The following is a 70,832-nucleotide window of genomic DNA, read 5'->3' on the forward strand; positions in this document are numbered from 1 at the left end:
GTGTCAGTGGAACTGTACCCCAGTGAGAGTCAGTGTCTGCGGAACTGTACCCCAGTGAGAGTCAGTGTCTGCGGAACTGTACCCCAGTGAGTGTCAATGGAACTGTACCCCAGTGAGAGTCAGTGCCTGTGGAACTGTACCCCAGTGAGAGTCAGTGTCTGTGGAACTGTACCCCAGTGAGAGTCAGTGTCTGTGGAACTGTACCCCAGTGAGAGTCAGTGCCTGTGGAACTGTACCCCAGCGAGAGTCAGTGTCTGTGGAACTGTACCCCAGTGAGTCAGTGCCTGTGGAACTGTACCCCAGTGAGAGTCAGTGTCTGTGGAACTGTACCCCAGTGAGAGTCAGTGTCTGTGGAACTGTACCCCAGTGAGAGTCAGTGCCTGTGGAACTGTACCCCAGTGAGAGTCAGTGTCTGTGGAACTGTACCCCAGTGAGAGTCAGTGCCTGTGGAACTGTACCCCAGTGAGCGTCAGTGTCTGTGGAACTGTACCCCAGTGAGAGTCAGTTACTTTATAAATCTAGATCCTGGTCTTGCTCTGAATCCTTACTTGGACACTGTGTGTCTGACAGGCACAATACGTTCGGTCAGTCTCTCACGAGTGACTGAGGTGCCTGCAGCAGGGAACGATGTTAACCCTGGCCTCTCCTGCTGCCCCCGACAAGGTCCTTTGCTGTGCCATGAGCTAATCTGCAGCTCAGTGACAGCCTGCATGCTGACATTCAGGGGAAGTGGCATCTGCCTCAGACTATTTCTGGATTCTATACTGATGACTGGAGCCTGTCTCTACCCATGGAAGTTAGCAGGGTGCATGCAGTGACTAAGTTATTGTTGGAACTTTACCTGCAGTTTCATCCCACGGTGTGTCATTGGTGATGGCTGGAAGTTTACATCCGCTTATTTATTGGTGGCCAGGATTCTGTGCAGCTCCCATTCTCTCATTTCTGCTGTTTGACCATTTTCAGTGTCATATTCTTGCCTATAACTTGTTCCTGAACCTCATCAATTTGTCTCAGTTGGTAGCATTCTCATTTCAGAGTAATAAGTTCGTGGGTTCAAGACCCACTCCAGTACATAATCCAGGCCAACACTCCCAATGCAATACTGAGGGAGTGCTGCACTGTCGGGGGGGCAGTACTGAGGGAGCGCCACACTGTCGGAAGGGCAGTGCTGAGGAAGCGCTACACTGTCGGAGGGGCAGTACTGAGGGAGCGCTGCACTGTCCGGTGGGGGGGGGGGGGCAGTACTGAGGGACGGCACTGAGGGAGCACCGCACTGTCGGCGGGGCAGTACTGAGGGAGCGCCACACTGTCGGAGGGGCAGTACTGAGGGAGCGCCGCACTGTCGGAGGGGCAGTACTGAGGAAGCACTGCACTGTTGGGAGGGGCAGTACTGAGGGAGCGCCGCACTGTCGGAGGGGCAGTACTGAGGGAACGCTGCACTGTCGGAGGGGTAGTACTGAGGGAGCGCCGCACTGTCGGAGGGGCAGTACTGAGGGAGCGCTGCACTGTCGGAGGGGCAGTACTGAGGGAGCGCCGCACTGTCGGAGGGGCAGTACTGAGGAAGCACTGCACTGTTGGGAGGGGCAGTACTGAGGGAGCGCCGCACTGTCGGAGGGGCAGTACTGAGGGAACACTGCACTGTTGGAGGGGCAGTACTGAGGGAGTGCCGCACTGTCAGAGGGGCGGTACTAAGGGAGCACCGCACTGTCGGAGGGGCGGCAGTGAGGGAGCGCCGCACTGTCGGAGGGGCAGTACTGAGGGAACACTGCACTGTCAGAGGGGCAGTCCTGAGGGAGCGCTGCACTGTCAGAGGGGCAGTATTGAGGGAGTGCCGCACTGTCGGAGGGGCAGTACTGAGGGAGTGCTGCACTGTCGGAGGGGGAGTACTGAGGGAGCGCTGCACTGTCGGCGGGGCAGTACTGAGGGAGCACCGCACTGTCTGAGGGGCATTACTGAGGGAGCGCTGCACTGTCGGAGGGTCAGTACTGAGGGAGCACTGCACTGTTGTAGGGGCAGTACTGAGGGAGGGCTGCACGGTCGGAGGAGCAGTACTGAGGGAGCGCTGCACTGTTGGGAGGGGCAGTACTGAGGGAGCGCTGCACTTTCAGGGGGCAGTACTGAGGGAGCGCCACACTGTCGGAGGGGCAGTACTGAGGGAGTGCCGCACTGTCGGAGGGGCAGTACTGAGGGAACACTGCACTGTTGGAGGGGCAGTACTGAGGGAGTGCCGCACTGTCAGAGGGGCGGTACTAAGGGAGCGCCGCACTGTCGGAGGGGCGGCAGTGAGGGAGCGCCGCACTGTCGGAGGGGCAGTACTGAGGGAACACTGCACTGTCGGAGGGGCAGTCCTGAGGGAGCACTGCACTGTTGTAGGGGCAGCACTGAGGGAGGGCTGCACGGTCGGAGGAGCAGGACTGAGGGAGTGCTGCACTGTCAGAGGGGTAGTACTGAGGGAGCACCGCACTGTCTGAGGGGCAGTACTGAGGGAGAGCTGCACTGTCGGAGGGTCAGTATTGAGGGAGTACTGCACTGTCGGAGGGGCAGTACTGAGAGAGTACTGCACTGTCGGAGGGGCAGTACTGAGGGAGGGCTGCACTGTCGGAGGTGCCATCTTTTGGATGAGACGTTAAACCGAGGCCCCGTCTGCCCTCTCAGCCGGATGTAAAAGATCCCATCGTACTATTTATCCCTAATCACTAAACAGATTTATGGTCAATTATCTCATTGCATGCAAAGTTATATAAACATGAGGGAGAAATGAATAGAATGGTATGTTGATGGGGCGCGATGAAGTAGGGTGCGAGGAGCATGAACACTGGCATATACATGTTAGGCTAAATGGCCTGTTGCTGAGGTGTAAATTCTATGTAATTGCTGTTTATGGGATGTTGATGTGTGCAATATGGCTCTTATGCCCACATAACACTGAGGCACTGCCCAACTACAAATCTCCCTTTCTTCAAAGCTGCTGTCGAACTCCAGCTGACAGCACAGACCTGACCCTGTTCCTGCCCGACTCTTTAACTGACCCTGACCCAGTCATCAATTCTAACTTCGTGCTCTGTTTAACAATAATCCGATCTGTGTGGCTGTGCAGCAGGAATCTGACGGTCTGACAGGCAGCAGAAACCGAGCTCAGAGTAACCGGGAGGTGAGTGTCAGATCCGCCCGATCATCGACACTCCGCACTCTCAGCTCAGTCCCCACGGAATCTACAAACAGTTCCATCTCCCCATCACACAGCGCCAAACACCAACAATACATTTCATTACTGACTGTCGTATTGCAACTCCCATTCAGGGGTGATGTCAGGAAACACTTCTTCACACAATGGGTAATGGAAATCTGGAACTCTCCCCCAAAAAGCTGAAAAATTAAAAACCGAGACTGATAGAATAGTACAGCACAGAAGGAGACCATTCGGCCCATCGAGTCTGCGCCGGCTCTTTTGAAGAGCAATCCAGTTAGTCCTACTTCCCCTTTGTTGGGCAAGGGTTATGGAACCAGGGTGGGTAAAGTTAAGATTCAGCTCAGCCATGAGCGAGGGGCTGAATGACCCACTCCTGTTCCTATGTTCCTTGTCCCCTCTTCCTTGCACCCTTCCAGCACGGTGGCATAGTGGTTAGCACTGTTGCCTCACAGCGCCAGAGACCCGGGTTCAAATCCGGCCTCGGGTGACTGTGCAAACTCCACACAGACATTCTCCCCGTGTTTGCGTGGGTTTTCTCCGGGTGCTCCGGTTTCCTCCCACAGTCCAAAGATGTGCGGGTTAGGTTGATTGGCCATGATAAAAATTGGCCCTTAGTGTTAGGGGGGATTAAATACGTGGGGTTACGGGGATAGGGCTTGGGTGGGATGGCTGTCGGTGTAGGGACCGGGTGCTAGGGTTTGGATGATCAGCCATGATCTCATTGAATGGCGGAGCAGGCTCGAATGGCCTACTCCTGCTCCTATCTTCTATGTTTCTGTTTTACCTTCTATCGCCTGGTTGATGGCCATTTTTCCATCTCTCTGCTCTGTAACATGCCAGTGATTTTCTTCATGTGAGGACTGCTGTAGGAATGGGCCGCCTTGTGTTTTGGAGACTGACCTGTGATATTGGTGGTCAGTCTATGACTAACTGCATTATGGCACCATATCAGCTTAGATCTTGCCCCCACAGAACCTCCTGGCACTGCCTGGATCAGAGACAGCAGCTGCTGCCAGGCAGGAGAGGTGACAGCTGCCTGTGTCTATTTCTGGTTTCTGTACTGATGGTTACAGCCTGTCTCTGCCCATGGAAGGTAGCAGGGGGCAGTTTCTCAATCAGGTGGACATTTGTGGCCTAGTTATCAATGCCAGTTACCTGCAGTTTGATCCCAGCAATTGGTAGAAGACGTCAGTCAGATGGAGTGTTTATTATGGTGAGGCTAGGCTCGTGGCATTCTCCTTCTGTCTCGCTGCTGCAAGCAGCATAGAAAAAAACCTTAACCTTGTTCTGCGCTGATGGCAGTATTGAGAAAGCTGTCCTGGGTCCTGTTGGTGTGCCTGATACTGACACACACGGCAAAGCCCAAAGCGGCCAGAGTCAATGACATCCTTTCTAAAGGTGACTCAGACTATATACTGCCGGATTACCGAGGGAAAGGCTGCATCGATGACAATGGATTTGTGTTCGATGTGGGCGAGAAGTTTTACCCCACCGCGGCGGCTTGCCCCTGTGTCTGCACTGAAGCGGGTCCCGTGTGCCGGAAGCCCCGGTGCCCTCGAATCCCCCCGCGGTGTATCCGTGTGAGTTACCACTCCTGCTGTCCACACTGTGTGCAGTTCCGCAATTCGTGTCAATATGGTGGCAAGACCTACAGGCTGTTCCAGGAGTTCTGGGTAACTTAACAGTTTCTCCTTTTAACCATTTTCAGTGGTTTTTGTTCTTATTTGTAAATTGCTCCTGTACTTTATTCTCACCTCGGCTCAGTTGGCAGGTTTCACTGAGTTAGAAGGTTGCGGATCAAACTGTTTTTAGAACAATGAAAGCCACAGACACAGTTTAGGTAAACGGGCTACTTAGATTGAACAGTGAGCACAGAATTTGAAGACAACTCGCGTATCTCCACAGCATAGGGGAAATAGCACAAACTACCCGAAAAAGTAATTAATTCTGGGTCAAATAATAGCTTTAAAAAAAGAGCCTGTCAAGAAAGGGGAATAAGGGTTATGCTGATATGAATTCACAAGGAGCTTAGAGAAAGACAGGCGGCTCCTGAGCGAATAGTCACACATGGACTGTACGCAGTGAGCGTTCTTGTTGGTACGAAGTGTGAGTGAGCTTGTACCTTTACTCTGAGCGTTAGTGGTGTAACATTCAGTGCTGTGATAGCAGCCATTTTATCTAACAGGTGAACACATCTTAAACCCAAATTGGTAAGTGTGAAGATGATATGATATTGGCACCAAGTTGTACAGTATCAGATGTTCCCTTTTACCCGCTGTGTACTGTACATGTACAGGAGCTGACAGACACAGACGGGCCATACAGTACCAGATGGGAGTGATTCGTTCCCGAAGAGTATGAATCTCTCTCTTAGGCAGTCACTCGGAACCGAGGATGACTTGCTTCCACATTAAAAATGAGTTCGCAGGTGACTGATTAGTCCAATGCAGCACCTACAGTCTCTGTCACAGGTGGGGCAGACGGTGGGTGGGTGGGGTGCTTGGGTTGACGTGCGCTCCTTGCGCTTGGCTTCCGCTTGCTCCCGGCGAAGAGACTCGAGGTGTTCGGCGCCTTCTCGGATGCTTCTCCACTGTGTGTGGTCTTGGGCCAGGGATTCCCAGGTGTCGGTGGGGCTGTTGCACTTTTTCAAGGAGGCTTTGAGGGTGTCCTTGAAGAGTTTCCCCTGCCCACCTGGGGCTCTCTTGCCAGGCCGGAGCTCCGAGTAGAGCGCTTGTTTTGGGACTCTCGTATTGGGCATGCGGACAATGTGACCCGTCCATTGGAGCTGATCGAGCGTGGTCAAAGCTTCGATGCTGGGGATGTTGGCCTGAGCGAGAACACTGACGCTGGTGCGCCTATCCTGCCAATGGATTTGCAGGATCTTGCAGAGGCAGCGTTGGTGGTACCTCTCCATAAGACTAATAACCTAATCTTTGGAGCTCCGGTGATTAATTATGAGAGATTACATAAACTAGGCTTGTATTCCCAGGTATATAGATGGTTAAGGGGTGATTTGATTGAGGTTTTTAGGATTTTGAAAGGAATCGATAGGGTAGATAGAGAAACTTTTTCCGTTGGTGGGGGAGTCTCGGACAGGAGACATAATCTTAAAATCAGAGCCAGACCATTCAGGAGAGAAGTTAGGAAACACTTCTTCACACAAAGGATGGTAGCAGTGTGGGACTCCCGCCCACAAAAAGCAGTAGATGCGAGATCAATTAACAATTTTAAATCTGAGATTGATGGATTTTTGCTAGCCAAGGGTATTAAGGGATATGGAGCCAGGGTGGCTGGATAGAGTTAGGATACAGAGCAGCCGTGATCTCACTGAATGGTGGCACAGGCTTGAAGAGCCTCCTTCTGTTCCTGAGAGGATATTTTTCTGTAGTTGCTAAGTTTCCCTGATACCAGGTTTAAAAGGATTCGATGGGGTAGAGAGTAACTATTTCATCTGGTGGAGGAGTCCAGAACAAGGGGACGTAACCTTAAAATTAGAGCCAGGCCGTTCGGGGGTGATGTCAGGAAGCAGTTCTTTACACAAAGGGAAGTGGAAATCTGGAACTCTGTACCAAATAGGCTGTGGGTGCTGGGGGTCAATTGGAGCTTTCAAGACTGAGATCGAGAGATTTTTTGTTGGGTGAGGGTATCGAGGGATACGGAGCAAAGGCGGGTAGATGGGGTTGAGGAACAGATCAGCCGTGATCTGACTGAATGGCGGAACAGGCTCAACGGGCTGAATGGCCTCCTCCTGTTCCGAGAAAGTAGAATCATAGAATGGTTACAGCACAGGAGGCCATTCGGCCCGTCGAGCCCGTGCTGGCTCTCTACAAGAGCACTTCAGCCAGTTCCACTCCCCCGCCCTTTCCCCGTAGCCCTGCAAATCATTTTCCTTCAGGTACTTATCCAACTCCCTTTTGAAAACCACAATTGAATCTGCCTCCACCACCCTTTCAGGCAGTGCATTCCAGATCCTAACCACTCGCTGTGTAAATGTTTTTCCTCATGTCGCCTTTGGTTCGTTTGCCAATCACCTTAAATCTGTGTCCTCTGGTTCTCGGCCCTTCCGCCAATGGGAACAGTTTCTCTCTATCTACTCTGTCCAGACCCCTCATGATATTGAGCACCTCTATCAAATCTCCTCTCAACCTTCCCTGCTCCAAGGAGAACAACCCCAGCTTCTCCAGTCTATCCACGTCACTGAAGTCCCTCATCCCTGGAACCATTCTTGTAAATCTTCTGATGTGGCGGTACCACTGGTTGTCCCTTACATTGAGACACATAATTCCCTTTAACTTACCTTTTGGGGCCGTTGCCCTTTTAACTTACCTGTTGGGGCCATTGCCCCTTTAAGGCGCGCCCTAGCGCGCTGACGTCACGTCACGTACGGCGTGATGTGCGTGCGCCGGCACAGCCCGGCCTAGCGTCTTCAGCCTCAACGGCCAGCCGACAGGAGCGACGCAATCTTCCGCTCCCGCGGCAAGCACCGGCACAGCCCGGCCTCCCGACTTCGGCCTCAACGGCCAGCGACGCAACGACGCGCATCACGTGACGCCCTAAGCGCGGGAAACGCGAGCAACGTGATGACGTCATCACGCTCCCCACAGGACTGCGAACTCAGTTCTCGTGAAGTCCCCGCTGGGACAAGACCTACAACATGGTGCTCTTGCAGTCAGCCATCTTACCTGCTACCTTACCTGCTGTAATTATCCTGTTCTGGTAAATAAACTTATTTATAGTTCGTCGATCTCAAACTCTCTTATTTAGTGGCGATCTACACGAACCGCTACACTGAGGCCTTCACATCCTTCCTAAAGTGCGGTGCCCAGAATTGGTCACAATACTCCAGTTGAGGCTGAACCAGTGTTTTATACAGGTTCATGGTTTTCTTTCAATATATATATATATATATTTTTTTTTTTTTTTTAAAGTGTGACACCGAAATGTGCTTACGTGACACGATGCAATGTTTGGAGTGACAGATCTGTCCCATAATAATTTTAATATACAAAAGCATGGCATGCAACACCGCCATCTGCTGGCTGTGAACAGAAGCTACGTGAATGACACTTAAAACGGGCAACGCTCCCACTGCTGCTCCCCACCTGCAGTTTGGCAAGAACCTTTGTTCCGAGTGCTGTCATGCGCTGAGCTTTAAGGCTGGCCGGCAACGTAACAACAATCACTGTTTGTTATCAGTAAGTTTATAGCAGCCCAACCTGTTAAACAAGAATTTCTTCTTACCCCTGGGCTACCTCACTGTGCTGAGCTAGTAGAAAACAAGCAGCATTTCAATGCTGAGTCCCCACTGGTCCACCTGGCATGAAATTCGTTTTCAGGATGTGTAGCCTCCTCTGTCCCACCAATCCTACCGTCAGCTTTTTAAATATGATGCTGTTGAGACAATCTTTTCAGGACCTTTGGTTTAATTGATGACTGATTTCCGATCTATAACATTGTTTCTGTAGCCATCTGCCTGTGAGAGGTGCCGATGTGAAGCTAACCGAGAAGTGTACTGTCTGACTGCGGAATGTGCTCCTGTCCACTGCGTTAACCCATCGTATGAACCTAACCAGTGCTGCCCCGTGTGCAAACAAGGTAAGTCCCATTTACAATACCAGGGTGGGCTCAAAAGCACTTTTGGGTAGAAAGGACTCGACTATTCCAACGCACTCCTGGCCGGCCTCCCACTGCCCACCCTCCAGAAACTTGAGCTCCTCCAAAACTCTGCTGCCCGTGTCCTAACTTGCACCAAGTCCCGTTCACCCATCACCCCGGCTCAGAGCTGTGAGAATTCAGAGTGTGGATCAGGCAGCTCCAGATCAGCAGCCAGGGCGAGCCAGAGTTCGGACTCCTGTTGAAGCCTCTGGGGCCGTTCTGCAGATGGGTGAGTAAGTCAGCGATTCCGGAGACAGTTCTGGAGAGATGTAGACACAAGATGGCAGCTTTGCTTTGGACAGTACAATGTTTCCCCCACAGAAGCTGCTTGTACGTCGCACTATTGCCGTGCGAGTGTCACCGACTCCCGGTCTCGCATGGCTGATAGCAACATCAAAGAGAAGCCTGGCAGATTTGCTTAGGCTGGTGGCCAAGGACACCCAGCCAGTTTATCGTCAAGTTGGGACCAATGTAAAAGAAGCTGCAGACAGGGAGATGAGCGGACCCGGAATAGAAAGCCTGCCCCACCACCCACCCGAGGTTCCTTCCTGTTTGCAGCTAGAAAGCTGTTTAATTAGCCATTCATATATTCACTCACACAAGTGACCAGATTACCCTGTGCCAGAGGTTCAGTCCCAGAGATACACGTGTAAAATACTGACCATTTCAATGTGACAACTGCTGTTCCCCAGGGATCTGTACTGGAGCCTCAGCTTTTCACCATATAGTAATGACTTGGATGAAGGAATATCCAAGTTTGATACGGGGGCATAAGATTTAAATTATGAGGACAGGTTGCGTAAACTTGGCTTGCATTGCCTGGAGTTGAGGCGGTTGAGGGGTGATCTAATTGAGGTGTTTACAATGATAAAAGGATTCAATTGGGTAGACACAGGAAACTGTGTGGAGGTATCAAGAACAAGGGGGCGTAGCCTGAAAATTAGAGCCAGGAGGGTGGTGGAAATCTGGAACCCCCCCCCCCCCCAAAAGGCTGTGGGTGCTGGGGGTCAATTGGAGCTTTCAAGACTGAGGTTGATCGATTTTTGTTGGGTAAGAGTATCGAGGGATACGGAGCAAAGGCACAGATCAGCTATGATCTGATTGAATGGCAGAACAGGGTCGAGGAGCAGAATGGCCTCCTGCTGTTCCACATTTTGGGCTGGATTTTTCCCTCTCTAATAAACCTTTGTTTACTAAGCAGTCTTTCCTTGTACCCTGCCCGTGTGTTACACTGTGTTTGATTCCTGCAGGACCCAACTGCTTTGCAGGAAACACCATCATCCCCGCTGGCGTGAAAGTGGAAATGGATGGAATGTCTGTTTGCTTCTGCCCGTATAAGGACGGCTCCTGGGAACCCCAGCAGCAAGCGATCTGCACCCCCCGAGGGAGGAGACAGCCTCATCGTTCTACTGCAAAGGAGGAGCACCACTGGCAATGGGCTCAGGGACGGTAGGCTCACTGCCGCATGCTGTGGACCAGATGGTGCCATATTCATCAGAGACAAATGCCTAAAGACACCAGCACTGGCCATCAATGTTAAAACTGCAGCAATAGCAGATGTCAGTGAATGTTTCCCAGACTGTGCTGGATACTGTAAGAGGGATTTTAACCATCGAATTCAGGGGCCCGATCTGTCCAGGGGAGGGCCCGGTCCATTTACAGGCCACTTGTGAACTGCATGCCCCAATGGCCCAAAGCCCCACTCTGCTGGCAGTAAGGGGAGTCTGGGGAGGGGGCAGGGGCACTCCTGCTCCTCCTGGCCCCACAAAAAATAATCGGAGACTTGCATTTCTAAGGCCTCTTCATCTTGACTGTCAGGTCCGAGTTAAAATGTCGACGCAGCGGGATCTGGATAGCAAGTCAACCATCTGAATTTCAACTCTCTTCCTGCCCGGTTTCTGCCGGGCGGAGGGAGTTAAAATCTCCCCTTATTTCTCAAAGTGTCACGATTAGTAAAGTGCTTCTTACTATAGTCCTGTTTCAGGGCTATGGGAAGCCAAGCACATATCATGGCTTTGCCCATTACGCCCAGTGAAACGCGGCATCCTTCTGTGCTAAATGTGGAGGCTGCTCCACACTGAATCTCCACGCCTGTTTGCAGATTGTCTTGACATTTATTGTAAAAATATAAATAAAAGTTGCTCAGTGGTACATTTTGTTGCAAACTCTGTGCCTGTGTTTACAAGGACTTAAAAACTGCAAATCATGATAAAACAATGACGAAAGTTCAGCCTGCACCACAAGTTAGTTAAAATGAGTTTTCTCTGTTTGTTCTTTGATAGGATGGTGTGGCCTGGTCCCTATTCATGGCCTTGTCTGCTCAGTGAGCCTGGTAAAGTGCCACACGCACAGTCACTGCAACCAGCAACAGCACTGTGTACACGCTTTTAACAAGACTGGTGATAATAAAACAATCACTGATATATATCGCTGGTCTTTAGTCCCCAAGTTAAACAACTGATTGATAAATGCAAACTGAAAGAGCTGAGGTTTGGTTTTAGTATGGATTATTTTCAGAATATTTTCAGTATACTTAAAAATCTGTCCCATTTTTAAGGAAGATTTAACACTTGCTGATAGTTCAATAATCTAGAGTGTTTGATTATACGGAACATCGGGAGACAGAGCTCCACACTAATACCACATTAGTGCTGAACATTAGAGGCAGGGGAAATAAAGACATCAGTAAACTCGGATTTGTACAATATTTACCGATTACCAACTGGAGATAGATAACGTCAATCTAATTAGGAGAGCAGAAGCAGTCACAAATCTTCGCAAAGCTGGATCTTTCAGCAATTGCTCCCAATATAGATTCCACAAATATAGTTTATGTATACAGATAGATCTTTGTAAGACAATAATGTAATCTTACTAATATCAGCGGTGGACTTGTGCTTTAGCAGGTGAAAGAGCAGCATTAATCGTTGAAATGAGGATAAAATTGGAACCATATGGCTCTGGTTAGCAGGCAGTTGCTCCGTAGTAATTAATCTTGACACTGGTGCAGGGTTTACAGAACACATCATTGGTGGGACTGTACATTCCGTGATCACAAACCACTGTGGGAGTAAACGTGGAGACAGACAATTAGGATACACATGGCAGCTGCAACAGAAGCAATGGGCTGCTCACAGACAGCATCTAACAGAACCACAAAGGCTCAATGTTCGGTACCGACATCACATTACTGACCCGACGGCAAAGTTTACAAGTGAACATGTTATCAGTAAAGTGTCTGCACAGATCACCAGTAACTCATGAGCTTATGAATCCCACAATGCACAAATAGGAACCAGAATGCCAGAATTCTCCATCCTGTTCTCCGTGCTGTGACTGGCGAACACAATGTTTTAGATCCTTCCACAGCCCACTGCAGTCACTGTGAACCGAGTTGACATTAGTCTAGAAATTGCAGCATCCGTATTTCAGGCACTACGCGGCCTCCTATGTCCCCAAAATGGCAGGCGTAAAGCGCATGTACACATTCAACCAGAAGTACGCTGTCTGCCATATTGGGTAAGGACAACCAAGAGGCATCCGTTCCTTGCACCTGAAACAGGCATTAGGCTATTTGCATATGCGAATAAAGGGCCGAACGCCTGCTTGAGGTCCCCACTCCAACACTGGTTCACCCTGAGGCAACTGGAGCCATCGCACTCAGGGAAACCAACCCTCCAGAATGCCTGCAACAAAAAAGCTAAGTTACCTACCTCTGAATGTGGAGCCGAGGAGCAGGACTCCCGACCCCACATTAAAGGACCCTCCCAACCACAGCCGCTACCAGTCCCGCGATCCATGATATCCCTCCCCCCCCCCCCCGCCACTCCAGGCCCCGCCCCCATAGGTTGCTGCCGATACCCCCCTCCTCCACTCGGGTGCACAGTATGGGAGCCATTTTGTTAAACTCACCCAAAATAACATTTCACTCACTAAAAATCTTTGTTGCTTTAACTTTAGTTGCAGGAAGTGAATCTTTACAAGGAATAAAATCTATTTCTGGTACTGACAAGGAGCTGGTAAGGTCAGGCGACACCTGTCACAGGGCATGAGGGACCAGTTGCAGCAGAGCAAGAATTGGGGACCTGAGACAAAGGGACAATGTTCCGAAGGGCAGGGGGGGGGGGAACGGACAGAATAAGGGAACAGAGACAAATGTTCTGAAGGGGTGGAGACAAAGAGAGACACGTCTTGAAAGCAAGAACACAGGGACAGATGTCCTAAAGTGGGTGATGACAAACACTGCCCAGGAGGAGGCAGGAACAGCAGACAAATGATCCAAACCGGATGGAAGAGAGGGTGAAATACGCTGAAGTGTCAGAGATGCTGCTGCTCCAAAGTAAGTTGCTGCCAGCAAGTTGGCAAATGGGTTTTGTAGCCCTGTATGCAGCACCTGTACTTTGAGACAGGATCTTTGCCAAGTTGTGACTGCTTGCAGTGGTGAAACATTACAATGACAAATATTACTAGGTAAAATATTTACATAACCTATACTCTACAAATAAATGGATTGACCAGAAAGCATATTGATAACATGAACGAGTTTTATGCTCCCACTCTGCCCGCTGTACTTTGCCGGAGGTTTGGCAGAAACCCTGTTCCCGCGCAGAGGCGGGGCTTCCACTGAACGTTCGCCAGTTACAGCGGTGAAGCAGGAGACGCCCCAAGGAAAGGACAGAGAGAGAGAGAAAACAGCAAAGGAGAAAGAGAGAAGCAGCAACACAAAGACAAGAAAGACATGAGAGATTATCTTGTGACTTAGTGTGAGCAATATCCACCAGCAGATCTTTAAAGGTGGGGGTGCAGGAAAGATCATAAAAAGTCACATTAGGTTCTGGGCTTTATATATGGGCCACTAAATATAAAAACAAGGAAGTAAAGTTCAATTTGATTTTCAACTTCTTTGGTTAGACCATAGCCGGACTACATGCACTCGGGACACCCCACTATAAGAAGGATATGAGAGCCACAGAAAGTGTATGGTGAAGATTCAGTCACTAATAGAAACAGCAGCTCATAACTCACCGCAGCATTCAGAACAATCTAAGTGAGTTAACTTATTTTTCCCAAACCCTGGCCGACAATGATCCACTCGTATTGTGTTCAGAGAATTCGCAATGTAATAAAAGGTGGGCGTGTTATCCTTCATTTTATCCAGTGCAACACTCTGTTTCTTGAAGAAAGCCTCAATACGATTTTGGGCCTGAAACATAATCAAACACAAGCTGTGTCACATCATGACAGGACGGGGAAGCAATGAAATAAAACTTCTAGAATGGTAACAGGGTGCGGGAATCTTTAGCTGCCCTGGGCCACACCAGTGTTGTGTGTTTTTAGATATACAGTGTGACGCTGAAACAACACTACTATTACAGTAATAAACCTACTGAAACATCAGAATTGCATTTATTACAGGGTTTTGATCCCTAAGGTACTAAATACAAAAAGCATTTTAAATTTTAAACAATGTAAACACTTGAAATCTGCTCACAGCACGCCATTTTTGCCATTTCCTCTTCATTCCTATTTTGTTATATTTTTACTTTTTATTAACCGAATCTAACTTATTTTTACAAACAATTATCCCAGAAAAAGCTTAAACCTCTTCTTTACTTGTTTTCTTTTTCCTTTTGGCTCCACCTATCTATTTTGGAGGACAGTGCAAGTTTAATAAATTGGCCGAAATATCCAACTGAAAGGCTAGACTTGGAAGATGGACATACCTGCAGCTGTCCGATCTCTGGTGCGAGTTTATGCAGGAAGGTGACTGCCGATAACAGGCACGGCATCAGCCTTGGAGCCCAACAATGCCTAGATGGGTTAACGTGACTCAAAGGGTTAAATACAGTTTTGAATGAAAACATAGGGATCAGAGTCATTGATCAGGGTACTGCACCATCAGGGCTATGCTTCCAGAGATGGTGCTACTCTATATACGGTTGGCTATTCTCTTCCCCCATTCTCCCGGATGGTCTCCCATGTCACACATCTTCAGAGTGCAGAGGACAATCTCAACTCTTGGTCTAAAACTGACTGCTAGGAAACAGCTGTAATGGGACAGCTGAGATATGGAAGCTCGCCCTCTGCTGAGTGACTACAGTAAATCCCGATCCACCGCGCTGCAGCACAATGCAATACTGGTCACGGTGATTTTTAAAATCATCTGATTGATTTAAAATGTACTTAAAATAATCAATTTTCCAGCTTTGGCAGGTACAATTATTACACAGAACGTTATAGTCTAGAAATATTATACCATGCTGTTTTGTCTTAAATCCCTTTTGTCTGCCAATGCGCCCCACTAACACATTTATTTTATAATAGAGGGCAAAGTCACTTTGTAGGATGGTAAGTGAGTTTACACTAAGTGTTTGTACACTGCTATCACACAGCTTACACTTGAACCTTGGTGAAACACTTCACTGTCCGATTGTTCCACGTACGGAAGACCTGGTAGCAGCTGGCTCTCAGTGTCTTACCTTCTCTACTCTTTTGTTAGTTTCATCCTCACAGTCATGTTTAAATTTTCTGCATACTTCTTCCCATCCATAGCCAAAAGGATCCACTGCAGGTTTGAAGAGAAAATAGTTTGTGGTTTAAGCTGTGCTACAGGTTGAGTTGGTGACACAGGTCCTCTATAGATTTAGCAATCACTTTAGTTTCAAGTGACAGGTGCAGCTTAAAAAAACAAAGAACTGAATTGAAAAGAACTTCACAACACATTGGCATGACATTGTGAAAATGATGACAGACATCACTGGCACTACTGACCAACGAGGTGCCAGCACCGTTTGTTGGGCTTCCAATGGACATACCACAGCACTCCCTTGACGGCGAGGTTAGATGTCTATCTCCTGCAGGCTGGCCCTGTAGGGGCAGGCATCAGGGAGCATGTTTTAGAAAACAGCTCAATTGGAATTACAGGGGTAGAAATTGTTTTTTCCAGACAGAAAATGGGGACCAAAACGATCAATTTCACAGGGCTATGCCCCATGCCCCAAGGACACCCGAATAATGTCTGACACCATATTGGCCGTGGACAATTTTCAGACTGGGCCAGCTCTGCTCAAGTCTTCCTGAACTTCAATCTAGAGAAGTGTGAGGTGGTACGTGTTGGTGGGAAGAATAAGGAGGGCACATACTGCTTGGAAAATAAGAGTCTAAAGGGAGTAGAGGTGCAGAGGGATCGGGGGTACAGATAGACAAATCACTAAGTAGCAACGCAGGTTAACAAGGCCAGAAAAAAAAGCTAACCAAGCACTGGGGCTCATTTCTAGAGGGATAGAATTCAAAAGCAGAGAAGTTATGTTAAATTTTTATAGAACCTTGGTCAGACCACACTTGGAGTACTGTGAACAGTTCTGGGCTCCATATTATAAAGAGGATATAGAGGCGCTGGAGAAGGTGCAAAAAGGATTTACTAGAATGATCCCAGAACTGAGAGGTTCTACCCATCAGGAAAGACTGAACAGGCTGGGGCTCTTTTCTCTAGAAAAGAGAAGGCCGAGGGGTGACCTGATGGAGGTCTATAAGATTATGAAAGGGTTTGATAGAGTAGACTTGGGGAAAATGTTTCCACTTGCGGGCGAGACCAGAACTAGGGGCCATCAATGTAAAAGCAAAATACTGCGGATACTGGAAATCTGAAAAACAGAAAATGCTGGAAATACTCAGCAAGTCAGGCAGCATCTTTGGAGAGAGAAACAGGGTTAACGTTTCAGGTCAATGACCTTTTGTCAGAATTGGCCATAAATATAAGGGAGTCACTAATAAATCCAATAGGGCATTCAGGAGAAACTTCTTTGCACAGACAGTGGTGAGAATGTGGAGGGAGCGGTTGAGGTGAATAGCAGAGATGCATTTAAGGGGAAGCAAGATAAACACACGAGGGAGAAAGGAATAGAGGGATATGTTGATGGGGTGAGATGAAGAGGGGTGGGAGGAGGCTCGAGTGGAACATGAACACCGGCACGGACCTGTTGGGTCGAATCTGTTTCTGTGCTGTACATACTATGTAATGGTGTGGATGTGGCCTTGCAAGCAGTACAGGATAGGATACAGGCAACTGAGTTTTGGATGAGCTGAAGTTTATGGAGGGTGGAAGATGGGACGCTGGCCGGGGGAGTGTTGGAATAGTCGAGTCTGGAGGTGAAAAAAGCATGGATGAGAGTTTCAGCACCAGATGAGCGGAGATAAATGTGAAGGGGGGCGATATTATGGAGGTGGAAGTAGGCGGTCTTTGTGATGAAAAGGATATGGGGTCAGAAGCTCAGCTCGGAATTGAATAGGGTGCTGACGTTACGAATAGTCTGGTTCAACCTGACAGTGGCCGGGGAGGGGCACAGAATTAGTAGTAAAGGTACTGAATTTATGGCAGGGGCTTTGGTCTTCCCAATGTTTAACTGATATGTTGCAGACAGTTTCAGTATCTCTGTCTTGCTCTTTACTGTAACCCCTCAGTGGTTACAGCGATGTTCCTGTTCACTTCAGTATTTTCATAGAATCATACAGCACAGGAGGCCATTCAGCTCATCGCATTTATCCCATTCCACTGTCTCTCTCAAAACCTTTAAAATATTTCTTTTTAAAAGCTATTATGGATTCTGCTTCCACCCACTTTTTCTGGTAGCACATTCCATTTCCTAATAATCCTCTGCTTAAAGAAATTCTCCTATTCTCTCCCTTCGTTCGTTTGGTGATGACTTTAAATGTGTGCCCTCTATGGGTTACAAAAGCGAAATACTGCGGATTTGGGAAAAGGAAAAATCCTTTTGCCTCGCACCATCATCCCTTTTGTCTTTTAATCTCTCCTGCCTTCCATCCGATCACAGACCGTCCCACAGAAACATAGAAGATAGGAGGAGTCGTCGGCCATTCGGCCCCTCGAGCCTGCTCCGCCATTCAATGCGATCGTGGCTGATCATCCAAATTCAGTACCCGGTCCCTGCCTTCTCCCCATATCCCTTGATCCCTTTAGCCTTTTGTTCTTTCCTCCCCCTCCCCCATCCCTGCCCCTTGCTTAAAACCTGTTACATCTCTAACATTTTCCAGTTCTGACGAAAGGTCATCGACCTGAAACGTTAACTCTGTTTCGCTCTCTCTCTCCACAGATGCTGTCCGACTTGCGGAGTGTTTCCAGCATTTTGTTTTTATTTCCGATTTCCAGCATCTGCAGTATCTTGCTTTTGTATTAGAGCTCCTTCTTTCTAAAAGATTTGTTCAAGCACTGAAAGGTTACCGTCTGAATTATCACTGGAGATTGGTGTATGTTGAATGACAATGATTTATAAAACATTGCAAGCACACACTTCTTCCTTCAAGACAACATCAGTTCACAGATGTGTACAAATAGAAGATATACAGAGTACACTTTAATCGGCAATATATTTGAGAAAAGTGCACTAAACGATTAACAGAAAAAACTTACTCAGAGACTTCAGCTGCTCCAGTGCAGATTGAACTTACCTTTAAATGTAATGAAGAGTTCAGTTATTAGGCCTTTGTGTGGTACTTTGACAACATGGCATTTCATCTCTACATCAGTTATTCTGCAGGTTAGGTCGGCAATTAGCTCCTTCTCCACTGACTTGAACTTACGGAAAAAGTGGTTATTGGAAGGATCGTGGCACTCCTGAGTGTGATAGCGAGTTGAAAACTTAAACGAAAAGTCGGGTTCACGATAGCCTGGAAGATTTCAATTAAAAAGTTTCTTTGTGAGAACTACTAGAAAATGAATAAAGTTGAAGGACTATGACTGTGATAACCATTAATCCGAGAGTCCAGCACCCACACCAGAAGCTCACCCCCGCAGACAGCTCAGAACAGCACTGAAACTCCAGTACTAACCCCGAGCTCAATTGTCAGACGAGAACGAATAGCACTGAAATTCCATTTTAACAGATATCCAAAGTCTTCATTGACATTTTAAATAATCTTTGCTAACTAGCAGTTTTCAGTCTTTAAAGGCTCTTTTGAAAAAGCATTATTCATTCTTGGGATCTGGGCGTCACAGGCAAGGCCAGCATTTGTTACCCACCTGTAGATGTTTGATACAACTGAGTGATTTGCTAGGCCACTTCAGAGTCAGCCACATGTGGGACTGGAGTCACATACAAGGACGGCAGGTTTCCTGCCCTAAAGGACATTAGTGAACCAGCTGAGTTTTTACAACAATCCGGCAGCTTCATGGTCACCTTTACTGATCCCAGCTTTTTATTTCCACTTTTTATTTAACTGAATTCCATATCTCAAATTACCATGGTGGAATTTGAAGTCATGTTTTCTGGATTACTAACCGAGTAACATAGCCACACACTACTGTACACTGCATGAACACGGAGAAACAGTGTCACTGAGTATGTGATGTAAACTGTACCGAGGCTTTAGAAATATGTTAGTGAAGGTGAAATGGAGATAGTGAAACTTCATTCAAGGTTATAAATGTAACACTAACATGCTCATAGCTAAGCAGTGCAGTATGCTGTCGGCCTGTGGCTCAGGCATCTGCTAATCTTAAATGAAATGGCCCTGAATTGTCAGAAGGGTTATCCTGATCTTGTGCTGTAACTTCAGTGGAAGACTGACGTAACTCCCAGGGAAACCACGTAAGCAGTCATTTTCAGGCATCATATGGTGTTTCTCCAGGGGTTATGGCAGGAGAACCACCATGAAAATACAGAGCTCTTATTTTTCTCCCATGTAAAATGTGCTCACCCCAACCCCCTATAAATCTTCTGTCGTAACTTCAGTGTAAACAGCTGAAAATGTGTAAATTCAGGGCCTGTGAATGGAAATTCAGACCCAGTGTAGAAAGGTGCCAGTGCCCCTCTGCCTTTCACCCAGTATTTACCATATACCGAGAATTTCATATCAAGGAAGATTTCCTTGTTCTTCTCCACATCCTTGTAGGAAACTGTACATGTGTAATCTCCTGACATGGACTTGTCAAAGGATTTCAGTATAAGCCTTCCGGTTTCAGATATCCTCGCATAAGGCTCCCCTGAAATGGAAGACACAAATCCTACTGTTAGCGAATTGTCATGCAACTCTTACTCTTGTGCTCCTTTAATAGGAAATTTAGTTCAAACACTTTCCTAAGTTATATGCTTCTCAACACAAAGTGAATTGACATCTCATTTGTGGGACAGTGTAGTTCCAGGCTGCCGGTCACCAAATAAACTTGCATACAATGAGAATGAAGGTTAGGAATATAATGTGGAGAAATGTGAAGTTATCCACTTTGGTAGGAAAAATAGAAAAGCAGAGTATTTTTTAAATAGAGAGAGATTGGGAAATGTTGGTGTTCAGAGGGACCTGGGTGTCCTTGTACACGAATCACAGAGTTAACATACAGATACAGCAAGCAATTAGGAAAGCAAATGGTATGTTGGCCTTTATTACAAGAGGATTTGCGTATAAGGGTAAAGACGTCTTACTGCAATTATATAGGGCCCTGGTGAGACCACACCTGGAGTATTGTGTACAGTTTTGGTCTCCTTACCTAAGGAAGGATATACTTGCCATAGAGGGAGTGCAACAAAGGTTCACCAGACTGGTTCCTGGGATGGGGGGATTGTCCTATGAGGAGAGATTGAGTAGACTAGGCCTATATTCTCTAGAGTTAAGAATGAGAGGTGATCTCATTGAAATATACAAAATTCTTACAGGGCTTGACAGGGTAGATGCAGGGAGGATGTTTCCCCGGGCTGGGGAGTCTAGAACCAGGGGTCACAGTCTCAGGATAAGGGGTCGGCCATTGAGGACTGAGATGAGGAGAAATTTCTTCACTCAGAGGGCGGTGAATCTTTGGAATTCTCTACCCCAGGGGGCTGTGGAGGCTCAGTCGTTGAGTATATTCAAGACAGAGATCAATAGATTTTTGAATGTAAAGGGATACGGGGATAGTGCAGGAAAGTGGAGATGAGGTAAAAGATCAGCCATGATTTTATTGAATGGCGGAGCAGGCTCGAAGGGCCAAATGGCCGACTCCTGCTCCTATTTCTTATGGTCTAATGTTCGAGAAGTGGACAGGATCCTCTGACTCCTGTGCATTTCAGGTGAACATACACATTTCCATTAGGCAACTGTGGGATTCTCAAGGTTTTTTGAGAGATTGGTTTGTACATGCTAAGACTTTTCTTGGTGAATGATATTGAGAAGTGACTCAGTAAATAGGATGGTTCTCTTTTAAAGTATGCTAAGCAAAGCACAGTGTAAAAATCCAGAAAACTTTTCATTTTCAAAGTATTTGCAGGACTGGTTTCATAGGCACTATGGAATTAAGTACCAGCTTCTGCTTATCAGAAAGTGTCTGAGGCAATAAACGGTTGCTGTGTTGAGGCCCGATAAAGGATTACAGCTATTACAAAGCTACAGGACATTGCCTCCAGAGGGAGGATAAACCAAATGGCCAGACATCACACGGCCAAAGGATGAGATGATGTTCATGCAACACAGTTATGTTTCACAGCTACGATTCGCTAAAGTCAAACTCTTGTCATTGTGTCAAGTGATTACACAACTGTAGAAAAGAGCTTTATCCACAATTTTTCAGCGGCAGTTATCACTCTAAATATTTCACTTTATACCCTACTGCCCAAAAGATGAAGCAAATTTAAATGGACAGGGTCACTATTCACCATTATTTGGATATTTTGAGTAAGCTCCATTCCTGGAAGAGCCCATTTGGAAAAGTCCATCACAAGACTGGCATATCAGTAGCTACAGTTGTCCGGGGCTGTTGCAACGAAACAAAGATAATGGCCAAAAGTGAGTAATCAACCGCAGATTTCAACCTACACTTTCCATGGAGCCCTCTTTTCTCTGACTTCTGTGCCCTCCCATCCTCAATCTCACTCTTCATATAAACTCCCTCACTCATATTCTTCTCTACCACCTCCACCTCATCATCTCTTGCAGCCTTTCCCTTTCGGAAGTCTTGCTCACTGACAAGGCAATCTCTCACCAATTTATTGTGTTCCTCTCTATCCACATCCCACATCCTACTACCCTCATCCCACCATGGCACTGTCACCTGCGGAATCCTCCAAACATCTACTGTTTCCCCCCCCCCCCCCTCCACCCTTCCTCGTCTATGGGTCGGGCGCTGCACTGTGAGCTGTACCCGGGTCGGGCGGTGCAGTGTGAGATGTACCCGGGTCGGGCGCTGCACTGAGCTGTACCCGGGTCGGGCGGAGCAGTGTGAGCTGTACCCGGGTCGGGCGGAGCAGTGTGAACTGTACCCGGGTCGGGCGGAGCAGTGTGAACTGTACCCGGGTCGGGCGGAGCAGTGTGAACTGTACCCGGGTCGGGCAGAGCAGTGTGAACTGTACCCGGGTCGGGCGGAGCAGTGAGAGCTGTACCCGGGTCGGGCGGAGCAGTGAGAGCTGTACCCGGGTCGGGCGGAACAGTGGGAGCTGTACCCGGGTCGGGCGGAACAGTGGGAGCTGTACCCGGGTCGGGCGGAGCAGTGCGAGCTGTACCCGGGTCGGGCGGAGCAGTGCGAGCTGTACCCGGGTCGGGCGGAGCAGTGCGAGCTGTACCCGGGTCGGGCGGAGCAGTGCGAGCTGTACCCGGGTCGGGCGGAGCAGTGCGAGCTGTACCCGGGTCGGGCGGAGCAGTGCGAGCTGTACCCGGGTCGGGCGGAGCAGTGCGAGCTGTACCCGGGTCGGGCGGAGCAGTGCGAGCTGTACCCGGGTCGGGCGGTGCAGTGCGAGCTGTACCCGGGTCGGGCGGAGCAGTGCGAGCTGTACCCGGGTCGGGCGGAGCAGTGCGAGCTGTACCCGGGTCGGGCGGAGCAGTGCGAGCTGTACCCGGGTCGGGCGGTACAGTGCGAGCTGTACCCGGGTCGGGCGGTGCAGTGCGAGCTGTACCCGGGTCGGGCGGAGCAGTGCGAGCTGTACCCGGGTCGGGCGGAGCAGTGCGAGCTGTACCCGGGTCGGGCGGAGCAGTGCGAGCTGTACCCGGGTCGGGCGGAGCAGTGCGAGCTGTACCCGGGTCGGGCGGAGCAGTGCGAGCTGTACCCGGGTCGGGCGGTGCAGTGCGAGCTGTACCCGGGTCGGGCGGAGCAGTGCGAGCTGTACCCGGGTCGGGCGGAGCAGTGCGAGCTGTACCCGGGTCGGGCGGAGCAGTGCGAGCTGTACCCGGGTCGGGCGGTACAGTGCGAGCTGTACCCGGGTCGGGCGGTGCAGTGCGAGCTGTACCCGGGTCGGGCGGTGCAGTGCGAGCTGTACCCGGGTCGGGCGGAGCAGTGCGAGCTGTACCCGGGTCGGGCGGAGCAGTGCGAGCTGTACCCGGGTCGGGCGGAGCAGTGCGAGCTGTACCCGGGTCGGGCGGAGCAGTGCGAGCTGTACCCGGGTCGGGCGGAGCAGTGCGAACTGTACCCGGGTCGGGCGGAGCAGTGTGAGCTGTACCCGGGTCGGGCGGAGCAGTGTGAGCTGTACCCGGGTCGGGCGGAGCAGTGTGAGCTGTACCCGGGTCGGGCGGAGCAGTGTGAGCTGTACCCGGGTCGGGCGGAGCAGTGTGAGCTGTACCCGGGTCGGGCACCATCTACTCCTCATCCATGTCAATATATCCTTCCATGCCTTGATCACCCTATCTCTACAATCTTTTCAAGCCCTATCTCTGCATCCATTGGTCCTCAAACTCTGGCCTTGCATGCGGCCCACTCCCCTCATCCCCCCACTGCTGGAAGAGCTTTACTACGCCTTGACCATGTGCTCTGCAACTCCCTCCCTAAACCTTCTCAAATCTTTGACAAAGCCCTTCGTCACCGCTCCCAATCTCTCCCTTCATGCCTTGGCATTTATTCTGTTATCTACCTCCATCTGAGAAGTGCCTCGGAACATCATCTTTACATCAAAGGTACATGTTGTTAACATGGAGAAGATACAACCACATAATTGAAAAGGCAACATTTTACCACATAATCCAGCTCCTTTAATAGTATTATTACTAGTTGTAATGGCATTGTAATATATATGGTATTTACAGTGATTGGCTAATGGGCAACTATATATACATAATATATATATTAAAATAGATTACTGAATGGCCCATGATTCCAGCATACAGTATATGGTGGGTGCATGGCAGCACTGGCTGGACAAGGGGGCAGTGTATTACAGTATATGGTGGACCTAGCTCACTGTGTAAATATTGTTCTGTTTATAGCACAGATATAGACATAAAACATGTCTTAGGGGTATAAGAAAACTATGAACAGTACAAAATGAATGAAAAGCTTTTTAATTTCAATTCTCCTTTTTTTCCTGAAAGAAATGACTCACGCTGGAATATGTGATTCCACGGGTGCTGCCAGCTCTCATCACTCACCCAAGAGCCATTGTTCAGGTGTGAACCTGGTCTGTAAGTGTCAGCGTGCTATTCAACTGTGAGGAACTTTATAACCAGGCCTGATTAACCTTCATGACATCCACACAAGCAGGAACACTGGCAAACTGTGGCCCCTCCCTAACCTAGGGCCGTTTAATCCAAATGTACATAAGAACATCCAAACAGACTCACTCCGCAGTGGAATTCCCTCACATCCAAACAGACTCATTCCTTCGGGTATTCGGTCTCGTGTCTGAATATCAGCACAGGTTACTTTTAATTTTGGGTAATAACCGCTTTCAAACTTCATAAAATCCCTCTTGCAGGTGCTTGGTGCAGTATCACACACAAGAAATAGGAGCAGGAGTCGGCCATTCGGCCCCTTGAGTCTGCTCCGCCATTCAATATCATGGCTAAACTGTTCTTGGCCTCAACTCCACTTTTCTGCCTATTCCCCATAACCCTCGACTCCCCTGTAGTTCAAAAATCTGTCGATCTCCGCCTTGAATATATTCAGTGACTCCGCCTCCACAGCTCTCTCGGGCAGAGAATTCCAAAGATTCACGATCCTCAGAGAAGAAATTCCTCATCTCCGTCTTAAATGCGCGACTCCTTATTCTGAGACTATGCCCCCTAGTTCTAGATTCCCCCACGAGGGGAAACTTCCTCTCAACATCTGCCCTGTCAAGCCCCCTCAGAATCTTATGGGGGAAAAATTCGGTTGATTTGCACCTCCCGTTAGCGCCCTAAGAGGAAAGCAACTAGCGCCTGGGCGCGGCGCCGCCAATGCCTCCCGCGAAATTCAGCAGGAAGATATCGACGGCGGTAACCGTTAGCGCCGCGCCTCCGGCGATGACGTCATCGCCGTGCGCAGTGCCCCGCTCGCGCCCCGGCTACGATCTTCGGTAGCACCCCCTGACTTACCGCCTGACGCCATGTCCGACAGGGTCAGGGGGGCGTACCTGCGGCCGGGGTGGCGCAAATTAAAGGGGTTGTGCCGGGCGGCCATTTTTGTTGCAGGCCGCCTGCCAGCACCTGCCCCCGTTGCTGTCCCTGGCTTTCAGTGCAGCCCCCCGGCGGGGTGCCGGCTGCGCTCCATGAGCCTGACACTCGAGTGCCGGGCTCTTTTGCCAGCACTCCGATCCCTGGTGGCCCCGCTGGTATTCACTCGCAGCGCCCCAAGAGGGAGGCGGGGCGCTTCCAGTAATACCCCGCCTCCCTCTTGGGGCGGTACCAGTGAATTTCGGGCGCGGGTGTGCTCATTTTTTCGGGGCGCTACTTTTAGCGCCCCAGCAAAGTTAGTGCCCCAAAGGGGGTGCGACCCAATTTTTCCCCCTATATGTTTCGATAAGATCACCTCTCATTCTTCTAAACTCCAATGAGTATAGGCCCAACCTGCTCAACCTTTCTTCATAAGACAACCCCTTCATCTCAGGAATTAACCTCGTGAACCTTCTCTGAACTGGTCCAATGCAAGTATATCCCTCCTTAAATAAGGAGACCAAAACTATACACAGTACTCTAGGTGTGGTCTCACCAACACCCTGTACAGTTGTAGCAAGAGTTCCCTACTTTTATACTCCATCACCCTTGCAATAAAGGCTAACATTCTATTTGCCTTAAATAACAACAGAAAATGCTGGAAATACTCAGCAGGCCAGGCAGCATCCATGGAGAGAGAAACAGAGTTAACGTTTCAGGTCTGGGGCCCTCTTTAAGGGGAGGAAGGCTTGCAGTACTGCGGCGTGATGTGCCGCAGTGTGTGGCGTTCCAGAAGCGCCCCGCTTCCCTCTTGGGGTGCTACCGATGAATTTCGGCCGCAGGGGCACTAACCCGGTGGAGTTAGCACCCCAAAGGGGCGTGACTCAATTTTCCCCCTATATTTCTTGCTAGTTTAGTCTCAATCTATCTTTTCCCCCTTTATTATTTTTTTGTCATCCTTTGCTGGTTTCTAAAAATTTCCCAATCTTCTGGCCTACCACTAATCTTTGCAACATTGTACGCCTTTTCTTTCAATTTGATACCATCCTTAACTTCTTTAGTTAGCCATGGATGGTTCATCCTTCTCGTAGAGTCTTTCTTTCTCACTGGAATATATCTTTGTTGAGAGTTATGAAATAGCTCCTTAAAAGTCTGTCACTGCTTATCTAACGTCTTACTTTTTAATCTATTTTCCCAGTCCACTTTAGCCAACTCTGTCTTCATACCCTTGTAATTGCCTTTATTTAAGTTTAAGACACTAGTTTCAGATCCAAGTTTTTCACCCTCAAACTGAATGTGAAATTTTTATGTTATGCTCACTCTTCCCTAGAGGATCCTTTACTATGAGATCATGAATTAATCCTGCCTCATTACACATTACCAGATCTAAAATAGCCTGTTCCCTGGTTGGTTCCACAACGTATTGATCTAAGAAATCATCCCGAATACATTCTATGAACTCGTCCTCAAGGCTACCAATGCCAATTTGATTTGTCCAATCTATAAGAAGATTAAAATCGCCCACGATTATTGCAGTACCTTTCTTACAAGCCCCCATTATTTCTTGATTTATACTTTGTCCTACAGTATAGTTACTGTTAGGGGGCCTACAGACCACTCCCACCTGTGACTTCTTTCCCTTATTATTTCTTATCTCCACCCAAACTGATTCTACATCTTGATCTTCCGAGCCAAGATCATTTCTCACCACTGTACTGATCTCATCCTTTATTAACAGAGCTACCCCACCTCCTTTTCCTTTCTGCCTATCCTTCCAAAATGTCAAATACCCCTGAATATTCAGTTCCCAGCTTTGGTCACCTTGCAACCACGTCTCTGTAATGGCTATCATATCATACCCATTTATTTCTATTTGTGCTGTCAATTCATCTATCTTGTTACGAATGCTGTGTGTATTCAGATAAAGAACCTTTAATTTTGTCTTTTTATCATTTTTCCCTACTCTGACCCTATTTGCTGGTGCACTCTTATGCTTGTACACTCTGTCCCTTCCTGTCACACTCTGGTTACCACTACTGCACTATTGCCTTGTCCTTTCTCTAACTTTCTAAGTTTCCCCTCACCTGAACCCTCCCCCCCACTATTTAGTTTAGTAGCATCTCCACTGCTGCCCTAGATGAGAACAACCAACTCAGCAACGATCACAATGAATTTGGGATCCTCTTGAAATTATGGCAAAATTTTGAATTGATGTAATGTAATGTGCAGCGGTGTCATGGCATCGTAGAGGGCTGTGTTCCTGTTAATGCAACGTGTGCCATGTAGAATATGATTTTCCACAACATGTGGGTGCTTTAGGAACTGTTACAATTCAAACCGGTGGTGTGGTCTAACATGCCCATATATGGAGAAAATAAAGTGCAAACTATATCTGGTAAATGTTGTCTACCCGAGGACTGATCGGCACGACGTTGTAAATTTGTATGAATGTTGCTATTTGAGTATCAGAAATTTTACGTGTTGTAATTAAATGACTCAAATCTTAAATTATTTAGAATTATAAAATAATTTGTTCCACACCTCCGTTCGGTTTTGTAAGTCAGCTGCAGTTTATCTCATTAAAAGGAATGGAAACAGGAAACCAGTGCCTAAACTCCCTGTAATCATATTTTAAAATATAACTTTATGGTGATATGGCTGGTCTCCCACGTTCAATTTATGGCTGGCCTCCCACGTATTACCTTACGTAAACTTGAGGTCATCCAAAACTCAGCTACTCATGTCCTAACTCACACCAAGTCCCGTTCACCCATCACCCCGGTGCTCGCTGACTCATTCTCTTATCTGGAAGGAGGAGAGCATGCTAGGGGATCTCAGAGACGCCGTAATTGTGACCATCTTCAAGAAAGGTGACAAGTCCGATTGCAGTAATTACAGAGGAGTTTCCCTGCTGTCTGCCACAGGGAAAGTCATCGCAAGAATCCTCCTCAATTGCCTTCTCCCAGTGGCCGAAGAGCTCCTCCCAGAGTCGCAATGCGGATTCCGCCCACTAAGGGGCGCAATGGACGTGATCTTCACCGCACGTCAATTACAAGAGAAATGCAGGGAACAGCACCAACCGCTGTACATGGCCTTCTTTGATCTCACAAAGGCCTTCGACACTGTCAACCGTGAGGGATTATGGAGTGTCATCCTCAAATTCGGCTGCCCTCAAAAGTTTGTCACTATCCTCTGCCTGCTTCACGACGACATGCAAGCCGTGATCCTGACCAACGGTTCCACCACAGACCCAATTCACGTATGAACCGGGGTCAAGCAAGGCTGTGTCATCGCACCAACGCTCTTCTCGATCTTCCTTGCTGCAATGCTCCATCTCACCCTCAGTAAGCTCCCCACTGGAGTGGAGCTAATTTACAGAACAAACGGGAAACTGTTCAACCTCCGTCGCCTCCAGTCCAGATCCAAGGTCGTCCCATCCTCTGTTGTCGAATTACAGTATGCAGACGACGCTTGCGTCTGCGCTCACTCGGAGGCCGAGCTGCAAACCATCGTCAACACCTTCACCGAAGCGTACGAGAGCATGGGCCTTACACTAAACATCTGTAAGACAAAGGTCCTCTACCAACCTGCCCCCGCCACACAATACTGCCCCCCGATTATCAAAATCCACGACAAGGCCTTGGGCAATGTGGACCACTTTCCATACCTCAGGAGCCTACTGTCAACAAGGGCAGACGTCGACGACGAAGTCCAACACCGTCTTCAGTGTGCCAGTGCAGCCTTCGGTCGCCTGAGGAAGAGAGTGTTTGAAGACCAGAACCTCAAACCCGGCACTAAGCTCATGGACTACAGAGCAACAGTGATACCCGCCCTGCTGTATGCTTCAGAGACATGGACCATGTACAGCAGGCACCTCAAAGCACTGGAGAGGTACCATCAACGCTGCCTCCGCAAGATCCTGCAAATCCATTGGCAGGATAGGTGCACCAACGTCAGTGTTCTTGCTCAGGCCAACATCCCCAGCATCGAAGCTTTGACCATGCTCGATCAGCTCCGATGTCCGCATGCCCGATACGAGACTCCCAAAACAAGCGCTCTACTCGGAGCTCCGGCACGGCAAGAGAGCCCCAGATGGGCAGAGGAAACGCTTCAAAGACACTCTCAAAGCCTCCTTGAAAAAAGTGTAACATCCCCACCTACACCTGGGAATCCCTGGCCCAAGACCGCACAAAGTGGAGGAGAAGCATCCGGGAAGGCGCCGAACAGCTCGAGTCTCTTCGCCGGGAGCAAGCGGAAGCCAAGCGCAGGCAGCGCACGTCAACCCAAGCACCCCACCCACCCGCCCCTTCAACCACCGTCTGCCCCACCTGTGACAGAGACTAAGTCCCGCATTGGATTCATCAGCCACCTGCGGCGCCTTGGGACGTTTTACGATGTTAAAGGCGCTATATAAATACAAGTTGTTGCTGTTGATATTGTTACTACATTTCGGAAGCAGGTAAGTACAGTGCATTAGTAAGAAACAGCGGTTATTTATAAATTAAACTACCCGAAATAAAATTGTTAATATTGTCCTCACATGAATCCTCTACACTTCCGACTGGTTTACTGTCCCCCTTCCCTGCTCCACCACTGGTGGCACAGCTTTCAGCCACCATGTCCCTGCACTCTAATCCTCTTCACCTTCTACCTCTCCCTGCCGTAAAAGCCTACTCCAAACATGTCATTTTTAAACTCCTCCTTTAAAGTTTTTTGGGGATATTTAGTTATGTGAGAAATGCTGAATACATGTGGTTGTTGGACTCTTGTGAAAATACTGCACATAGTTTTTAAAAGTTCCTTTCGGTATTTATATCTTAGAATTTTACATTTTCAGAGCCCAAAGCTGGAGGAAAAAAGTTTGCGGTCGAGTTGCTCCATGGAGTCCCACAGAAACTGGTCAGCATTGGAAACTCTGGACATGATATCAACGGTTTGGAGTTTTCAAATGGCATTCAACACCAAATGGTAAGAGTGTTGTGTCTCCTTTGGCCACTTGAGGGTGTCATGCCTCACGTTTTCATGGCACTTTGGGACCGTATCATTAACTTTTCTTATTTCCACTCTGGAAATATGACAAATGACAGCATGATCCCAACAGAAATTAGTTAATATAAGAGCATGAAAAGGTTTTCTACCAATATAATCACAGGCATAGTTACCTGTTTATTTACAAAAAATAAATTCCAACTTAAGTTATGCATATTTAAATATATGAATTTTTGCTCCTTTTGAATCATCTCTGGCGTTGTAAGCACCTTTAACTTTGTTAAAGCAATGTTTCATGGAAGAAACTTTCCATCTGGCAATTAAACAGCCGTGTTCAATTATTGATTCTTGTTGGTAACTTAAATCGAAGACTTTTGGGGGAAAAAAAACATGTTACAGAAAACTGATCAAGTCAAAGAGAAGGAAGGATGAGTGTAAAATGCTGCTACATATATCATTCTGTATCTACACTTAGATAATGCACAAGTGTCCAGTTTGTCTTAACTGCTAAGAACGAACTTGCATTTATATAGCACCTTTCACAACCTCACAAAACACTTTATAGCTAAAAAAGTTGTTTTGAATTGTAGTCACTATTGTTATGTAACCAAACACAGCAGCAAATCTGCGCACAGCAAGCTCCCACAAACAACAATGTGATAATGACCAGATAATCTGTTTTTAGTGATGTTGGTTGAAGGATAAATATTGGCCAGGATGCCGGGAAGAACATCCCAGCTCTTTTTTGAATAGTGCCATGGGATCTTTTACATCCACCTGATTGGGATGAGACATTAAACCGAGGCCCTAAGAGGACACCTCCGACTGAAGTATCAGCCTATATTGTGGGCTCAAGTCTCTGGAGTGAGACTTGAACCTATGACCTCCTGACTCCAAGACAAGTGTGCTATCACTGAGCCAAGGCAGACATCTAATGAGACAGCTCCATTCAACCTGCACAGCAAGCAGATTCAAACCAATGCCCTGTGCACTGGCCATCCCGTTCATAGCCAACAACAGAAAACCAAACATCTACAAAGGTATTCACTTTGTGATTAGCAACCTGATTCTGAACAATACTGACAGGGCAGGGGCTGCTCCCAGATACCACAATGTTCCTCAACAGGGAATATTGCTCAGTGATACTACCTCCCACAGCTAAACAGACACATTCCCTCACATCAGAGCACATTCCTCTGGATAGTCCCGCTCACATCCAAGCACATTCCTCTGGACAGTTCCTCTCACATCCAAGCACATTCCTCGGGACAGTTCCTCTCGCATCCAAGCACATTCCTTGGGATAGTCCCTCTCGCATTCAAGCAGACAAATTCCTCGGGGTAATCCCGCTCACATCCAAACAGACTCATTCCTTCGGGTATTCGGTCTCGTGTCTGAATATGAGCACAGGTACTTTTAATTTTGGGTAATAACTGCTTTCAAACTTATAAAATCCATCTTGCTTGGTGCAGTATCACACAGAAGAACATAAGAAATAGGAGCAGGGGCAGGCCATTTGGCCCCTCGAGCCTGCTCCGCCACTTAATGAGATCTTGGCTGATCTGATTTTGGCCTCAACTCTACTTTCGTGCCTGTTCCCCATAACCCTCGACTCCCATGTTGCTCAAATCTCTGTCTATCTCAGCCTTGAATATATTCAATGACTCCGCTTCCACAGCTCTCTGGGGTAAAGAATTCCAAAGATTCACAACCCTCAGAAAAAAAATTCCTCCTCATCTCCGTCTTAAATGGGCGACTCCTTATTCTGAAACTATGCCCCCTCGTTCTAGATTCCCTGATGAGGGGAAACATCCTCTCCGCATCTACCTTGTCCAACCCCCTCAGAATCTTGTATTAGCAAGATCCCCTCTCATTCTTCTAAACTCCAATGAGTATAGGCTCAATCTGCTCAACCTTTCCTCATAAGACAACCCCTTCATCTCAGGAATCAACCTCGTGAACCTTCTCTGAACTGTCTCCAATGCAAGTACTGTATATTCTTCCTTAAATAAGGGGACCAAAACTGTACACAGTACTCCAGGTGTGGTCTCACCAGTGCCCTGTACAGTTGCAGCAAGACTTCCGTACTTTTATACTCCATCCCCCTTACAATAAAGGGCAACATTGCATTTGCTTACCTAATTACCTGCTGCACCTGCAACACGCAAACATGCACGCACGCACACAGTCTCCTTCCAGCAAGTGTCCCCCGCGGCGTGTCTCCTTCCAGCGAGTGTCCCCCGCGGCGTGTCTCCTTCCAGCGAGTGTGCCCTGCGGCGTGTCTCCTTCCAGCGAGTGTGTCCCGCGGCGTGTCTCCTTCCAGCGAGTGTGTCCCGCGGCGTGGCTCCTTCCAGCGAGTGTGTCCCGCGGCGTGTCTCCTTCCAGCGAGTGTGTCCCGCGGCGTGTCTCCTTCCAGCGAGTGTGTCCCGCGACGTGTCTCCTTCCAGCGAGTGTGTCCCGCGGCGTGTCTCCTTCCAGTGAGTGTGTCCCGCGGCGTGTCTCCTTCCAGCAAGTGTGTCCCACGGTGGGTCTCCTTCCAGCGAGTGTGTCCCGCAGTGAGTCGCCTTCCAACGAGTGTCCCCTGCGGTGTGTCTCCTTCCAGCGAGTGCGTCCCGCGGCGTGTCTCCTTCCAGCGAGTGTGTCCCCTGCGGTGTGTCTCCTTCCAGCGAGTGTGTCCCGCGCTGTGTCTCCTTCCAGCGAGTGTGTCCCGCGGCGTGTCTCCTTCCAGCGAGTGTGTCCCGCGGCGTGTCTCCTTCCAGCGAGTGTGTCCCGCGGTGTGTCTCCTTCCAGCGAGTGTCCCGCGGTGTTCCCCTTTATCCACCCTACTCGTTACCTCCTGAAAGAATTCTTAATAGATTTGTCAAACACGATTGCCCTTTAATAAAACCATGTTGACTCTGCTGTATTATGGTTTTCTAAATGCCCTGCTACTACTTCCTTAATAATGGATTCGCGCATTTTGCCAATGACAGATGTTAGGCTAACTGGCCTATAGTTTCCTGCTTTCTGTCTCCCTCCTTTTTTGAATAAGGGTGTTACATTTGCAGTTTTCCAATCCACAGGGACTTTTCCAGAGTCCAGGGAATTTTGGTATATTGCAACCAATGCATCCACTATCTCTGCAGCCACTTCTTTTAAGACCCTAGGATGCAGGCCATCAGGTCCAGGGGTCTCGTCAGCTTTTAGGCCCATAAGTTTGCCTGGCACTTTTTCTCTAGTGATAGCGGTTGTTTTAAGTTCCTCCCTCCCCTTTTGCCCCTTGATTTTCTATTACTGGGATGTTTTTACTGTGGAGAGAGATACTAAATATTTGTTCAATGCCTCTGCCATTTCCTTGTTTCCCATTATTATTTCCCCAGTCTTGTCCTCTAAGGGACCAACGTTTACTTTAGCTACTCTACCTTTTTATATACACTCATTCCTTACTCTCTGAAGGCTGCTATTATTTGATAATGCTTCTCGATAGGCAGTACAGTTTGAAATAAGTAACCATCTCTTACTCAAGAAATCCAACAGAATAGGAATCGCTGAGAATTTCCAATGCTGACTTGCTAACTGCAATGGAATCTGTTCCCTCTGATCATATTAAAACCACTGAGCTCGTTTTGATTACAATTTCTCCACGTGTAATATTTGGACAAAATCCTTTGAAGTGCAGCCATGTCCAGTACCATTAATAGAGAATTTAATATTGCATGTCCCTAGTGTCAAATTTTGTTTGATAATGGACCAGGTTAGTGAAAACATAGGCTGGTGTAAAAAGAGATATTACAGGGCATAATTTAGACACGCGAAGGCTGCAACATCTCAAGAACATTGCTTATACAAGATAATTCTTCACAGGGTATAATAAACAGGCTAAATCATATGCACTGAACTGACAAAATATTGGAAGAATTGCAGTTGCACATGAAAGGATTGTAAGGCACAAAGGTTTTTACTGTGCTGGGGGTTCTGTCCTATGAGCTGTTAATGTTGTGGGACAACTGAATTCATTCAGCCTAAGACCAAGACAGAAAGACTAGAGAGCAGCCAATGGGCTTGCTGTTTTCAGTATAGGCTCAAGAAGCTCAAACGGTTCTCATTATACAGAGAGACATGACTCAAGTGTTCAAAGTCATGACATGACTTGGTTCCTGATCTTTAAAATATATCTCCAGTTTCGCGATGAATATGCCTCCTGAACACTAATTCAGAACTGGGTAACTCTTGGCGCAGACTCTCAGCCTTTAATGTTACAAATCCCAAGGAGAGTGGAATCGTGGACATTAGTATTGTGGACATCAAAATATTGATTCTGAAAACACCACTGAATTTGACTGTTACACCCCGCCCCCACCCCCGCCCCCGCCCCCCTTCCCAGGCAAAGAAGTAGCATCAACAAAACACTTAGGTGTCCATGGCACCATAGCTATAACCTTCAGCTTTCAGCTGTAAATTACCTTGAGTAATTGATCTATCTTGTAACCACATAGAATGATCATCTTGCTTAATGTTAGGATAGCACTATCTATCAGACCAATTGACCTCGTGTTCAGTTTGTTCTGGCCCTGGAGAAAAAGTAAAGCATCTCACCTTTTATGTTTCTTCCTGATGGGCCCACCCATATAAAATATGGATCCACTAATTCTATCTCTGAAAGCTCCTCAGTTGTGCAGAGAAGAGAAGGACTGTCATAGTACATCTTCACATAAACTTTTACTAGGAAAAAGTTAATGAAGATTATCAGCAATGGTACAACAGGGTCGCACTGTCACAATGTATAATGGAAATGGTTCACCTGAAGTTGGAAAATATCAGTATGCACATTTCTTAATAAAAATTCTCCCTCTCCCTGTTCTCCTCTTGCCTGGTGAAGGCATTGACTCACATTAGGGTGCAGTAGCCCTATAGTGGCCATTTTTCTTGTCTGAACCTAAACCATGACCTGTCAGCAAGCTAACGCACCACGGACATTGTTGCAGCTGTGACTGATCTTATTCTCACCCAGAATCCAAACATACGCACTTTCCAGCAGGGGTTACTGGACAGCAATTCAGAGCAGTGACCCAGTGGCACTGAGGCCAATTGTATGTAGCTGATCCAGCTGAGATCCATTGACACGGCACAAACTGGAAATTGAACCCGAGAGCTTATGTCTGCATGGCTTTTTATCTACGTCTCTAAAGATCATTTTCAGGAAAGTCTCTATCTAGGATATGAAAACTTTCCGTTGTCTGACTGGTGAATGCAACAGCTCCAAATAATTTGTATCAGTACTGCCACTCTATTGATTTCTTCTGCAGACTTATGAACTGAAGGACACAGTAACACAAGGAGTGAGACATACACTGATACATTGGAACAGACACTGAGACATCAGCATAGATCGAGACAGTCTGACACACCTTAAGGCAAAGACTGATTACATAAGAACATAAGAAATAGGAACAGGAGTCAGCCATTTGGCCCTTTGAGCCTGCTCCGCCATTCAATAAGATCATGGCTGATCTTCTACCTCATCTCCACTTTCCTGCACTATCCCCATATCCCTTGATTCCCTTAATATTCAAATATCTATCGATCTCAGCCTTGAATAACGACTGAGCCTCCACAGCCCTCTGGGGTAGAGAATTCCAAAGATTCACCACCCTCTGAGTGAAGAAATTTCTCCTCATCTCAGTCCTAAATGGCCGACCCCTTATTCCGAGACTGTGACCCCTGGTTCTAGACTCCCCAGCCAGGGGAAACATCCTCCCTGCATCTACCCTGTCAAGTCCTGTAAGAATGTTGTATGTTTCAATGAGATCACCTCTCATTCTTCTGAACGCTAGAGAATATAGGCCTGGTCTACTCAATCTCTCCTCATTGGACAATCCCCCCATCCCAGGAACCAGTCTGGTGAACCTTTGTTGCACTCCCTCTATGGCAAGTATATCCTTCCTTAGGTAAGGAGACCAGAACTGTACACAATACTCCAGGTGTGGTCTCACCAGGGCCCTATATAATTGCAGTAAGACGTCTTTACTCTTATACTCAAATCCTCTTGTAATAAAGGCCAACATATCATTTGCTTTCCTAATTGCTTGCTGTACCTGCATGTTAACTCTGTGATTCATGTACAAGGACATCCAGGTCCCTCTGAACACCAACATTTCCCAATCTCTCACCATGTAAAAACTTTGCTTTTCTATTGTTCCTACCAAAGTGGATAACTTCACATTTCTCCACACTATATTCCATTTGCCATGTTTTTGCCCACTCATTTAGCTTGTCTATATCCCCTTGAAGCCTCTTTGCATCCTCCTCACATCTTACATTCCCACCCAGCTTTGTATCAGCAGCAAACTTGGATATATTACATTTGGTCCCCTCATCCAAATCATTGATGTAGATTGTGAATAGCTGAGGCCCAAGCCCTGATCCTTGTGGTACCCCACTAGTTACAGCCTGCCAACCTGAAAATGACCCGGTTATTCCTACTCTTTGTTTTCTGTCCGTTAACCAATCCTCAATCCATGCTAGTATATTACCCCCAATCCCATGAGCCCTAATTTTGTTTAATAACCTTGTTGAGATACCGCGGCAAACGTGGGAGTCGAGACCAGAGCTATTGAAAACACAACTGCTTTATTCCAACCACATGACAAACAGGAACTAGAAAAGCCCGCGCATCCACTTAAATACTTCCCAGACAGGAAGTGCTCCCGGCAGCCTGTCCCTGCGGGAAACAAGTTGCTGGAGGAAAGGGCCCCCGGCTGGGGGCTTCTGCTTAGACTGTCTGTGCCGCCGTGAGCGGATTATGTCCAGTGGTGGCGTGTCGCCACAGAGCTCCCCCCAGAATCCGCTTAGGAGGAGTGGACGAGTCGTGACGGTGGTCTAATGGTTCTGCCGCAGCGGCTCTGAGTGGTCGCCAGTCTGGTTGGTTGGGTCGGGCGGTTCGCCGCCGGCTGTGCTGGCTTGCCGGGGGGACGGCCTCTAGTTGGAGGCTGGGCCACGGGGACCTGTTCCCCTGGTTCTGTGTGTGCTGGTTTGAGCCGGTCGATGGAGACTGTCTCGACCCTGTCGCCGAGTCACAGCTTGAAGACCTTGTCCCCGGTTTGTAGTACCTCGTACGGACCGTCGTACGGGGGTCGCAGGGGCCCGCGGTGCGCGTCGTGTCGCACGAAGACGAAGCGCGCCTGCTGTAAATTTGGCGGGACGTGAGGTGCGAGTTCGCCGTGTCGGTTGACCGGAAGTGGGGCGAACTGCTGAGCGGAAGAGAAAGAGTCGAGCCGCTGCTGTTCGGCCGACCAAGGCTTGGTAGGCTCCGGAAGGAATTCGCCTAGGACGCGCAGCGGTTGTCCGTAGACTAACTCCGCTGCCGAGGACTGGAGGTCTTCCTTGACCGCGGTGCGTAGGCCGAGTAGCACCCACGGCAGGCGGTCAGTCCAGGTACTGTCCTGCAGGCCGGCGCGGAGTGAGGCCTTGAGTGACCTGTGGAAGTGTTCACAAAGTCCGTTGGCCTGCGGGTGGTACGCCGTGGTGCGGTGGAGCGTCACCCCGAGGTTGCGTGCTGTGGCCGTCCAGAGTTCGGAGGTGAACTGGGCGCCTCTGTCGGAGGTTATGTCGGCCGGTACGCCGAACCTCGCAACCCAGGTGTTAACGAACGCCCTGGCGATGTCGGCTGTGGTGGTGGAGGTCAGCGGCACTGCCTCAGGCCAGCGTGTGTAGCGGTCGACCATCGTGAGGAGATAAGTTTGGCCTTGCGATGGCGGCAGGGGACCGACGATGTCGACGTGTACGTGGTCGAAGCGGCGGCTGGGTACCTCGAAGTCTCCCAGGGGTGCTTTGGTGTGCAGCTGTACCTTAGCCCGTTGGCAGGCGAGGCAGGAGGTGGCCCAAGTCCGAACATCTCTGCTGAGGCCGCGCCAGACGAAGCGCTTGGAGAGGAGTTTGACGGATGCGCGGGAACCCGGGTGAGAGAGCCCGTGGAGCGCGTCGAAGACACGGCGGCGCCAGGTCTCAGGGACGACCGGCCTGGGTTGGCCGAGTGAGACGTCGCACGTGACTGCCGTGGCTTCGGGCCCGTGCGCGACCTTGGCTAGGCGTAGCCCTGGCAGGCTGGTAGCCGCCGAGAGGAGGTCTGGGTCCGTGAGCTGGGCCGCTGCTAGTTGTGCGTAGTCGACCGCGAGGTGATTCGCACAGACGGCGGGACGGGAAAGGCAGTCGGCGACCACGTTGTCTCTACCGGAGACGTGCTGAATGTCCGTAGTAAACTCGGAGACGGCCGCGAGCTGGCGTTGCTGCCTAGCGGACCAGGGTTCGGTGTGCTTGGCCATCGCGTATGTGAGTGGCTTGTGGTCCACATACGCGGTGAAGGGGCGGCCTTCCAGGAGGAACCTGAAATGGCGGACCGACAGGTGGAGTGCGAGAAGCTCGCGGTCGAAAGTGGAGTATTTGACCTCCGGGGGGCGCAGTTGGCGGCTGTAGAAGGCAAGTGGCTGCCACGCGCCATTGACCCACTGCTCGAACACGGCCCCGACCGCGTGGTCGGAGGCGTCGGTGGTGAGCGCGACCCGGGCATCGGCCCTCGGGTGCGCGAGCAGAGTGGCGTCGGCGAGCGCGTTTTTGGTGGCGTCGAAGGCGGCTGCCGTGTCAGTGGTCCAGGCTACGTCCATCTTGCCGGATTTTCCTCGGAGGGAGTCGTATAGGGGCTTCATGAGGGCTGCGGCTCTGGGGATGAACCTGTTGTAGAAGTTCACCATCCCGAGGAACTCCTGAAGGCCCTTGATGGTTGTGGGGCGGGGGAATTGCTGGACGGCCTGCACCTTGTTGGGCAGGGGGACGGCCCCAGCAGGGGTGATGCGGTGACCGAGAAAATCGATCTCGGTTAGGCCGAATTGGCACTTCGCCGGGCTGAGGATGAGCCCGTGTTGGGCTAGGCGCCCGAACAGGATGCGAAGGTGTTCGAGGTGTTCCTGTTTGGAGGAGCTGGCCACGAGAATGTCGTCTAGATAGACGAATAGGAAGTTCAGGTCCCGGAGGACTGAGTCCATAAGGCGCTGGAAAGCCTGTGCTGCATTCTTGAGGCCGAAGGGCATCCTCAGGAACTCGAACAGGCCGAATGGGGTGATGACGGCCGTTTTGGGGATGTCCGCGGGGTGTACGGGGACTTGGTGGTAACCGCGCACCAGGTCGACTTTGGAAAAGACAGTTCGTCCGGCCAGTCGGGCCGAGAAGTCCTGGATGTGTGGCACCGGGTATCGATCGGGGGTGGTGGCGTCGTTGAGGCGGCGGTAGTCCCCGCAAGGGCGCCAGCCTCCGCCGGGCTTGGGGGCGATGTGGAGGGGCGAGGCCCAAGGGCTGCTGGAGCGGCGGATGATGCCGAGTTGTTCCATGTTGGTGAACTCGGCCCGCGCGATTTCCAGCTTGGCCGGGTTGAGTCTGTGGGCGTGGGCAGAAACTGGGGGGCCGGTGGTGGGGATATAGTGTTCTACACCGTGCTTGGCGGCTTTGGCCGAAAAGGTCGGTTTAGTGAGGGCGGGAAACTCAGCTAGGAGTGCCGAGTAGTCGTCCGTGGCTCTGGCGAGGCAGTAGGTCGTCAGGCCGGCCGAACGGGCCGGGGTAAAGGCACCGGGGATGGGGGCCATAGTGTTGATGTCGACGAGGCGGTGCCTCGGAATGTCGACAAGGAGGCCGTGGGTGCGTAGGAAGTCGGCGCCGATGAGTGGGCAGAGGACCTTGGCTGTGAGGAACTCCCAGCGGTAGCGGCGGCCCGCGAGGTCGAGCGTGACCATGCGGGTGCCATATGTGCGGATTTCAGAGCCGTTGGCTGCAGCCAGTGTGATACCCCGTGTGCCGCGTTGGATCTCGAGGGCGGAGGCGGGGGTGATGCTGTGCTGGGCCCGTGTCGCACAGAAATCGGCGGTTGGTTCTGTCGTCAGTGACGTACAGTAGGGGCTCCTTCTGCCCCGCGGCCATCGCGGGGGCCGGTGCGGGGGTTTGAAGGTACACGGTGGCGTGCAGCGTTGAGCCCTAGCGCCAAAACGGGTGTGGTAGTAGCAGTGACCTGGAGTGGTAGGGCGGTCGGGCCTAGCGGCCCGGGAAGACCGCGTGGTCGTTGCCGTGAGGTCGGGCGCGACGTCGCGAGCGGCCTGTGCAGAGAGCAGCCGGTCGGCCTTTTCGGCTATATCATTCAGGTCCGTGGAGTCAGACTCCACAATGAGCGGGCGGATGCTGGCGGGGAGCTGCCGAATGAAAAGCGTGCGAAAAAGGGCGCCGGGATTTTTGTCGTCTGAGAGGGACAGCATGTGGGAAAGCAGGTCTGATGGTGAAGCGTCACCAAGGCCGGGGAGGTCCAGGAGTTGGCAGTGGCGCTGGTAAGAGGACGTTTGAAATTTTTTAAGTAGCGCAGCCTTCAGATGTTCGTACTTGCCCTCCGTTGGTGGATTCTGCAGCGCTGCCCAAACCTTGGGGACTGTAGCGTAGGTGAGCGAGGCGACGAGGTAGTCGTACTTCGTGGCGTCGACTGTAATGCCTTTCAGCCGGAATCTGGACTCAGCTTGAACGAACCAGGCTTCGGCGAGGTTCTCCCAAAAGTCTGGTAATTTAACCGTGACTGCGTTTGTATCCGCCATGCTAGCTTAGGATTCGTCCTGAGCGTCGGGGTCACCAGTGTTGAGATACCGCGGCAAACGTGGGAGTCGAGACCAGAGCTATTGAAAACACAACTGCTTTATTCCAACCACATGACAAACAGGAACTAGAAAAGCCCGCGCATCCACTTAAATACTTCCCAGACAGGAAGTGCTCCCGGCAGCCTGTCCCTGCGGGAAACAAGTTGCTGGAGGAAAGGGCCCCCCGGCTGGGGGCTTCTGCTTAGACTGTCTGTGCCGCCGTGAGCGGATTATGTCCAGTGGTGGCGTGTCGCCACAACCTCTTGTATGGCACCTTATCGAATGCCTTCAGAAAATCCAAATACACCACATCCATTGGTTCCCCCTTATCTATTCTGCTAGTTACATCTTCAAAAAACTTTTAACAGATTTGTCAAAATGATTTCCCTTTCATAAAACCATGTTGACTCTGCCTAATCATATTATGATTTTCTAAGTGCCCTGTTACCATGTCCTTATATAATAATAGATTCCAGCATTTTCCCTACTACTGATGTCAGGCTAACAGGTCTGTAGTTCCCCGCTTTTTCTCTCCCTCCTTTCTTAAATAGTGGAGTTACATTTGCTACCTTCCAATCCGTGGGAACCATTCCAGAATCTATGGAATTTTGGAAAATGACAACCAATGCATCCACTATCTCCATAGCAACCTCTTTCAAAACCCTAGGATGTAGGCCATCAGGTCATGGGGATTTATTGGCTTTCAGTCCCATTAATTTCTCCAGTACCATTTTTTTTATTAATGCTAATTTCTTTCAGTTCCTCATTCTCGCTAGACCCTTGGTTCTCCACTATTTCCGGGAAGTTTTTTGCGTCTTTTTCCGTGAAGACAGACACAAAGTATTTGTTTAATTCCTCTGCCATTTCTTTATTCCCCATTATAATTTCTCCTGTCTCAGCCTGTAAGAGACCCACATTTACTTTCGCTAATCTTTTCCTTTTTACATACCTATAGAAGCTTTTACAGTCTGTTTTTACATCTCTCACTAGTTTACTCTCATATTCTATTTTCCCTTTCTTTATCAATTTCTCGGTCTTCCTTTGCCGAATTCTAAAATCCTCCCAATCCTCAGGTTTACTACGCTTTTTGGCAGCATTATAAGCCTCTTCCTTTGATGTAATACTATCTTTAACGTCTCGTTAGCCACGGTTGGACCACTTTTCCTGTGGGGTTTTTGTGCCTTAAAGGAATGTATATTTGTTGTAAATTATGTATTAATTCTCTAAATTCCAACCATTGCTTCTCGACCATCATACCTTTTAATGTAGTTTCCCAATCTACCTTAGCCAACTCGCCCCTCATACCTACATAGTTTGCTTTCTATAGATTTAAGACCCTAGTTTCAGATTTAACTAAATCACTTTAACACTCAATATAAAATTCTATCATATTATGGTCACTCTTCCCTAAAGGCCCCTTTACTACAAGGTTATTAATTAACCCTTTCTCGTTGCACAATATTAGATCTAAAATAGTCTGTTCCCTAGTTGGATCCTCAACATACTGATCTAAAAAACTATCTTGCCTACATTCAATGAATTCGTCCTCCACACTTACTGCAAATTTGGTTTGCCCAGTCTATATGTAGATTAAAGTCCCCCATGATTACTGTATTATCCTTGTTACATGCGCCTCTAATTTCCTGATTTATACTCTGCCCTACATTACAACTACTGTTTGGGGGCCTAGAAACAACTCCCACCAATGTTTTCTGCATCTTGCTGCTTCTTAGCTCCACCCAAACTGATTCTACTTCTTGATTTTCGGAAGATCCTTTCTCTTTACTGCCTTTATCCCATCCTTCATTATCAGGGCTACCCCTCCTCCTTTTCCATTTTGCCTATCTCTTTCAAAAGTTAAGTATCCTGGAATATTTAGTTCCCAACCTTGGCCACATTGCAACCACATCTCCGTAATGGCTATTAGATCAAACCTGTTCATTTCTACCTGCGTTATTAATTCATCTATTTTGTTGGGACTGCTTCGTGCATTCAGATATAGTGCCTTTAGCTTTGACTTATTTCTATTTTTCCCTGATGTCACCTTAGTCACTGATGCCCTATTACCTTTGTTACTCTCTCTGTCCCTTCCTGACCCACTCTGCTTATTTTTACCCAAAACTCTACTCTGCTCCAGAGCCTTGACATTTCTCTCGCTGCTTTTAAATTCACTCTTTCCTGAATCCTCCCACTCCTCTTTCACTGGTTTAAAGCCGTTGGCTGCCTTAGTTATTCGGTTCGCCAGGACACTGGTCCCAGCCCGGTTTAAGTGGAGCCCATCCCAACGGAACAGCTCCCTCTTTCCCCAGTACTGGTGCCAGTGCCCCATGAACTTAAACCCCATCCTCCCATGTAGTGTCCGTGTGTTGATAGAGACACTGGAGACAGGAGTTGGTTCATAGGTGTTTACCAAGCAAAGTCTGGAGGGGTACTAACGGATATAACACAATATACAGGCTTATATAGCCCGAGTGGCCATTACCGGCATTACAGCACACATGGGGCTCTTAAAGGCACATACACTACAATTCCTCCCCTTTTAGCTAACCAGTACATCATATTTTAAGTAATTATTAATTACATGTTATAAGAAAAATAATATACACATTGCTGTAGTTAATTAATTTTAAGTCAATCTCTCTGGAGGCTTCCTGACTCGGTCCGGATAACGCCTCGGTGGTGTAGTAGTTTCTGGTGGTGTAGTAGGTTCTTTTGGCAAAGCTGATTCGGCTTGAATGCCAGTGTCGGGTTCATCGGGTTCCAGTATCACCGGATCGGAGGTAGATATGGGTATCTCTACTTCATCGTTAGGCGTATAGAGTTGTGGTGTAGGTTGTCCCTTTTCGGATGGCTCTATGATTTGGTCAGCATGGCGCCTTATTATGCTTTCTCCGATGTCCATGGTATACATCCGTGGTCCTAGTCGTGTGCAGATAGTTCCAGGCTGCCATTTCTCGGTACGGTAGTCCCGGGCCAAAACTTGTTGACCTATCTGGAAGGTTCTAGTTGGCCTTTCATTCATGCCTTGAAACTGCCGGTTCTCCACGTCCCTTCTGATGTTGGGCTTGACCAAATCCAGCCGGCATCTTAGGTTTCTATTGAAGAACATCATGGCGGGAGTTTGGTTGGTAACCATATGTGTTGCATTCCTGTATGCGAACAAGAAGTTATCCACCTTGTGCTGAAGTTTTATGTCTTCATTACCCATGGCCTTTATGGCCTTCTTGAAGGTCTGGACAAACCTTTCAGCCAATCCATTGGTGGCGGGATGGTATGGGGCGGACGTGTACTGCTTAACCTCATTGTTTTTTAAGAACTTCCTGAATTCTTCGGACACAAATTGCAGTCCATTATCAGAACAGATCTGTTCCGGCAGCCCATTCCTGGCAAATATGGTCCTTAATACTGTGATGGTTTTTTCCGTGGTGGTGGAGGACATCTTTATTACCTCCGGCCACTTGGAGTGTGCATCAACCGCGATTAAGAACATTGAGTCCATAAATGGACCAGCAAAGTCGATGTGTACCCTTTGCCAGGGAGATGAGGGCCACTCCCATGGATGTAGAGGGGCTTGTGGTGGAGCGTTTTGGACCTTCTGGCATCCTAGGCAGCTCTTGGTCATTTCTTCGATGTCTCCATCGATACCTGGCCACCATACAAACGCCCTGGCTAGGTTCTTCATTTTCACTCCACCCAGATGCCCCTCATGAAGCTCCTTTAGCACTTTATCCTGGAGTTTGGGTGGAATCACCACTCTGGATCCACAGATCAAGGTTCCTTGGCACACTGACAGCTGTTCTCTTCTTTGCGAGAATGCTGGCAACAGTGGTTCGCCATGTGCTGGCCATCCCTTCACTGTTAAATCGTAGACCCGTGAGAGAGTCGGGTCATTTCTCATTTCCGTTTCAATGGCAGAATTTGTTACTGGTAGACATTCCACTATGGTAGAGTGGAACATCGCCACTGGGTCTACCGTTGGCAACGGTAGGCGCGATAAACCGTCAGCATTCCCATGCTGTTTTGATCCTTTGTATTCTATGTTGCATTGGTGTGCCCCTAGAAAAAGGGACCACCTCTGTAGCCTTTGCGCTGTCATAATGGGAACACCCTTTTTAGGGTTGAATATGGAGATGAGGGGTTGATGGTCAGTCAACAAGGTAAATTTTTGTACGTGTAGGTAATGGTTGAATTTCTTCACTCCCCATACCAGGCCGAGTGCTTCCCTGTCGATTTGGGCATAGTTACGTTCAGCTGAGTTCAATGAGCGTGACGCAAAAGCTATCGGCCGTTCCGAGCCATCAGGGAATTTATGCAATAATACTGCTCCTATGCCGTAAGGGGATGCATCGCACGCCAGTCTGATTGGCAGTGATGGGTTGTAATGAGCCAAAACTTCTTTGGATGTGATTAAGTCTTTGCATTTTTGGAAGGCACGTTTACAGTCTTCGTTCCATTTCCAAATTACTCCTGTTTGTAGCAGTTCATTAAGAGGGTGTAGAAGAGTTGATAAGTTGGGTAAAAATTTATGATAGTAATTTATTAATCCCAGGAACGACCTTAATTGTGAAACATTTTCAGGTGCTGGGGCTTTTATGACCGCTTCAATTTTTTCAGGTGACTTATGCAACCCTTCCTTATTTATTATGTGGCCACAATATGATATTTGATTTCAGAAAAATTCGCACTTGGGGTGATTTGCTCGTAGGCCCCGTTCTCTCAGCCTAGTGAGCACCTGCTCCAAATTGGCAAGGTGCTCGTTGTCGTTTTCTCCTGTTACAAGGATGTCGTCTAGGTAGCATTGAGTACCCGGAATCCCTTGGAGGACTTGCTCCATAGCTCTTTGCCAGATAGCTGGAGCGGATGCTACTCCGAAAACTAGTCGATTGTACTGGTACAGACCTTTGTATTTATCGAGAGATATTTTTTTAGAGGCCTCTTCAACCTCCATCTGTAGATATGCCTGTGCCAAGTCAATTTTGGTGAAACGTTTCCCTCCGGATAGTGAGGCGAAAATATCTATCCTCGGAAGAGGATACTGTACCGTGTGAAGGACCGGGTTTACCGTCACCTTGAAGTCTCCACAGATGCGAATTTTTCTCTGTTCTTCAGATTTATTATTATTCAATGCTTTCTTCATGACTGGAACGATGGGTGTTGCCCACTCGCTCCAATCTATTTTGGATAACACGCCTGCATTTTCCAAATTCTCCAGCTCTGCCTCGACTGCTGGACGAATTGCGTATGGCACTGGTCTTGCTTTAAAAAACTTGGGAATTGCTGCATCTTCCACTTTTATTGAGGCGGTGATGCCTTTCAAGGTTCCTAGTTTCTCTTGAAACACTTCTTTGGCGTTGGCCAAGATGTCTTTTAATCGTTCAGGTATGACGTCATCGTTTTTTTTCTTACTGGTCACCGTCAGTGCCTGAATGGAGTGCCAGTCTAAACGTATTTTCCTGATCCATTCACGTCCTAACAGTGGTGGGCCACCATCTTGTAGAATGTATAAATACAACTTTTGTATTTCCTTGCTGTTGTATACAACAGGCACCTTTATTTTTCCTTTGGGGTATACTTTCTGCCCCGTATATGTTTTTAAGATAATGGATGTGTCTTTTAAAGGTATATGCGGAAATAGCCTCTCGTAATCCCGTCGATTTATTACGGTCAGAGCTGATCCTGTATCTAGCTCCATTTTAACTGGGGACCCTGCTATCGTGAGGGTAACCCAAATGGTCTGGTAGTCATCTTTGGCAAGTACATTATGTAATTTGAGACAGCTTAGTCTCTTGTTTTCGGAGTCGCTATCGCTCTTCTGGTCTTCGGAGCTACTGTCCGTCATCATTTGTACTTTTCTGTACTTTTCTTTATTGATTTTTTTTTTCCCTGTCTGTGGATTTATTTTGTCCAGATCGGCATACCCGTGCAATGTGTCCAATCTTTCCGCATCGCCTGCATGCTTTGTCCTTGAACCAGCAGTCCCTCTGGTTATGGGTGGATCTGCCGCAGCAATAACATCTTTCGAAACCCTGTGTCATTTCACGGGTGCCGAAGTCCTGTGTCTTTTGTTGTATCTCTGCAGCTCCTCTTGCTGCTGCTTCGTATGATACAGCCATACTGAAAGCCTTGTCCAGTGTTAAATCTTTTTCAGAAAGCAGCCTTTTTTGTGTTCCTTCACTTAAGAGACCACAGACGAATTTGTCTCGAAGATAATCTGCTAGTCCTGCCCCGAATTGGCAGTGTTTTGATAGCTTTCTTAATTCGGTGAGGTAATCAGCGTTACTTTCATTCTTGTGTTGATTTCTCTTGAAGAATTTGAATCGTTCCACTATCAGCAGCGGTGTTGGGTTTAAGTGCTCCTGCAGGGTATCAACAATTTCTTTAAAATCCTTGTCCTTTGGTTTGGCTGGAGTGATTAAATTTTGTAACAGCCCGTATGCCTTTGCGCCCATTAGATTCAGCAGTACTGAAGCTTTTTTTTCATCTTCTATTCCATTTGCAGTGCAATATACCTCTACTCTTTCCACATATGTGGTCCAATCCTCTATTTCGCTATCAAAAGCATCAATATTGCCAGACTTAGGCATCTTAGAAAAGATATGGCGCTTCCCGCGCTTTTCTTTCTTTTCTGCAGAAAAGATATGGCGCTTCCCGCGCTTTCCCGCCACTGCTGCCGATGACAACGCTGTTTCCCGCGGTTTCCGTTCTTTTTTTATTTGTTTATTTACAGTTGGAGACTCGTTCCCGCCGGACTTTCTCTCTAGGTCTGAACGCCGACCTGCTTGCAGCGCCGGCCGTCTCCCGAGTGCTCCCTCCCCGTGTTATTGCTTGCCTCCGATTTCGCTGCTTGTCCCAGCTGTAGAGCCAGCCGCTGGAGCCCCAGCCTGACGCCCAGGAAGGATTAGCGCAGTACCTGCCACCAGCTTGGCCAGCTGGTGAAACCACAGCTTCTTTCACTTTCTTGAGTCTTCTGGACGCCCGAGGAATCGATGTCCTTGAGGTGCTGCCGAATTGCAGGTAAGTCCGTTTCCACTTCGTCGCCACTGTAGTGTCCGTGTGTTGATAGAGACACTGGAGACAGGAGTTGGTTCATAGGTGTTTACTAAGCAAAGTCTGGAGGGGTACTAACGGATATAACACAATATACAGGCTTATATAGCCCGAGTGGCCATTATCGGCATTACAGCACACATGGGGCTCTTAAAGGCACATACACTACATCCCACACCACTCTGAGCCACGCATTTAAACCTCTAATCTGTTTGTCCCTATGCCAATTTGCACATGGCTCAGGTAACAATCCAGAGATTATTACCTTTGAGGTTCTGCTTTTTAATTTGGATCCTAGCTCCTCAAACTCCCTCAGCAGAACCTCATTCCTAGTTCTACCTATGTCATTGGTACCTACATTTGGATGATGATCAGCCATGATCTCATTAAATGGTGGAACAGGCGCGAGGGGCCAAATGGCCTACTCCTGCTCCTATCTTCTATGTTTCTATGACAACTGGATCCTCCCCCTCCCGCTCCAAGTTCTTCTCCAGCTGCGAGATGTCTTTAACCCTGGCACCGGGCAGGCAACACAACCTTCAGAACTCTCGGTCGCGGCTGCAGAGAACAGTATCTATCCCCCTGACTATACTGTCCCCTACCACAACTACATTCCCTTTCACTCCCCCCACTTGAATGGCCTCCTGCACCATGGTCAGCTTGCTCATCCATCCTGCAGGCTTTTCCCTCATCCACACAGGCAGCAAGACCCTCATACCTGTTGGACATGGGCAAAGGCTGAGGCTCCTCCAGCACTGCACCTGGGGTCCCCTGAGTTGCAGTCACACCCTCCTGTCCCTGACCACTAACCAGACCTGTACCACTACCTAAGGGGTGTGGCTGCCTCCTGGATCAAAGGGGGTGATTTTGCCAATGGGGGTGCGTTGGAGGCGGGACTGCTGCTTGTCGAGTTTTAGTCCCACCTCCATCGATCTGGCCAACCCGCGCTATTTTCCCTTGATTGACCTTGTTGGTCAATTAAGGGGAAATCGGTTACAGAGAACATCAGCCTATGACACTGCATCTGTCAAATTTTGACAGATGAATTGTCATTGTTTGGCAGCTCTGTGAAGCTGTCAAACACTGACATTCTCTGTTGTTTGATGAGTTCTTGTATTCAAGACTCATCAAACCTCTTTTGTGAGCAGAAATTAGACGGTTGTTGCATCGGAGAATGCAGCAGCCATCTGTCATCTCTGCCGGCGAGATGCGAGACTCTTTGCATCCCCAACTGTTGAAGCCTGCAGGAAGAAACAAAGGTAAATAAACATTTTCTATCACTTCACACTCACCTCACATACATACCTCTCCAAACTTGCACCCATCACTTACTCCACAGTGCACTTTTGCACCCCTCCGACCCCCGCCTCGCCTCGGTGACTCTGGTGGGGTTTCCCAACGTCGGGAAGCCCGTGCCTCTGCTGGAAAAATGGGGATAATCCTCTGATCTGCCTGTGAACTACCTGTTAACAGGCAGTTGTGGCTGTAATCCCCTTCCCGCCTCCAGGAGACGGGGCCCGGTGCGGGTCGGCTACCCGCCTCCTGGGAAGATGGCACGGAGGCGGGTTGGGGGCGGGATGGGTACCCACCCCCAGATTCTGCCATTTTCCTGGCAGTCCTGCCTCCAAACCCACCTCCCCAGGGCTGGCAAAGTCCAGCCCATGGTGTCCAGGTAACTCTCCCCATCCCTGATGCCCCGCAATGTCTGCACCTCAGACTCCAGCTCAAACACTCTGAGCTGAAGTTCCTCAAGATGCAGGCACTTACTGCAAACGTGGTTGTCCGGGATCACAATGCTCTCCACAAACTCCCACATGCTGCAGTTGTGGCACACCGCCTGCACCGCCATCCCTATATAACCTTGTTCTATTTAATTAAATGTAATTAAATTTGTAATTAGGTAACTTAGTTTACAGTGTCGTTTCTTGACTGTTTACTTGATTTAGATTAAGTTATGGGTACTGAAATTAAATATCTACCTGTAACACATAGCGCTACAAGTAGTGTCGGCAAAAAGCAGCAACTCCTTCCCCCTCTTCGAATTCCCACTCTTTCCAAATTCCCAAATAAAACACTCTGTTTAAGTCCATTCCGTTTTAATCCCGCTCTGTGCTCAGTGTTTGTTTGCTCTGTTGCAAGGCGCTGAGACAGATCCAGGGACAAGACACGGAAACACCAGCAAAGACGGGGGCACTGAGGCAGCAGCTCAGCTGTTGATTTAGTGGGAACAGGTTAATTTTATTTAGTTGCCTTGTTGCCAGTAGTGGCAGACACTCCAAGCAATTGATATGAAAGTCTAGAGAAGGATTAATAATTGTGATTTGTCATGTGAGAATGCACAGTGTTAAATCACAACTATCAATACAATGTCACAATAATATTTGTGCAAACCGTAGCCAAAAGCACTTTACCTTTCCTTAGAGATGGAAAAGATTGGGATGCTGTTTTACCTCAAATAAATGTAAACTGGTCTTATTGCCCCCTTTTAGCCCCAAAACATACCAATAGTCTGCCTTTACAGCACTTGATTTGTTTTTGTTAAATCACAATATTTCTCTGCTGCCTTAAATTTCAGGTCTTGCATCATGTACCATCCTCACCAAGGTCACTTGTGCCAGTTATTAATTTTGCTTCACCCACTCTTGCTTTTAGTTACCTGGTTTGTTGCTGTTGCCATAAACTTCTGTGACTATGCTAGGTCCAGAGAGTTCGCTGTGATCCTGTATGGTGTCATCACCTTTACCTGTGTTATAAAAGAACAGCAACAGTTGTAATATTTCTGCCTACAGGTTAATTTTTTAATAATAGTTCACAGGCTATTTGCCCATTTTGTGTCTGCAGGGGTGAAGTAGGATCACATCTGTAAACGCCTTCACACATACACAGAATTAAAAGATGGGTTTAGAAATGAAAACGAAGGAGTCCCTTTGCAGTGATGATTGGAGCTTTGTTCTGTACATAAAGAGCTGTGTTTTTCTCCATTTTCTTTTCTGAAGACACTGCCCTTCTCTTGGGTATGGTTCCACAGAACCCATCTGGTAACTTACTCAGTTGAACATTCTTCATGTATGTGCAGACAGAGGGGGCTATTTTCAACTGCTGGCTGCCTGTTTCTCGCCTGGAAAAAGGGTGGCCAGTAATAGGAAATGGGGGGAGGTGGGCTTAGTCATCCCATTGACATCCAAGGCCCACCTAATGCAAGTTTTAGAAACATAGAAGATAGGAGCAGGAGTAGGCCATTCGGCCCCTCGAGCCTGCTCCGCCATTCAATGAGATCATGGCTGATCATCCAAATTCAGTACCCTGTCCCTGCCTTCTCCCCATATCCCTTGATCCCTTTAGCCTCAAGAAATATATCCAACTCTTTCTTGAATATATTTAATGAACTGGCCTCCACCGCCCTCTGTGGCAGAGAATTCCACAGGTTCACCACTCTCTGGGTGAAGAAATTCCTCCTCATTTCTGTCCTAAATGGTCTATCCCTTATCCTTAGACTGTGACCCCTGGTTCTGGACTCCCCGACCATCGGGAACATTCTTCCTGCATCTAGTCTGTCCAGTCCTGTCAGAATTTTATAAGTTTCGATGAGATCTCCTCATTCTTCTAAACTCTAGCGAGTGCAAGCCCAATCGACCCAATCTCTCCTCATACGTCATTCCTGCCACCCCAGGTATCAGCCTGGTGAATCTTCGCTGAACTCCTTCCATGGCAAGAACATCCTTCCTCAGATTAGGCGACCAAAACTGCACACAATACTCAAGATGTGGTCTCACCAAGGCCCTGTACAACTGCAGCAAGACATCCTTGCTCCTGTACTCAAACCCTCTTGCTACGATGGCCAACATACCATTTGCCTTCTTAACCGCCTGCTGCACCTGCATGCTTACCTTCAGCGACTGGTGCACAAGAACACCCAGGTCTCGTTGCACTTCCCCTTCTCCCAATCTATTGCCATTCAGATAATACTCTGCCTTCCTGTTTTTACTACCAAAGTGGATAACCTCACATTTATCCACGTTATATTGCATCTGCCATGCTTCTGCCCAGTCACCCAACCTGTCCAAATCGTCCTGGAGTTTCTCGGCATCCTCCTCACAGCACATGCCCACCCAGCTTTGTGTCGTCTGCAAATTTGGAGATATTACATCCAGTTCCCTTGTCTAGATCATTAATATATATTGTGAATAGCTGGGGTCCTAGCACCAATCCCTGCAGTACCCCACTAGTCACTGCCTGCCACTCGGAAAAAGACCCGTTTATTCCAACTCTTTGCTTTCTGTCTGCCAACCAGTTCTCTATCCAAGTCAATACCTTGCCCCCTGTAAATGAGTGAGCAGCCTGCCAACCTGAACCAGGCCAGAGGCTGCTTAAATATGCAACTAGAGGTCCTGTACCAATTGTACGAATGGTAGCGTGTACGCTCCACCCAAGCATTGAGCGGTTTAACTGGCAGTCTTTAAAGCGACCGTCGCTGTTCGCTCGAGAAACAGCCAGGAGGGGCGACGGAGGGGGGGGAAGTGGGGCGACGGAGGGGGGGGGGGAAGTGGGGCGACGGAGGGGGGGGAAGTGGGGCGACGGAGGGGGGGGAAGTGGGGCGACGGAGGGGGGGGGAAGTGGGGCGACGGAGGGGGGGGAAGTGGGGCGACGGAGGGGGGGGAAGTGGGGCGACGGAGGGGGGGGAAGTGGGGCGACGGAGGGGGGGGAAGTGGGGCGACGGAGGGGGGGGAAGTGGGGCGACGGAGGGGGGGGAAGTGGGGCGACGGAGGGGGGGGAAGTGGGGCGACGGAGGGGGGGGAAGTGGGGCGACGGAGGGGGGGGAAGTGGGGCGACGGAGGGGGGGGAAGTGGGGCGACGGAGGGGGGGGAAGTGGGGCGACGGAGGGGGGGGAAGTGGGGCGACGGAGGGGGGGGAAGTGGGGCGACGGAGGGGGGGGAAGTGGGGCGACGGAGGGGGGGGAAGTGGGGCGACGGAGGGGGGGGAAGTGGGGCGACGGAGGGGGGGGAAGTGGGGCGACGGAGGGGGGGGAAGTGGGGCGACGGAGGGGGGGGAAGTGGGGCGACGGAGGGGGGGGAAGTGGGGCGACGGAGGGGGGGGAAGTGGGGCGACGGAGGGGGGGGAAGTGGGGCGACGGAGGGGGGGGAAGTGGGGCGACGGAGGGGGGGGAAGTGGGGCGACGGAGGGGGGGGAAGTGGGGCGACGGAGGGGGGGGAAGTGGGGCGACGGAGGGGGGGGAAGTGGGGCGACGGAGGGGGGGAAGTGGGGCGACGGAGGGGGGGAAGTGGGGCGACGGAGGGGGGGGAAGTGGGGCGACGGAGGGGGGGGAAGTGGGGCGACGGAGGGGGGGGAAGTGGGGCGACGGAGGGGGGGGAAGTGGGGCGACGGAGGGGGGGAAGTGGGGCGACGGAGGGGGGGAAGTGGGGCGACGGAGGGGGGAAGTGGGGCGACGGAGGGGGAAGTGGGGCGACGGAGGGGGGGAAGTGGGGCGACGGAGGGGGGGAAGTGGGGCGACGGAGGGGGGGAAGTGGGGCGACGGAGGGGGGGAAGTGGGGCGACGGAGGGGGGGAAGTGGGGCGACGGAGGGGGGGAAGTGGGGCGACGGAGGGGGGGAAGTGGGGCGACGGAGGGGGGGAAGTGGGGCGACGGAGGGGGGGGAAGTGGGGCGACGGAGGGGGGGAAGTGGGGCGACGGAGGGGGGGAAGTGGGGCGACGGAGGGGGGGGAAGTGGGGCGACGGAGGGGGGGAAGTGGGGCGACGGAGGGGGGGGAAGTGGGGCGACGGAGGGGGGGAAGTGGGGCGACGGAGGGGGGGGAAGTGGGGCGACGGAGGGGGGGGAAGTGGGGCGACGGAGGGGGGGAAGTGGGGCGACGGAGGGGGGGGAAGTGGGGCGACGGAGGGGGGGGAAGTGGGGCGACGGAGGGGGGGAAGTGGGCGACGGAGGGGGGGAAGTGGGGCGACGGAGGGGGGGGAAGTGGGGCGACGGAGGGGGGGGAAGTGGGGCGACGGAGGGGGGGAAGTGGGGCGACGGAGGGGGGGGAAGTGGGGCGACGGAGGGGGGGGAAGTGGGGCGACGGAGGGGGGGAAGTGGGGCGACGGAGGGGGGGAAGTGGGGCGACGGAGGGGGGGAAGTGGGGCGACGGAGGGGGGGGAAGTGGGGCGACGGAGGGGGGGGAAGTGGGGCGACGGAGGGGGGGAAGTGGGCGACGGAGGGGGGGGAAGTGGGGCGACGGAGGGGGGGAAGTGGGGCGACGGAGGGGGGGAAGTGGGGCGACGGAGGGGGGGGGAAGTGGGGCGACGGAGGGGGGGAAGTGGGGCGACGGAGGGGGGGAAGTGGGGCGACGGAGGGGGGAAGTGGGGCGACGGAGGGGGGAAGTGGGGCGACGGAGGGGGGGAAGTGGGGCGACGGAGGGGGGGAAGTGGGGCGACGGAGGGGGGGAAGTGGGGCGACGGAGGGGGGGAAGTGGGGCGACGGAGGGGGGGAAGTGGGGCGACGGAGGGGGGGAAGTGGGGCGACGGAGGGGGGGAAGTGGGGCGACGGAGGGGGGGGAAGTGGGGCGACGGAGGGGGGGAAGTGGGGGCGACGGAGGGGGGGAAGTGGGGCGACGGAGGGGGGGAAGTGGGGCGACGGAGGGGGGGAAGTGGGGCGACGGAGGGGGGGAAGTGGGGCGACGGAGGGGGGGAAGTGGGGCGACGGAGGGGGGGAAGTGGGGCGACGGAGGGGGGAAGTGGGGCGACGGAGGGGGGGAAGTGGGGCGACGGAGGGGGGGAAGTGGGGCGACGGAGGGGGGGAAGTGGGGCGACGGAGGGGGGGAAGTGGGGCGACGGAGGGGGGGAAGTGGGGCGACGGAGGGGGGGAAGTGGGGCGACGGAGGGGGGGAAGTGGGGCGACGGAGGGGGGGAAGTGGGGCGACGGAGGGGGGGAAGTGGGGCGACGGAGGGGGGGAAGTGGGGCGACGGAGGGGGGGGAAGTGGGGCGACGGAGGGGGGGAAGTGGGGCGACGGAGGGGGGGAAGTGGGGCGACGGAGGGGGGGAAGTGGGGCGACGGAGGGGGGGAAGTGGGGCGACGGAGGGGGGGAAGTGGGGCGACGGAGGGGGGGAAGTGGGGCGACGGAGGGGGGGGAAGTGGGGCGACGGAGGGGGGGAAGTGGGGCGACGGAGGGGGGGAAGTGGGGCGACGGAGGGGGGGAAGTGGGGCGACGGAGGGGGGGAAGTGGGGCGACGGAGGGGGGGAAGTGGGGCGACGGAGGGGGGGAAGTGGGGCGACGGAGGGGGGGAAGTGGGGCGACGGAGGGGGGGAAGTGGGGCGACGGAGGGGGGAAGTGGGGCGACGGAGGGGGGGAAGTGGGGCGACGGAGGGGGGGAAGTGGGGCGACGGAGGGGGGGAAGTGGGGCGACGGAGGGGGGGAAGTGGGGCGACGGAGGGGGGGAAGTGGGGCGACGGAGGGGGGGAAGTGGGGCGACGGAGGGGGGGAAGTGGGGCGACGGAGGGGGGGAAGTGGGGCGACGGAGGGGGGGAAGTGGGGCGACGGAGGGGGGGAAGTGGGGCGACGGAGGGGGGGGAAGTGGGGCGACGGAGGGGGGGAAGTGGGGCGACGGAGGGGGGGAAGTGGGGCGACGGAGGGGGGGAAGTGGGGCGACGGAGGGGGGGAAGTGGGGCGACGGAGGGGGGGAAGTGGGGCGACGGAGGGGGGGGAAGTGGGGCGACGGAGGGGGGGGAAGTGGGGCGACGGAGGGGGGGAAGTGGGGCGACGGAGGGGGGGAAGTGGGGCGACGGAGGGGGGGAAGTGGGGCGACGGAGGGGGGGGAAGTGGGGCGACGGAGGGGGGGAAGTGGGGCGACGGAGGGGGGGAAGTGGGGCGACGGAGGGGGGGAAGTGGGGCGACGGAGGGGGGGAAGTGGGGCGACGGAGGGGGGGGAAGTGGGGCGACGGAGGGGGGGAAGTGGGGGCGACGGAGGGGGGGAAGTGGGGCGACGGAGGGGGGGAAGTGGGGCGACGGAGGGGGGGAAGTGGGGCGACGGAGGGGGGGAAGTGGGGCGACGGAGGGGGGGAAGTGGGGCGACGGAGGGGGGGAAGTGGGGCGACGGAGGGGGGGAAGTGGGGCGACGGAGGGGGGAAGTGGGGCGACGGAGGGGGGGAACTGGGGCGACGGAGGGGGGGAACTGGGGGCGACGGAGGGGGGGAACTGGGGCGACGGAGGGGGGGAACTGGGGCGACGGAGGGGGGGGAACTGGGGCGACGGAGGGGGGGAACTGGGGCGACGGAGGGGGGGAACTGGGGCGACGGAGGGGGGAAGTGGGGCGACGGAGGGGGGGAACTGGGGCGACGGAGGGGGGGAAGTGGGGCGACGGAGGGGGGGAAGTGGGGCGACGGAGGGGGGGAACTGGGGCGACGGAGGGGGGGAACTGGGGCGACGGAGGGGGGGGAAGTGGGGCGACGGAGGGGGGGAATGGGGCGACGGAGGGGGGGAAGTGGGGCGACGGAGGGGGGAAGTGGGGCGACGGAGGGGGGGAACTGGGGCGACGGAGGGGGGGAACTGGGGCGACGGAGGGGGGGGAACTGGGGCGACGGAGGGGGGGAACTGGGGCGACGGAGGGGGGGGAACTGGGGCGACGGAGGGGGGGACGGAGGGGGGGAACTGGGGCGACGGAGGGGGGGAACTGGGGCGACGGAGGGGGGGAACTGGGGCGACGGAGGGGGGGAACTGGGGCGACGGAGGGGGGCGGGAGGGCCTGCGGAGGGCGGGGAACAGGGGCGAAAGGGGGATGGGGAAAAGGGAATGGGGATGAGGAATGGGGGGGATGGCGAGTAGTTGCGGTATGGGGAATGTGGGGGTAGGGTTGGGGGTCCGGGAGTGCGAGGCCGGGCCCGGTCCATCCGCCCAGCTGTTTATTTTCGAATTCGCTCGCAGTTCGGCCGCCATTTGCCGCCGGGATCGGGCGCGGCTCCCGGGAGCCCCTCACCTGGCACCACGCACAGCAGGATTGCCAGCGCCGCCACCCGGAGCCGCGCCCCGCTCCTCCTCATGGTCGGTGCAGCGACAGGCGGCTCGGCAACGCACCAACCGCTGCCCCGCGAACCCGGCCGCCGGGCACACAGAGAGCGGAAACCAGCGAGCATGCGCTGCGCTGCCGTCTCCCGCCTCAACCACCCTCACTGCGCAGCCGCACTGCCGGCTCCCGCCTCAACCACACTCACTGCGCAGGCGCACTTCCGGCTCACGCCCCACCACACTCACTGCGCAGGCGCACTTCCGGTTCCCGCCCCAACCACCGTCACTGCGCTGCCGCGTTGCCGGCTCCCGCCCCACCCACCCTCACTGCGCAGCCGTACTGCCGGCTCCCGCCCCACCCACCCTCACTGCGCAGCCGGACTGCTGGCTCCCGCCGCACCCACCCTCACTGCGCAGGCGCACTGCCGGCACCCCTCTCAACCACCCTCACTGCGCAGCCGCATTGCCGGCTACCGCACTTACTGTGAGGGCCTGAGACGCCCGTCGTGCGTTCGACGCCATCTCGCCGACGGCTTCTTCTTATGTTCAAAACGCCTTTGCTAGGGGCGGTTCGTTAGCCTTTGCCACAAATGTGTCTGTTGGATTTAATTTTTGGAGCTGGGCCGGGCAACAACCTGCAGACTCGACGCCCCTCCCCCCCCCTGCTCGGATTAACAGGCCGCTTCCCGGGCCTGGGCTTATATTTCCCCCCCTCAGCATTCCGGAGGCACTGCTCCCTGTGAGACACCCGGGCCCACTCCTCAATCACCCCAACACCCTCCCCTCAGAACCTTCCCGTGCAAGCGCAGGAGATAGAAACATAGAAGATAGGAGCAGAAGTAGGCCATTCAGCCCTGCTCCGCCATTCAATGAGATCATGGCTGATCATCCAAACCCTAGCACCCGGTCCCTACACCGACAGCCATCCCACCCAAGCCCTATCCCCGTAACCCCAGGTATTTAATCCCCCCTAACACTAAGGCCAATTTTTTTTATCATGGCCAATCAACCTAACCCGCACATCTTTGGACTGTGGGAGGAAACCGGAGCACCCGGAGGAAACCCAAGCAAACACGGGGAGAATGTGCAAACTCCACACAGACAGTCACCCGAGGCCGGATTTGAACCCGGGTCCCTGGCGCTGTGAGGCAACAGTGCTAACCACTATGCCACCGTGCTGCACCGAGATGCAACACCTGCCCTTTTACCTCCCCACTGTCCAGGGCCCAAAAATCCTTCCAGGTGAAACAGCGATTTACTTGTACTTCTTGCAATTTAGTATACTGTATTCGCTGCTCACGATGCGGTCTCCTCTACATTGGGGAGTCCAAATGCAGATTGGGTGACCGCTTTGCAGAGCACCTCCGTTCAGTCCGTAAACGTGACCCCGAGCTTCCAGTCGCCTGTCCCACTCCGACCTCTCTGTCCCCAGCCTGTTCCAACAAAACTCAATGTAAGCTTGAGGAACATAGGATTATACAGGATATACAGCACAGAAACAGGCCATTCGGCCCAACCAGTCCATGCCAATGATTATGCTCCACTCGAGCCTCCTCCCGTCTTTCCTCATCTAACTCTATCAGCGTAACCCTCTATTCCCTTCTCCCTCATGTTTGTCCAGCCTCCCCTTAAATGCATCTATACTATTTGCTTCAACTGCTCTCTGTGGTAGCGAGTTCCACATTCTCACCACTCTTTGGGTAAATAAGTTTCTTCTGAATTCCCCATTGGATTTCTTGGTGACTATTTTATATTGATGGCCTCTAGTTATGCTCTTCCTCACAAGTGGAAACACTCTCTTTCTATCTACTCTATCAAATCCTTTCATAATTTTATAGACCTCTATTAGGTCACCCTTCAGCCTTTTTTCAAGAGAAAAGAGACCCAGCCTGTTCATCCTTTCCTGATATGTATACCCTCGCATTTCTGGTATCATCCTTGTAAATCTTCTCTGCACCCTCTCCAGTGCCTCTATTATTTTTATAATATGGCAACCAGAACTGCACACACTACTCTTAGTGTGGTCTAACCAAGGTTCGATACAGGTTTAGCATAACTTCCCTACTTTTCAATTCTATCCCTCTAGAAATAAACCCTAGTGCTTGGTTTGCCTTTTTTATGGCCTTGCTAACCTGTGTCGCAACTTTTAGTGATTTGTGTATTTGTACTCCGAGATCCCTTGGTTCCTCTACCCCACCCAGACTCGCACCCTCCAAGTGATAAGTGACCTCTCTATTCTTCCTCCCAAAATGTAATACCTCACATTTGTCTGTTGCACTTCATTTGCCAATTATTTGCCCATTCTGCAAGTTTATTAATGTCCGCCTGTAATTTGTTGCCGTCCTCCTCAGTATTGACTATCCCCTCCAATTTGGTATCATCCACAAATTTAGAAATTGTGTTTTTGATTTCAAAGTCTAAATCGTTAATGTAAATTGTGAACAGCAGTGGTCCCAGCACTGATCCTTGTGGAACACCACTACCCACCTTCTGCCACTGTGAATAGCTACCCTTTACTCCCGCTTTCTGTCCTGAAACCAGCCAGCAATCCATTCTGCTACTTGTCCCCTGACTCCGCATTCTCTGACCTTGTTCATCAGTCTATTATGTGGTACCTTACCGAAGGCCTTTTGAAAATCTAGATAAATTACATCTACTGCATTACCCTTGTCTACTCTCTCTGTTACCTCTTCAAAAAACTCAATAAGGTTGGTCAAGCAAAATTTTCCCTTTTGAAATCGATGCTCACTATTCATTATTACACTTTTCGTTTCTAGATGTCCTTCTATTTTATTATTTTTCCTACCACCGATGTTAAGCTGACTGGTCTATAATTCCCGTGGACATGTTCTATCCCCCTTCTTAAACAGCACCTCATCTTTCTATTAGGCACTTTACAACTTTCTGGACTCAACATCAAGTTCAACAATTTCAGACCATAACCTCTGCCCCTACTTTTTCAGGCGCCAATCTCATTTTGTTTCTTTACTTGTCCCATTACCATTCCCTTTTGTCATTTAATCTCTGCTGCCTTCCACCCTATCACAGACCTTCCCTTTAGTTCTTTCCAGCCTTTCCAGGTTTCTTGAGCAGTATGTAACTGAACCGACCAGGGGGCAAGCAACCTTAGATCTGGTCCTGTGTAACGAGACAGGATTAATTAAAAATGTCCTAGTAAAGGATCCCCTTGGAATGAGTGACCATAACATGGTTGAATTCCATATTCAATTAGAGGGTGAGAAGGTTGGATCTCAAACAAGCGTGCTAAGCTTGAATAAAGGAGACTATGAAGGTATGAGAGCGGAATTGAGTAGAGTGGATTGGGAAAATAGATTAAAGGGTAAGACGATACATGATCAGTGGTGTACATTTAAGGAGTTATTTTACAACTTCCAAAAAAAAATATATTCCACTGAGAAGAAAAGGGTGTAAAAGAAAAGACAGCCATCCGTGGCTAAGTAAAGAAATTAAGGATAGTATTCGACTAAAAACAAGAGCATATAAGGTAGCCAAATCTAGTGGGAGGATAGAGGATTGGGAAAACTTTAAAAGACAGCAAAAAATAACAAAAAGATTGATTAAGAAAGGGAAGATAGATTATGAAAGTAAATTAGCAAAAAATATAAAAACAGATAGTAAGAGTTTTTATAGTTATATAAAAAGAAAAAGGGTGGCTAAAGTAAATGTTGGTCCCTTAGAGGATGAGACTGGGAAATTAATGGTGGGAAATATGGAGATGGCAAAAACACTGAATGAGTATTTTGTATCAGTCTTTACAGTAGAGGACACTAAGAATATCCCAACACTGGACAAACAGGGGGCTATAGGGGGGGAGGAGCTAAACACGATCAAAATCACTAAGGAAGTGGTACTCGGTAAAATAATGGGACTCAAGGCGGATAAATCACCTGGACCTGATGGCTTACATCCTAGGGTCTTGAGGGAAGTGGCGGTAGGGATTGTGGATGCATTGGTAATAATTTTCCAAAACTCCCTGGACTCAGCAAAGGTCCTGGCAGACTGGAAAACTGCTAATGTAACACCCTTATTTAAAAAGGGCAGTAGACAGAAGGCTGGAAACTATAGACCGGTTAGCCTAACATCTGTGGTAGGTAAAATGTTGGAGTCCATTATTAAGGAGACAGTAACAGGACATTTGGATAATCATAATTTAATAGGACAAAGTCAGCATGGTTTTATGAAGGGGAAGTCATGTTTGACAAATTTGCTGGAGTTCTTTGAGGAAGTAAGATATAGGGTGGATAAAGGGGAACCAATGGACGTAGTGTATTTAGACTTCCAAAAGGCATTTGACAAGGTGCCACACAAAAGATTATTGCTTAAGATAAAAAAATCACGGGATTGGGGGTAATATTCTGGCATGGATAGAGGATTGGCTATCTAACAGAAGGCAGAGAGTTGGGATAAATGGTTCATTCTCAGACTGGCAATCAGTAGCTAGTGGTGTTCCGCAGGGGTCAGTGCTGGGTCCCCAACTCTTTACAATCTATATTAACGATTTGGAGGAGGGGACCGAGTGTAACATATCAAAGTTTGCAGATGATACTAAGATGGGAGGGAAAGTAGTGAGTGAGGAGGACATAAAAAACCTGCAAGGGGACATAGACAGGCTAAGTAGGTGGGCAGAGATTTGGCAGATGGAATACAATACTGGAAAGTGAGAGGTTATGCACTTTGGCAGGAAAAATCGTAGAGCAAGTTATTATCTTAATGGCAAGAAACTGGAAAGTACTGAAGTACAAAGGGATCTGGGGGTCCTGGTGCACGAAACTCAAAAGGTTAGTATGCAGGTGCAGCAAGTGATTAAGAAGGCCAATGGAATGTTGGCTTTCATTGCTAGGGGGATAGAATATAAAAATAGGGAGGTATTGCTTCAGTTGTACAAGGTATTGGTGAGACCGCACCTGGAATACTGCGTACAGTTTTGGTTTCCATACTTAAGAAAAGACATACTTGCTCTCGAGTCAGTACAAAGAAGGTTCACTCGGTTAATCCCGGGGATGAGGGGATGGACATATGAGGAGAGGTTGAGTAGATTGGGACTCTACTCATTGGAGTTCAGAAGAATGAGAGGCGATCTTATTGAAACATATAAGATTGTGAAGGGGTTGGATCGGGTGGATGCGAGGAGGATGTTCCCGATGATGGGTGAAACTAGAACTAGGGGGCATAGTCTTAGAATAAGGGGCTGCTCTTTCAAAACTGAGATGAGGAGGAACTACTTCACTCAGAGGGTGGTAGGTCCATGGAATATGTTGCCCCAAAAAGCTGTAGAAGCTACATCATTACATAAATTTAAAACAGAAATAGACAGTTTCCTAGAAGTAAAGGGAATTAAGGGTTACGGGGAGCGGGCAGGAATTTGGACATGAGTCTAGGTTCGGATCGGTCATGGCCCTGTGGGTAGCGGAGCGGGCCCAGGGGCCGTGTAGCCTGATCCTGCTCCTATTTCGTGTGTCTAATTCTGTTAGATTCAGGAGATGGTTCTGTGATAGTAGATTGGCGGTTAGGACCAGATCAGCCATGATCTTATTGAATGGCGGAGCAGGCTTGAGGGGCCGATTGGCCTACTCCTGCTCCTATTTCTTATGTTCTTATGTTCCCTGCCCGTGCACTTGCTTAAAAACCTGTTATATCTCTAACTCTTTTCAGTTCTGACAAAAGGTCCTCGACCTGAAACGTTAACTCTGTTTCTCGCTCCACAGATGCTGCCTGACCAGCTGAGTATTTCTGTTAGTAGTTCTGGTTTTTTTTGTGAATGAGGCAGGCGAGCGTGATGCGTCACGTACCGTGCGTCTGGCCAGGCATCTGCGTCGTCACGCAAAGAATCTCCCAGTTACGCGGTGAGGTCAGGGACGAGCGGAAGCGTGCGTGAGGGGATTCTCCCGCCTGGCGGTGTATCCATGTGAGTGTATCCAGCGGCCACACCGCGCACACGTGGAGTCGGCAACCAGCGGCAAGGCGCAGGTTAGACAGCACACTGGCACTGCCACACTCTCCTCTCACACCACAGGCATTGCCCACACTCGGCGGGCATGGCCAGCAGCCTTCAGATTTTTTAAGAATAACATGAGATTTATTTTTGATGCGCAAATTTGACGTTTTAGAAATAGCACGAATAGATGGGAAACCTGAACGTTTAAGTTACAGGGGCGGGGGGGGGGGGGGGTTTAATGATCATGCAGTTAGCGTTTGCTTTGTTTTAATTGCTCCGTTTACAAGTTCCGCGTCTGCACCCCGCGACGGAAACGCGATCTGAAGTTGGTTGAGGCGTAAACAGTAGATTACAAAGTGTTGACAGTCCAGAGCCGAGCGAACTACACATTAAACTTCTGTGTTAATATGGCAGAGATTCTAATGTTAAATAGTTTTTATACTCAATATTTGCTGAACGGATATCAGATCTAAAATTGCATTGTTAAGTTAACGGAAAGGGTGAGAATAAAACTTTGTGAAGGTGGTGAATGATTAATGTGAGAATATGCAGTATTAATGTCATTTGAATTAGTGTTTATGTATTGGGGCTGTTGTAAATAAGGGTGCTGTGGAAGTTGGTCATGGCTGTTACTCTTGGAGTGCTGACTTCTTGGAAAGAGTTGCTTCATTTGATAAGGATGCTGACTTTGGGGAAATGGTGTGCTTGTGAAGTATGTACTTGGATTTGTTAAACTGCTTTCAACACTTCTGTTACGAAAAGACATTTCGATGCACTTTGAGTTACCTAATGAAATTATGCAACAATCTTTTGAAGAATGGTTCTTGTAAGACCAGTTTCTTCTGGAGGCCTAAATATTAAAAAAACCTCAGTGCTGGAAATCGAAAACAAAAAGAGAAAATGCTGGAATCACTGGGCAGGTCAGCCAGCACCCGTGGAGAGAAAAGGATGATTCAGGTTCCCAAACTCGGCAGGTGCCGGCTGGCCTCGGAGTGTTTCCAGCATCTTCTGCTCAATGTGCAGTGGAGAGCCATTGCCTGTCCGTTACAGTCTTGTTCTTTTTGTCTTGGCTGTGAGAAGATATATCAAAGTTAAGTCAACTGAGTGTTTCGCCTACCGGTGTCTGAATCGTGCTTTAATATACTGTTAAACACGCATTAAGTGTCTTAAATGCATCGGAACAGTTTGTCTGAAATGGTGCAGAAAATCCAATGTATCCTGTGTGTGTGAGAAGGTTTCTCGATGGACTCTGACCACACCAGCAGTATCAATGGATTCCATGAAACATGTTTCTTTGGGAATGTGATGAGCCATTTTTATGGGAAGTATTTTCCTCCGAGAAATAAAGGCTCCGTTCATTGGTTCAAACACATTATCGCGGTTTAGTTTAGTTATTTTATGCGTGGATTTTCTTTGCAACAGGCCTGAGTACAGAAGCTGTGGAGCTTCTCGCACTTGCTCTCCTTGGGATGGAGTTGAGTGAGCATCTCTACTGAGAGTAGCACACTCAGTAGATTATTTACAACAGTGCTGTTAAGTCATTTCAGCAGAATTTGGACTGAAAGATTAGGACTGGTCAATATAAACTCCTTTTACAGCCAGTCATTATGTAACATGTTAGACTCTTAACCTGCATCCCTTGCAGCTTTCCAAATTGGACTCAAGTTGAAGCACTCCGCACTATACAGCGATTTCCAAGCATGTCTAATAATAGTTCCCAGTGCTCACTGACACAACCTTAGCTCTGTGTCTACCCACAGGCGTTGCTGCGGAGATGGGGAAGGGCAGCTATATTGCAGGATGAATTCATTGTGGATGGGACAGATTGGTACCCAGCGCTGTGCAGTGGAGCAGCGAGATATATTGTCTTCAGTAGTACCACATGCACGGGCATCTCATCCAGCAAATCTTAGGTATATAAATAAAGGCTGTGTCATTCCGGTAGTGAGATATAGGGCCAAAAATTGCAGTCGGCAAGCTGCAAAAAGAATACCCACCTACCTGATGGCGGCCCTCCTGCAAAAACTTGCACTCTGATGTTGCTTAATTGAGGGCAGCGTAATGGTCCACGGATCCCAGGGTCGCAGCCTGTGTGGAAGTGTTCTTCTTAGGCAGTCCCTTGGAACCGAGGATGACTTGCTTCCACATTAAAAATGAGTTCTCAGGTGACTGATGAGTCCAATGCGGGACCTGCAGTCTCTGTCACAGGTGGGACAGACGGTGGTTGACGGGGCGGGTGGGTGGGGTGCTTGGGTTGACGTGCGCTCCTTCCGCTGTTTGCGCTTGGCTTCCGCTTGCTCCCGGTGAAGAGACTCGAGGTATTCGGCGCCTTCCCGGATGCTTCTCCTCCACTTTGTGCGGTCTTGGGCCAGGGATTCCCAGGTGTCGGTGGAGATGTTACACTTTTTCAAGGAGGCTTTGAGGGTGTCCTTGAAGCGTTTCCTCTGCCCACCTGGGGCTCTCTTGCCGTGTCGGAACTCCGAGTAGAGCGCTTGTTTTGGGAGTCTCATATTGGGCATGCGGACAATGTGACCCGTCCATCGGAGCTGATCGAGCGTGGTCAAAGCTTCGATGCTGGCAATGTTGGCCTGAGCGAGAAAACTGACGTTGGTGCGCCTATCCTGCCAATGGATTTGCAGGATCTTGCGGAGGCAGCGTTGGTGGTACCTCTCCAGTGATTTGAGGTGCCTGCTGTACATGTGGAATCCGTCCTTGTGGAAGTGTACCTGTGATCACGTGGGCCTGGTCCTCCAATCAGAAAAGAGAATTAGAAATTACATAATTTCTAAAGGGAACCCTGTAATCAGATTTAATTACAATTTACAGGATTTGAATTTAATTCCTGATTGACTCATTCCACAAACTTCACTAAAAATTTAATTTTGCTGCTAATTTTATCACTCTAATATTTGCAGAAACAAGAAAAAACTCATTTGATACAGTTAAACTATATGATTTCCGAGATGAAAATGTTTAAAACATGCCTGAGGTATCCCCGTACGCTGATGCAAACATGTCCTGCGCCTGTCTGCATCAACTGTAACATTTCCATACGCAATTGCTGGGCAGTTGGTGGGCAAATAGCCCGACTCCGCGGCAGCAATTGCTTTTCTGTGGGCCGTGCAGATGGCCCGTCAGCGTGTATGTTGACAGACAGCAAGTTCCAGATTTAGCACATGCGCACGCGGAAATCCCAAACTTGCGGTGGATTTCAAACGAGGTCTGGCGGTGAACTCAGAGTCATTCCCACCGCAAAATCCAGGCCATTATAGATTTGTTCAAAAGTGAGACTGAATGTAATAAATCCCGAGAACAAAGTCACAAGTGATTTCATGCTCAACTTCAAGAGGCGAAATAATTATCACATCTCATTCTATTTATACAATACATTTAGCATGCAGGGTTTTAGGGTTATGTTCTACTCTAAGCGCTCTACTCAGAGCTCCGGCACGGCAAGAGAGCCCCAGGTGGGCAGAGGAAACGTTTCAAGGACACCCTCAAAGCCTCCTTGAAAAAGTGTAACATCCCCACCAACACCTGGGAATCCCTGACCCAAGACTGCACAAAGTGGAGGAGAAGCATCCGGGAAGGCGCCGAACACCTCGAGTCTCTTCGCTAGGAGCAAGCGGAAGCCAAGCGCAGGCAGCGCAAGGAGCGCACGTCAACCCAAGCACCCCACCCACCCGCCCCTTCAACCACCATCTGCCCCACCTGTGACAGAGACTGTAGGTCTTGCATTGGACTCATCAGTCACCTGAGAACTCATTTTTAATGTGGAAGCAAGTCATCCTCAGTTCCGAGGGACTGTCTAGGAGGAGGAGGATATGGCACCACAGCAATGCATTAGTTTCAAGTGTCTGCACAAGGGTGGTGTGGTTCATTAGCAGTATAGTGTGTTACAGTCTCACCACAATCCCTCGATCATAGTGTTGTTATGGAAAAGGTGCCGAGCAGTGACACCCAACAGGAATAAGGGAAAATCTGAAGCAGAGTAACTCCAAGGCAATCTTGGTGGCAGCTTGCAGCGTAGTGTTAGCAATGTTTCACTGTATCGGGCTGGATTGTTCAGTCCAAAATCATCTATTTTGCTTGTTTCATTAAATAGTTGTCCAGTTGTATAAAACTCTGGAATTGAATGATGAGGATCACCTGATAAAGCAGGGATCCTTGGCTATCGCACCAAACCTCAGCCTGCTCCTCTGTGGGGTGAGGATGAGAGCACTGGATTTGAGCCACCTCATCCAGTAATTTCTCATTGTTTTGGATATTCGCCTGCTCTCCAGCACTGAACTGCTTTGATTCAGGTTTTCCAGTGTCCTAGTGCCACCTAAATAACCAAAAGAACTCGCTCAGATGGAACAGGAATAAAGTAGGAGATGTTACCGAACATGAACAGTGATTTGTAGGTGACTCCCATTCCAAAGCAGCAATATCTCAAGGGTATGGTAGCCTAGTCACCATGGTACTAGCAGCCAGAGTTTGTGAATTCAAATCTCCTCATGGCAAGTTGTGATATTGAATTCAATAAATCTGGTAATGTGTGGGTGGCCACCAATAAAATCACCACAAGAGCTGCTGGACTGTCAAATAAACTCAACTGGTTCACTTCAGGGGAAGGAACCTACCATCCCTGCCTAGTCTGGTCAACACTGCCTTGCTAGTGTTGCCCATGTCCCAAGAGAATCGTAGAATCATACAGTACTGACGGAGCCATTCAGCCCACCGTGCCTGTGCCGGTTCTTTGAAAGAGCTCTCCAATTAGTCCCACTCCTCTGCTCCTTCCCCATAGCCCTGCAAATGTTTCCCCTTCAAGTATTTATCCAAATCCCTTTTGAAAGTTACTATTGAATCTGCTTCCACCGCCTTTTCAGGCAGCGCATTCCGGATCACAACAACTCGCTGTGTAACTGTCATTTTCCTCATGTCGCCTCTGGTTCTTTTGTCAATTACCTTAAATCTGTGTCCTCTGGTAACTGATCTTTCTGCTACTGGAAACAGTTTCTCCTTATTTAATCTATCAAAATTGTGCATGATTTTGACAAACTCTGTTAAAAATCTCCCCTTAACCTTCTCTGCTCTAAGCAGAACAACCCCAGCTTCTCCAGTCTCTCCACATAACTGAAGTCTCTCATCCCCGGTACCATTCTAGTAAATCTCCTCTGCACCCTCTCCAGGGCCTTGACATCCTTCCTAAAGTGTGGTGCCCAGAATTGGACACAATACTCCAGCTGGGGCCGAACCAGTATTTTATAAAGATTTAGCTTCACTTTGTTGATTTATACTCTCTGCCTCTGATTATAAAGCCAAGGATCCCGTGTGCTTTTTAACAGCCTTCTCAACTTGTCCTGCCCGCTTCAAAGATTTGTGACGTACACCCCGGGTCTCTCTGTTCCTGCACCTCTTCTAAAATTAGACCCTTTAGTTTATATTGCCTCTCCTCATTCTTCCAACCAAAATGAATCACTTCACATATCCCTGCGTTGAATTTCATCTGCCACGTGTCTACCCATTTCACCAGTCTGTCTGTGTTCTCCAAGAAGTCTGTTACTATCCTCCTCACTGTTCACTACATTTCCAAGTTTTGTGTCATTTGCAAACTTTGAAATTATGTTCTGTATACACACATCCAGGTCATTATTAATATATATAAAAAAGAGCAGTGGTCCTAATACTGACCCATGGGGGACACCACTGCACACTTCCCTCCAATCTGAAAAACAACTGTTCACCACTACTCTCTGCTTTCTGTCCCTTCGCCAATTTAGAAAATAAATAAAAGTATTTCTTTACTCGTGGGAATTGGGTAGATTAGAAACACCTTGTGAAATGTGTCATATTAAAGCAGGGTTCAGAATAAATGAGCACTGGCCCACTATATCGTGGCCAACTCATTCTGTTGTGAGGCAGCGAGGGTGGGAGGTGAGTGGAGCAGTGTGTGTTTCACTGAGGAACACACTGTCACTGTGCTTCCACACGCTGGGAGCTTCCTGTGCAGGCTTACTGCTAACTGCTTCTCAAAACCTGTTGTGTGAGATCCAGTGACCTTATCTGTAGGTTGTGTTCTGTTGGGCAATAGTTTCTAAACTATACACCAGTTACTACAATGTCTGGTATATACTCTATATACATTTAATTTCTTGTGTTACTGGTTGCAATCTTGCATACAGCCCTATAAATCTGTTGGTTACTCATCCACATTTAGGAGTCTCCTCTGTTCAGCAGATAATGGTCCTGTTATCTAGTGGTTCTGCAGCCTTAATTTTAAGTTTTGGTTAAAGTAAAATTAATTTTAACTAGGCAACAAAAGAGATAGTGAATCTTAATATAGTCAGTAACTAACTGGAAGGGGTGGCTTGTGGTTAGAAAATTACACATTTGTTGTGAAAGATGCTGAAAAATAGAAGTACTGTGAATTGCTATTTTTGCGCCTCTCCCTGATCTGGTCACAGGGTACTGTTCTTATCAACTGTCCTGTAGTGGCCACACTGCTTGCTCCAGAGTGCCTGATTAAGGAGAGCAGCGCAGAAGAGTGCTGTACTTTGGAGACTGCCTTTTCTGGTATCTGAGGAAGGCACTCTTGCAGAGGAAGGTTGTGAAGTAAAAAGATGAAGAAAGAATTTATAGCGCCTTTTACGACCTCGGGACGTCCCAAAGCATTTCACAGCCAATGAAGTACTTTTGAAGTGTAGTCACTGTTGTTCTGTAAGCAAGCACGGCAACCAGTTTGCGCACAGCAAGCTCCCACAAACAGCAATGAGAAAGAAGGACAAGATTTGGAATAAAAAAGGAAACATTAAAATAATCATACTGGGGAAATGATTTGGTAATTCGATATATTCTGAATGGAATCAGCAGAGACCTGGCTGTTATTTAGGAACTGGTTATGGGATTAGGGAGCTGCGTACATTCAAGATAAGCAGAGCACAATGGACAGCTACCAGTTGGCATGATGGGGATGGGCTTCCAGGTCAGTAGCTGTTACCTGAAGTAGTTGACACGGAAAAAAGCGGCCTGACGCAGAAAATAGTTTCTCAAAAAACAAACTCTGAGTAGAACTGACAGGTCCACAGAAATGACAGGTTCACTGCCTCAAGTAAATGATAGGGTGCACGTCGTGAGTTCTGTTGTTATATCAAGGCCAGAACTTTTAGTCCTACAGAATGCAAGAGTCCAAACTTTGTAAACTTTACACACCCCAAAAGAGGCAATGATTCGCTCCCCAGTTAAACTGTAGCTGCCAGGAGGAGGGTGGGTCAGGTATGAAAAAAAAAGTCAGCCAGTACCAGTACCTGTTCCATTCAGTTCAGGTAAACCTGTTTCCTAAGCCTGACAGGACTGTTCCAACTACAGTAAAGAGCATAGGTGGGATTCATGGTTGTCCAAGAATGAAGGGTAAATCAAAGAAATGAAAAGGAAAATGGAGTAGAAAATAATTGATAGAAGGGCCAGGAAAGGAGGGGAGAAAAGAGAAGGAAATGTAAAGCAGGAGGCAAAACAAATCAAATCCAAAGGAGAGAGCGAGACAGACAGTTCCAGGAAGAGACACAGGTTTGTCCTTGTGTAACACCACAAGATGGCAATGAGTATAATAACATAAGAAATAGGAGCAGGAGTAGGCCATTCAGCCCTTTGAGCCATGCAATAAGATCATGGCTGATCTACCTCAACTCCACCTTCCCACACTATTCCCATATCCCTTGGTTCCCTTAGTATCCAAAAATCTATCGATCTCTGTCTTGAATATACTTAATGACTGAGCCTCCACAGCCCTCTGGGGTAGAGAATTCCAAAGATTCACCACCCTCTGAGTGAAGACATTTTTTCTCATCTCAGTCCTAAATGGCCAACCTTTTATTCTGAGACTGTGAGCCCTAGTTCTAGACTCCCCAGCCAGGGGAAACATCCTCCCTGCGTCTACCCTGTCAAGCCCTGTCAGAATTTTGTATGTTTCAACTAGCAGGGGGGGCCCAGCGTTGCCAGGGCAGTTTAGAGGGCCGCGCGGTTGACGGCCGGCCGCTGCCGCTCCCCTGCTCTGTGTCTCGGGCCGCGCGGTTGA

The 70,832-nt window shown here is 49.9% G+C and overlaps 2 protein-coding genes across 5 annotated transcripts; one reads left to right on the forward strand and one right to left on the reverse strand.

Moving 5' to 3' along the window:
* The first annotated feature begins 4,236 nt into the window (after positions 1–4,236).
* On the forward strand, positions 4,237–10,996 carry LOC147100953 (von Willebrand factor C domain-containing protein 2-like). Its single transcript, XM_085966062.1, has 3 exons — positions 4,237–4,863; positions 8,656–8,785; positions 10,096–10,996. The coding sequence occupies exons 1-3, from the start codon at positions 4,486–4,488 to the stop codon at positions 10,296–10,298; spliced, it is 711 nt and encodes a 236-aa protein (XP_085822188.1). The 5' UTR covers positions 4,237–4,485; the 3' UTR covers positions 10,299–10,996.
* On the reverse strand, positions 10,940–57,085 carry LOC147100954 (zona pellucida-binding protein 2-like). 4 transcript variants are annotated; one of them, XM_085966061.1, is made up of 8 exons: positions 57,067–57,085; positions 50,489–50,575; positions 34,724–34,849; positions 19,695–19,844; positions 18,311–18,529; positions 15,325–15,410; positions 13,871–14,048; positions 10,940–11,907 (listed from the first exon to the last, which is right to left on the reverse strand). In XM_085966061.1, exons 3-8 carry the CDS (start codon positions 34,830–34,832, stop codon positions 11,810–11,812), a joined length of 840 nt encoding a protein of 279 aa, XP_085822187.1. In that variant the 5' UTR covers positions 34,833–34,849; positions 50,489–50,575; positions 57,067–57,085; the 3' UTR covers positions 10,940–11,809. The 4 variants fall into 4 exon arrangements, with proteins under 4 accessions (XP_085822187.1, XP_085822184.1, XP_085822185.1 ...); XM_085966058.1 differs by lacking the exon at positions 57,067–57,085 and adding an exon at positions 56,792–57,000; XM_085966060.1 differs by lacking the exons at positions 10,940–11,907; positions 57,067–57,085 and adding exons at positions 14,569–14,656; positions 56,792–57,002 and having other exon boundaries at positions 13,962–14,048.
* Between the last annotated feature and the right edge of the window lie 13,747 nt (positions 57,086–70,832).

Source organism: Somniosus microcephalus, chromosome 24, assembly GCF_052327205.1.
Source record: "Somniosus microcephalus isolate GS21.2 chromosome 24, FLI_Smic_1.0, whole genome shotgun sequence".
Taxonomy (NCBI): Eukaryota; Metazoa; Chordata; class Chondrichthyes; order Squaliformes; family Somniosidae; genus Somniosus; species Somniosus microcephalus.

Coding starts and splice junctions, on each gene's coding strand:
- LOC147100954 (XM_085966058.1), bottom strand. CDS start 56,948: ATGCTCGCTGGTTTCCGCTCTCTGTGTGCCCGGCGGCCGGGTTCGCGG. Junction 19,845..34,723: donor ATCAGGAAGAAACATAAAAG/GTGAGATGCTTT, acceptor CTTCCATTTCAG/GGGAGCCTTATGCGAGGATA. Junction 18,530..19,694: donor TATGAAATTCTCGGTATATG/GTAAATACTGGG, acceptor GAAATCTTCCAG/GCTATCGTGAACCCGACTTT.
- LOC147100953 (XM_085966062.1), top strand. CDS start 4,486: ATGGCAGTATTGAGAAAGCTGTCCTGGGTCCTGTTGGTGTGCCTGATA. Junction 4,864..8,655: donor GGCTGTTCCAGGAGTTCTGG/GTAACTTAACAG, acceptor TTGTTTCTGTAG/CCATCTGCCTGTGAGAGGTG. Junction 8,786..10,095: donor CTGCCCCGTGTGCAAACAAG/GTAAGTCCCATT, acceptor TGATTCCTGCAG/GACCCAACTGCTTTGCAGGA.